The sequence below is a fragment of the Carettochelys insculpta genome, chromosome 23, assembly GCF_033958435.1.
Source record: "Carettochelys insculpta isolate YL-2023 chromosome 23, ASM3395843v1, whole genome shotgun sequence".
In the NCBI taxonomy this organism is placed as follows: Eukaryota; Metazoa; Chordata; order Testudines; family Carettochelyidae; genus Carettochelys; species Carettochelys insculpta.
The window spans coordinates 23,945,984-24,017,380 of NC_134159.1; the positions used below are offsets into that span (position 1 = coordinate 23,945,984).

General features: G+C 43.8%; 2 protein-coding genes across 5 annotated transcripts; one reads left to right on the plus strand and one right to left on the minus strand.

The window, feature by feature from the left end:
• Positions 1 to 12,037: 12,037 nt before the first annotated feature.
• Positions 12,038 to 25,583, minus strand: TNFRSF9 (TNF receptor superfamily member 9). 3 transcript variants are annotated; one of them, XM_075017982.1, is made up of 10 exons: positions 25,539 to 25,583; positions 24,901 to 25,005; positions 20,694 to 20,737; positions 18,618 to 18,777; positions 18,377 to 18,502; positions 17,584 to 17,721; positions 16,982 to 17,048; positions 16,765 to 16,883; positions 16,403 to 16,537; positions 12,038 to 14,241 (listed from the first exon to the last, which is right to left on the minus strand). In XM_075017982.1, the coding sequence occupies exons 4-10, from the start codon at positions 18,715 to 18,717 to the stop codon at positions 14,114 to 14,116; spliced, it is 813 nt and encodes a 270-aa protein (XP_074874083.1). In that variant the 5' UTR covers positions 18,718 to 18,777; positions 20,694 to 20,737; positions 24,901 to 25,005; positions 25,539 to 25,583; the 3' UTR covers positions 12,038 to 14,113. The 3 variants fall into 3 exon arrangements, with proteins under 3 accessions (XP_074874083.1, XP_074874084.1, XP_074874085.1); XM_075017983.1 differs by lacking the exons at positions 20,694 to 20,737; positions 24,901 to 25,005; positions 25,539 to 25,583 and adding an exon at positions 20,590 to 20,689; XM_075017984.1 differs by lacking the exons at positions 18,377 to 18,502; positions 20,694 to 20,737; positions 24,901 to 25,005; positions 25,539 to 25,583 and having other exon boundaries at positions 18,618 to 18,730.
• On the plus strand, positions 18,938 to 48,458 carry PARK7 (Parkinsonism associated deglycase). 2 transcript variants are annotated; one of them, XM_075017986.1, is made up of 7 exons: positions 18,938 to 19,090; positions 37,098 to 37,270; positions 38,546 to 38,647; positions 39,337 to 39,396; positions 40,770 to 40,839; positions 46,252 to 46,338; positions 47,949 to 48,458. In XM_075017986.1, exons 2-7 carry the CDS (start codon positions 37,181 to 37,183, stop codon positions 48,107 to 48,109), a joined length of 570 nt encoding a protein of 189 aa, XP_074874087.1. In that variant the 5' UTR covers positions 18,938 to 19,090; positions 37,098 to 37,180; the 3' UTR covers positions 48,110 to 48,458. The 2 variants fall into 2 exon arrangements, with proteins under 2 accessions (XP_074874087.1, XP_074874086.1); XM_075017985.1 differs by lacking the exon at positions 18,938 to 19,090 and adding an exon at positions 33,766 to 34,091.
• Positions 48,459 to 71,397: the final 22,939 nt, after the last annotated feature.

Sequence of the window (71,397 nt, forward strand, 5' to 3'; positions counted from 1 at the left end):
TAACTTCTGAACCCATCCCATTTCCACTAGCATTCACTAAGTTAGGCATCCAGTCACCACTAACCTTCTTGATGAAAACTGAAACGAAGTCATTAAGCAGCTCTGCAATGTCCACATTTTCTGTTATTGTTTCTCCCCACTCATTGAGCAGTGGTCCTACCCTGTCCTTGATCTTTCTCTTGCTTCTAATATATTTGTAGAATGTTTTCTTAGTGTCTGTAACTAGATTGAGCTATTTTTATGCCTTTGTCTCTCTAATTCAGCCTCTACACGCTTGCGGTAATTGCTTATATTAATCTTTTGTGCACTGACCTAGTTTCAACTTTTTATAAAGCTTTTTTATGTTTTGATCATTTAAAAGTAGGCCCTCTGTTTTAGCATGTTTAGTTTGAGCTGCACATCTACCAGGAGATGTCACAGAGGCTGAGATATTTGTTTGGAGAGGAGGACACAAGTCTGGGCTAAAGATGTAGATCTGTGAGTCATATAGAGGTGGTAGGTGAATATATATTTATGGATGAGATTATCCACCCTTGGGAAGCAGGTTATGTCCTTCCTTTCAGATCTAGATCTCACTATGGTTACTTATGCATTGTCATCTCAAGGTGAGTTGGGTACAGTCCTGTCTGGATGGAGCTTCACACTTAAACTACATGGAAATAGCAGTTAGTGAAGAATCAGCTCCACAGTTATTGAGCAGAGTTTCCTCCTAAGAGCACATCACACGTTAACTCTGCAAGCAGCACTGGCTGCAAGGTGTATTCTGAGTTGATGCTATTGGCTTTGATGTATGAAGTCCTAAATAGTTTGGATGCTGTCTGTCTGAAACCACCTCACCTAATAAATCAATAGCTACAGTTGCCCAAGACATCCAAGCTAACAGACCCATCACTGAAATGGGACTGAACTAGTGGCAGGGTGTTTCTCAGGGAGAGTTCCTCAGTCCTATAACTGACTTTCCATCTTGAGTCACCAAACCCTGGATTCAGTGTTTTTTTGTTTTTGTTTTTTTTTGCCAAAAGTCTTGTTCTTCATGGGGTGAGAAGGTTTTCAATGGATTTGTTTGTTTTATATCTGTCCATGAAATCCTGTGTAATGCACCATGACCTGTGGTAGATGCAGGGCTGTCTTTCTGTTGTAGGCAGTAGTTAAAGACAATCTAAGCAGTAGTTAAAGACAATCCCATAATATGTGCATATCTATATCTCTGTCCATAATGCTTTTAGACCTTTAAAACAATTTTTCTATGCTCACTGAGAACTAACATTCTCTCACACACGTAACAAGCAGTCCCGTAACACCTTAGAGGCTATAAATTTATTAGGTCATGAGCTTTTGTGGGTAAAGCCCACTTCCTCAGTTGAATGGAAGTGGTTTTTACCCACAAAAGCTCGTGACCTAATAAGTTTGTTAGTCTCTAAAGTACTACAGGACTGCTTGTTATTTGTGAAGCTACAGACCATCATAGGTACTTCTCTGAAACTATTCTCTACATACTGTCTGTCTCATGACACTGCAGGAGATTGCTAGATGTATGTGGAACCAGGAACCAAAAGCCCCGTGGAGATCCCATGAAACAAACCTGAGGATAGAGACAAGTGATGAGCAGAGCAACTTATCTGAGCCAAGGTGGAGCAGGAACAAGAAGGTAATATGTTGTATCTACCACTTGGACAAATTACTCCAGGTCACAAGAGGACAGTGTGTATCTAATGTTACTGAAGACAGTACATAAAGTCCTCTGTACTTCTCTAGTTAAGCAAACAGAATAACTTGGAAATCTGTCCCACTGTTTCTATTCTATCTTGCCTAAAAATATTTTTGTAATACTTTATAGGTCATAGGAACAAAATTCCCTATGAATTAATGACCAGAGAATGGAGATGCCTCATGGATCAGGGCATCAAAACAAGCTGTGGAGGTTAGGACAGAAAAAAATAGAAATTGAGACCAAACAAAATGCTTGGAAGTTTCTCTGCTCCTCACCAATTCAAAACTAAAATAACTAATCCTCTTAATTTCCGACAAAGCAGTCTCCATGTTGTGGCAAACCCTGGTTTTGGATTTTGAGACAATCAGCATAACAGTAATCATATAATCTCCTAGTGCTGTCCGTGCCAAATGGTGTCAAGCTTCAGTGCTTTATTAACTGGAAGAATTGCTGATGTACTTTGAAGGACCTCTTGAGAATATATCAGCTGATGGAATCAAAGACTAAGGCAGAAAGGTCCCAGCAGCAGGGTGGGGCAGGGGAAAAAAAAGGCAATTAAGAAAAACTTCAGCCATATGAGACACTGCTAATGGTTGTTGCTGATCTTTTTTTCTCAGCGGGGTAATGAGATATCCAAGCAGCTGGCATCTGTTCAAAGATCTCCAGAAGTAGCAAAGGACAGTGTGTGTTTCTTTGAGCCATGGCATGCATCTAATTGTCTTGATCAAGAAGTAGAGGTCTCCACACTGTTGATTCTCCCCTGCAGATCCATGCAAGGAGTTGAATTGCTTATCATGGTTAACAGCTACAGATTTGGTTTGATAAATCAAATTCTAATTAATTTTGTTTCAAATAAAAATCTTAAATTGGTGCCAGCCATGGAATGATGCCACTCTAATAACCTTCAGAACTGAGGGAGGGCTGTTTAACACCTCCAGCATTTAAGGGTCTGATGTGGATTCAAAGTAGTAGACAGCAAAGCAACTGCAGCTCAGCTCAGAAAACAGAGTGTGCTTGTAATATAGCCTTTTACACACCCTTGCTCTAGAGCTGTGGTGGTTAGCTAACTATCTCACTGGTCTGAGTGATACACCCCCGGAAGGAAAAATTTCATCATACAGAGCTGTTGGGCAGAAACCTACCAGAGGATCAAAGCACCCACATTGAGGGAGCAGAGGTGTAAAGCAACCTGCAGCAATTTCCATTATGCTGTCAGTAGCTGAAATGAATTCTAATATTAGCTGTGGGATGAAGAAGTATTGTCTAAAATACTAGCTCTATTTATTTGAATTAACTTAGAGGCCTTAGTTCAGACCCATCTCCCAATTTTCAAACCCCTGTAGTCTCTCACAAAGTTCCTAACATTATTAGAATTCCACGGTCCCTCTGAGCTACATTAAGGTTAGATCCAGGAAAAGTCCCATGAAGCTCCCCTGGTTTGTTGTCAGGAAAAACTGTTCTTTGTTGTATCATTACTTGGGAAAAGTGGGGGAATTTCTGCATTCCCTGTTCAATTGCTATGATATCAGACAGCATGTGACATTCAGGTACTGAATGACAGCTTCCTTAAATGAATAAAAAACTGAAGTTGGTCCAATAAAATATATTATCTTGTCTTTGAATAAAAATGAAACTAATGCTGACAGCCTAATGTGGCACAGGACAAGGAGTGTCTCCCCTGTACATACAGGGGATTGTTAAGGGTATTGCTGTGGGTAGCCATGTGATCTAAAATGGACAGACAGAACATATGACATGCCAGTACTGCCCATGGTTTGCTCTTGAGCATAGTGCACTTTTGCATTTGAGGTAGCATGTGCTTATGTGCCTTTGAGTAACAGAAGCCATGTCATACAACTGTATGGGAGAAAGAAAGGAGGATTGTTATCACAAAAGAGGAAGAGTCTGTTAAAACTGTGAGTCAGAGTTGACATGCCAGAGGCTTGTAGCTGGTATTAGCAAAACATTATATATGGTAGGTATCTTTCATAAGTCAGTTTGCACACAGTGCCTCCTTTATTGTACTGTGCTGCTCCTTGGTGTAGTCCTTTGTGAAATTTCCTGATTTCCAAAGGACTCAGTTATTCTGACTTTTTTCTAATGCATTAGATTCAACAAATGTGACTGAAATGAAATTCTTTGCAATCTCACAGCCACTGGATCATCCAGGAGGCAACATGGTTTCATAGACTGCAGTCTTACTCTAGTTCAGCTGCTGTGTGCCGTGAGAAGAGTCTTGAACCTCTTAGAATCCATTTCACCATCTATAAAATGAGAATAATAATCTGTCAATCACTGGGATGTGATGAAGATTAATTAGCTAACATTAGGGTCAAAAGCTCACCTTCACATACAATGGCATGTTTCTAATATTGGGGTGGGGTCAAGAATCTACACAGAATCAGATTATTCAAGCTCGTTCTCACTATAGAGTTTAATAATTGTCCTCATTGGTCAGTGTACACCATGGAGCTGTTCATGGATTAAGTCAGAATAAATTCTTGTTATTGTCTGAATATAAAAAGGTATGGCTAGACTTTGAGATACCTGGATTACCAGCCAGAGGTCAGACCCTCAAAAAACAAGCAATCTTGTAGCACCTTAAAGACTAACAATTTTATTTATTAAGTAAGAGGAAGTTACTCGCCTAGTGCAGTAACGATGGTTCTTAGAGATGTGTCCCCAGGGGTGTTCCACTCTGGGTGTCAGTGCTTCCTTGCACCGGCACTCAGAGATTCTTCTGTAGCCATGGTTTCCCATGCCACACATGCACCATAACCCCTCCACGTGCTGTCTGGCACGTGGGCAATGTAGCCTCTTCCTTCTTTCTCTACCCTAGCAAATAGAGCAGCATGCTCCAAAGCTGGGGAAGGAGTTAAGGGAAGTGGAGCACCCGTGGGGATACACATCTTGAAGAAACATCATTACTGCACCAGGTGCATAACTTCCTCTTCTTTTTTTGTGTAGTGTCCTCATGAGTGCACCACTCTGAGTGACTATAAAGTAGTGGTCACATTTGAAGTGGGTCTGGAGCCCCAGTAACAATTACAACTGACAGAACTGCTTGACCCACTTGAATGGAGGATGCAATCGAAGACAAAAGAGCATAGTGCTGTGCAAACATGTTGCTTGAAGACCACATTGCCACCTTGCATGTGCCCATAAGGGGTATGTTCTTGAGAGAAACAGTGGTGGACAACATGGCCCTAGTAAAAGGGGCAGTAACAGCACTTGGAAGGTCTTTCTGGTGAAGAATATAACAGGTGTGTATGCAGGTGGAGATCCACTTGGACAGCCATGGAAATGAAATGGAATGGCCCCTGGATCAATCTGTGAAGGACAGGAAGAGCCTGAGAGACTTGTGCAAAAGGTTTGTGTGATCAATGGAAAAGGCTAACGCCCAGCTAACATCCAGTGTGTGCCATGCAACATCTGCAGGATCAGTGTGTGGCTTCAGGAAGAATGCAAGTAAGGATGCATCTACATTTGTATTCCTCTTTTGAAAGAGGTGTGCAAATGAGGGAAGTGGAAACTGTAAATGAGGTGCTGATTTACATATCGGACACCTCAGTTGCATATTCTTCTTTCGAAAGATGCAAAGCAGCATAGACGCGGCTCTTTCAAAAGTAAACCCCACCTTCAAAAGAACCCTTCTTCCCATAAAAAATGGAAAAAGGGTTCTTTCAAAGATGGGGTTTACTTTTGAAAGAGCTGCATCTATACTGCTTTGCTTCTTTCAAAAGAAGAATATGCAACTGAGGTGTCCGATATGTAAATCAGCACCTCATTTACATTTTCCATTTCCCTCATTTGCATACCTCTTTTGAAAGATGAATCCAAGTGTAGATGCACTCTAAGTGAACAGATTCATTGATATGAAATGGAGAGGGAACCTTAGGGAGGAATTTAGGATGAGGCGAAGAGTGACCCTATGCTTGGTGAACACCATATAAGGACATTCAGCCATCCATGTGACAAGCTTCCCAACCCTCCTGGCCAATGTGATGATGACTAGACAGGTGGAGCCAGGAACACGTTGCCAGAAGTTCAAAGTTTGGCCTCATGAAGCAGATGAGTACATGGTTAAGGTCCCAGATAGGGTCCAGAGGACATACAAAGGACAAATGCAAAGTGCTCCACTTAGGAAGGAACAATCAGTGTCACACATACAGAATGGGAAAGGACTGCCTAGGAAAGAGTACAGCAGAAAGGGATCTAGGGGTTATAGTGGACCATAAGCTAAATATGAGTCAACAGTGTGATGCTGTTGCAAAAAAAAGCAAACATGATTCTAGGATGCATTAACAGGTGTGTTGTGAAAAAGACACGAGAAGTCATTCTCCCGCTCTACTCTGCGCTGGTTAGGCCTCAGCTGGAGTATTGTGTCCAGTTCTGGGCACCGCAGTTCAGGAAGGATGTGGAGAAATTGGAGAGGGTCCAGAGGAGAGCAACGAGAATGATCAAAGGTCTAGAGAACATGACCTATGAAGAAAGGCTGAAAGAAATGGGCTTGTTTAGTTTGGAAAAGAGAAGATTGAGGGGGGACATGATAGCAGTTTTCAGGTATCTAAAAGGGTGTCATAATGCAGAGGGAGGGAACTTGTTCTTCCTTGCCTCTGAGGATAGAGCAAGAGGCAATGGACTGAAATTGCAGCAGGGAAGGTTCAGGTTGGACATTAGGAAAAAGTTCGTAACTGTCAGGGTGATCAAACGCTGGAACGAATTGCCAAGGGAGGTGGTAGAATCTCCATCACTGGAGATATGTAAGAAGAGGTTAGATAGATGGCTTTCAGGGATGGTCTAGAAAGTGCTTGGTCCTGCCATGAGGGCAGGGGGCTGGACTCAATGGCCTCTTGAGGTCCCTTCCAGTCCTACTCTTCTATGATTCTATGATACTGACAGAAAAGTGTTCTGCAGACCCATCAAAAAGCATATGGTGATAGGTTGGTGAGAAAGGAGATCCCCTCCTCCATTCAGTGGAACAAGGCCAATGCTGCAGCATTCTTTCTGATGGTACTGAGGGCTAGGCCTGACTCTCACAGGTGCAGCACGTAGTCAAGGAGGACAGGAAGGGGTGTGGTGTGAGGAGGCATAGGGTGATTCACACCCAACCATTGGGAGTATTACATTCGGTTGTAGAGGTAGGACTTGCAAGTGGACGCCTGTCTGCTGTTAATGAGAACCCTTTACACACCCCAGCGTATCCTGGAATTTCAGCATCCTGGCACCATGAAGGAGCCATGCGTGGAGGCACAGCCTGTGAGGATCAGGGCGAAGGGTGCAGCCAAAGTCCTGGGTCAGAATGTTGCAGCAGGGAGGAAATGGATATGAAGTCACCACTGACAGCCTGTAAAAATAAGGATACCAAGTTTGTGTCAGCCACACTGGGGCTATCAGGATGAATCAAGCCCGATCCAGTCTGACCTTGACCAGAATCTTGTGATTTAAGAGAAGGGAAGGAAATGTATAGATGAGTGGTGTGTCCCACTTGATGGAGAAAGCATTCCTGAGGGAGTGCCTCCCCAGACCCACTTGGAGCAGTGTTGATGACACTTTTTGTTGGCTTGGGTCTCAAACAGGTTTATTCAAGCCTAGCGCCTAAGCTGAAACATATGATTGAGGGCCACCATGCTTAATTCCCACTTGTGGTACCTGCTGAATGAGCAGGTGAGGGCCTCCACGGCATGGTCAGCACTCTGGGGAGGTATGTAGCTACCAGAGTGATGTGATGCTGAAGGCACCAGGTCCACAGTTTTTATGGCTTCTGCACAAAGGGATGGAGACCAAACCCCACCCTGTCAGTAGATATAATACATGCATGTGGTGTTGTCTGGCAGGATACTGACAGTCCTGCACATGAGGTGCTCGTGGAAATGCTAGCAGGTGTAGTAGATTGCCTTGAGCTCCAGTAGATTTATGTGGAGTGCTTGCTCAGTGACGGACCACTTGCCTTGTACTGTGAGGGAACCCAAATAGGCTCCCCATCCCATAAGGGAGGCATCCATAGTAAGGGTAATAGAAGGGGAAAGTTGGTGGAATGGCATCCTGGTAAGAAGATTGTTCAGACATGTCCACCACTGGAGGGAGGCAAGCATGTGGTAGAAGAGCTATTAATTTGGATGGTGAGCCCCTGGCCAGGGTGTAGCACATGGCCTGCCAGGATTGGAGACACCACAGGCATAGACTGGCCAGCTTGACCACATACATTCTACAAGGAATAGAACCTATTTTGAAATAAGCCATGGTGTGTACAATGTCTCTATTTTGACAAAGGCTCTGTGTATAGATGCTGTATTTTGAAATAGGTAAGTGCTATTTCAGAATGCATTTTTGTGTGTAGCAGTTGTGCCAGGGACAAGGTGAAGGGCCGCTCAGAGGGAGCCCAAACAAACAGAAGGACCTGCAGGACAATCACAGGCATCGGGGTGGGAGATGGCTCGGCCTAACTGGGGCCAGCTGGCCCCAATGACTGGGCCAATAAGAGGCCTTTAAAAACCCTTTGCAGTGGGAAGGGCAGGGAGTGAGTGAGAGGTGAGCAGAGAGAAGCAAAGAGACAGAAGTAGTGAGAAAGAACAGGTTTCAGAGGAGCAGAGGAGAGCAGCAGAGGGAGAGTGGAAGCTTCTACAGATCAAGAGTGGGGACCTGTGACTGCTACAGCCTGGAGAAGGTACCAGGGGGAATTGTCTGGGGAATTGGCCCAGGGAGGGGAGCTGCTGTGCCAAGGTCTAAGGGAGTCAGATTCTCCCACTGGCAGCTGCACAGGGTCCCTGGGCCAGAACCTGGCACAAGTGGGTGGGGGTCAGGTTCCCCCCAGACCACCGATTGCCCCAGCAAGTGCAACTGGTTCCTTAAGGGGTCCTAATGGACTGAATAGAGGCCAGAGGCCCAGGAATAGGGCTGACTTTGTCACACAGTGTTATTTCGAAAAAAGCAATTCCAGAAGCTCTCTTCCAGAACACAGTCTTCTTCCGCCTTACAACTGTAACTTGTTCCTGTAAAACTCCTCTTAGGGTGAATTCTTGTGAGTCGAAAATGTAACTACCATTAATTTCAATGGGAAAAAATGTTATGCGTTCTTAAGCCCCAAAATTTACACCCATTTATGCTAAAACAACACCAAATCCCATTAAAAGGAACACAATTACTTCAATAGTTAAATTAGTTATCATAACACAACCTAACAAGGCATTTTCCCTTCATTAATTACTCTATAATATGGCTGTTTACCTGCTCTCGTTAAGCTCTTTCATAGCTGTTATGCACTGTACACTTAAGACTACGCTCGCAAACAAAAAAATACATATGATACTCACTGTTTATGTAATTCAGCCTTTAATGCAAAAAAGAACAGAACAGTAAAGGCAAAAGAAATCAATGCAAATGATATCACACTTAGCGAACAAGTTAATATTGTGGGGACATGATGCATGAGATTATCACTGCTATAGACTATCAAACCAGGAGTACTCTGAGAGGAGAACTAAAGGCAACACGCACCAACTATACAACTGCGAAGCTCAGAAAAGTCCTCCTGGTAGTGCAGCCTGGGGAGCAGAGCCCAGGGTGGGGGAGCTGTCCCAGATGCAGAGACAGGGGAATGGAAATCGAAGAGTGGCTGGGAGGGAGACACAAAGCCTGGTAGCTGCGCACAGCTGAAGAAGTAGGGGAGGGCAGGGCAGAGCAGGGCAGCCCTGCCTGAGCTCAGCTTAGCTTAAGCAGGGGCTGGCTGCGCAGGGAGCTAGGCAGGCACACGGGGAGCCCCCAGTTAGCGAGGGGTGCTGCCTCACTTGCGTGGGGCTGCGCGGCAGAGCGGCCCCGCCGGCAGTGGCCGAGGCACTAAATGTGAAGGAACACCATGGGTGGCGGTGGCCCGCCAGCCACCCAGGGGGCGAGCAGCATGGGCGGGGCTGGGATGGGCTGCATGCCCAGCAGCCATGTTTCACAGGAGCACCTGAGAGCCTGCAGCCGCCGGCTGGGCCAGGGTGCACTGATGCAGCAGCAGTGAGGCGGAGACCCAGACAAGCCACAGGTCAAGGCTGGGCCAGGGGCTCTGGGAAACCGCCACCAAGCGCTGTGGAGAGATGCACCGGGTGGGATGCAGCTGTGGGCAGCCGTTGCCTGGAGCCGTGGCCTTTCTCCCGCTGCAGGGCGTCCACGTCCCGCTGAGGTGCACAAAATTCAACTCGGTCCTTGTAAATTTGAGGAAATGCCTCATAAGAGGAAGTAGAGGTTTTAAATCAAACTCCTCATAAATTTGAATTCTCATAACCTGAATTGGTGTATCTTGGGGTATGACTATCTAATTTTGAAATAAGACTGCTATATAGACCTACCCTAACAAATGTATTGGGTCATAAGCTTTCGTGGGTAAAACCCAGTGCTACTGGAATATATTCTTGGAGGTACATTAACCCCTGGCTAGTCCTTTAACGCTTTATAAAAGAAACATCAAAGATTACTGTTAATTCAAATACTATAAAAGATCTGAGACACATTAGACATAATTTTCTATAGACATTATTCACTTGGGATGGCTTCCTATAGATTTGGTTTTGCTATGGGGATCATTCAAATGCTTTTAAATTTATACTGTTTTTGGATTTGCATGTGTGTTCATTTTCTGCTCCTTGCATCCTTCATAAAATGCATTAGAACAGCCTGCTGTTCAGCAGTTGTGTTAGCAAGAACTGTTTCTTGTAGGAAATACCCTGGTCGTGCTCTGAACTTTCCTTTGCATTTGTATCATGATATATACTTTCCACAAAAGTTACCTTCTAGTGCTAACTTCAGTGTGTATTTCAAACTCAGAGCTGAATTCCTTGGCTACTTGCTTCTTGCAGTGTCCCTGGCTTTCATTTTTTTCCATAACACCAAAATTGACTGACAAATTTCCTCACATATTACCCTTTAATTTACTGGAGAACATTTCTGTCATAAAACACATGCAAGTAATTTGTATAAATGCTTATTCCTATAAATATTTTGAAGTGGAATCTGCCCCCTAAACTAGCCTAGCCCTGTTGAGTCAATTTACTAGCTGAGGATGTGTCCTCAGGACTCTGTATTTCAATTCAATGGAATTTTATATGGGCTATGGTTACACTACAGCGATTTGTCAATAACGTCACTGTCTGAAGAGATTTCCCGACAAAATGCCTGTTGAGAATGTGCAGCCACACACAAAACCCAATCGGAAGAGTGCTCCACTCTGTCGACAGAGGTGCTCTTGCTCATCTTGGAGAGGCAGAAGGTTGTCAGTAGAATTGCTGGCTTTTGTTGATATACTGTCAACAAAATGCATTTTGTATGTGAATGTTCCACCACTTTTGTCAGCAAACCTTGCTAGTGTAGCCATAGCCATGGTGTTTAAATACTCACCATAAGATAGAGGTCACATACTAGGTATGAGAAGTAAATGCCATTAATGCCAAATCAGTCATCTGAAGAAGAGCTATGTGTGAGCACAGAAAGATTGTCTCCCACCACAAGAATTTGATTCAGTAAAGGGTACTACCTCGCCCACCTTGTTTCCAAAAACAATCAATCAAATAGACTAGGGAAAATACGGTACAGGTTAAAACTCCCAAATCCAGCATTCTTTCGTCTAGCAGCATCTTGTCATCCAGCAGGACCATGGCTCTTGCAGGACCAGAGGGTCACAGGCTGGGAGGAGGAGGGGCTAGCCAGACCAGGCGCAGGGGTCTGGGGCAGGGCAGCCACAACTGGTCTGGTTGCAAGAAGTGAGCTAGGAACAGCAGGGAGCAGTGGCCCAGGCTGGTAAGCTGGCAGCTTAAAGCTGGGACTGCATGGGAAGGTGTGGCTGGTGAGGGGTGGCTATGGCGAGGAGCTGGCAGCTAGGGAGCCTGCATGAGGGGAGAGGGGGTTGGGAAGCTGCAGGCAGGGAGCTCAGGAGCAGGGGCCTGAGGCCAGCAGGGGGGCAGACCTCACCATCCCTTATTCAGCAAAATCCAAGGTCTGGCACCTCTCGGGTCCTGAAGGTGCCGAATCAGGGAGATTGAACCTGTAGTGTGTATGCAGGAAGGAAAGGAAAAGGGAAAAGAATTTCAAGTACCGGAAAATTGCACAGAGTGTAATCTGTTTGAGAGAGAAACTCCAATTTATGCCAGTATTTTCAGGAAAAGAATTACTGCTGAAACTGAACATCAGAAACTGATCACAGGGTAACCTGTGATATTCTGAACTGCTTACAAGAGCTGCCTGTTTATTTGTAAATGGGGTGGTAGGGTTTTGCACTCCTTGCCCACTGCATCTTATTACTTAATGTAAGAGTCACTCATTATTACATTTGAAAAAATATAAATGGAGAGGAGAACAAATGTAATGAGTTTTTATTTTAAAAAAATCTTAAATATAAATATGTAACTTTACAGGCACAACTTCAGTTCCAAAACCAGTAACCATAGGTTTGGTGAAAATTATTGCTACATAAGGCTTCTGTTGCATGTTTTTACATAGCATAATTGATCTGTTGACTTTCTTTACATTTCTAAATAATACTTAATGAAGAAAGATAATATATTTGTGGTGCTGTAAAAGAGTGCATCTATTATGGCCAATGCCATGACTCAAATATATGCATTTCATTTCAAATTCAAATCAATGGTAACTGATCAAGGCAGATACACTACCTGACATGAAAATACTTTCAAACTCATAGTTCTAGTTATGAAATTAGCAACATATTAAGTTATATTTTACATGTATATTGTAAGATCAATACGTGTACCTGTATTTAACACATCAAAAAATCAAACAGTAATATTCTATGATTAAAAGAACAGTGCAACTGTACTGCATTAATCATATTTTAGATCAAATTAACAACTTGTCTCTGTAGGTGGAATAGATACACAGACAATCAATGGAACAGCTATTTGGAAAACAGAGAAAAGGGGTTCTGAGGCATTAGACAACCCTGATTTACCATATTCCTTTTAACTTATAACTAAACTAGAATAGGAAAGATTTGTGTAGGTCAGGATAGAAGTTCATTTCCAGGGCTTGGGTGTTTCTCGGAGTTGAAATAGTATCAACCTAGATTTTTAAACCACAACCATCAGTGTGATATCGGAGTGCCAATTAGGAACATGTACAGTTCCAGATGTGAAGTGTATTGGAAAGAGAAAGGTGGTGGAAGTTTGTATGCTGGCTGCATACACTGTACCTAGTTCTAGTGCTGTGGTATCCAACCAGTTCTGAAGCACTAGCCACTAGTGGCTACTGCTATAGCAAATTAGCCACATCATTCTGAAAATGTAAATAATTTTGTGAGACGCTCCAAACATACCAATTCTTGTCTTTTAATGCCAATAGAACACATCAACCGTTGTCTTCATCAACAGAAATAATCACATTTTGCAGACATGACAATTATTTTCACGGCTAAACCTCTGAAATCAGGCAAAACTTTTTGATTCAGTAGTGGTACTCTCACCTGCTTCAGAATTATGCTAATAAACCAATCAATGGACACAACTGTAGAAAAAAAATTAATACTGCTCAATTTCAGCATAAAAGCAGTAATGTCAGGGAGGCTGAAAAAAGTACCCTAAGTTTTAAAATTCAATATCTTTGAAAATGTTAAACTTGCTAAAGATTTTTTTAAATTTTCAAAAACAGGAATAATATTCAAACTGCAAGCTGCAGCTTATAACAATGCATGATGACTTCCAGCCTAAGCAGCACATTTAAGCTAGTCTGCAAAGTGGCAGAAGTCTTCATCCAGCAGATGGGTCTCATTAACTGAAAGTGGCTTTAAAACACAGAAAGATCTTCTGAACTTTTTTATTCTCTGAAAATTTTAGTTTTTGATTTAACAAAAGAAAAACTAAGGCAACCATTTTTGAGTTTTCATTGTTCAAGCCACACTCAACCAGCCAAATAGTCACATGTGGCTAGTGATTGGCATGTTGGACACCATGGTTGTATTCACTGTTTAATAGCTTGTAACTTCAGGAATGTTATTTCACTCACAAACTTTAATAAATAAGCTATAGAAGAGCCATCTCCTACTCGCGGTAACAGAAGAGCAGCCTGGCTTGTGATTCCTGCTTTTATGGTCTCTAGAACAATATTAGAAATATTATTCCTAACCGATGAAAAGGTTAGTATTTTAAAGATGCCCACACCTCTAATTCTAATGAAACTCTCTGGGGAGTAAGGGCTAATTTTTAAAAAGATGTTTAACAAAAAAATGACCAAATTTTCCGTCTGATGTACTGAGAAAAACTGACTTCAACCACTGACTGCATTGTTCAGTCAATAAACTTTAAAATTCACTTCCCTGGCTTCTGCTTCACCCACACCCATCCCCATTATGTAACAGCCTCCTATCCTGTGCTCTGGAAGCATAACATTTGGCTTCCTTAGAAAGTCCAGTTTCTAATTCACCGAGGAATCTTTGAATAGTTTGGATTTGCTACAGTCATCACAGTCTCCTTGCTCTTCCTCTGGAAAGCGGCAGCTGCAGGCATCCTCCTCCTGAGTCGATTGCTCAGGTATTACCTTCACTAAACAGAAAGAAATTATTAATCCGCATTGTGTTCTCTTATCACTCTTATTTCATCTTCTCTCAGCAGAGACTGCCTGGTATTAAAGGATGTTCTTCAGAATTATTTGGTTCTTTGACCTCAAATTGTGTCTCTGTCCAAAAACATTTCCTGGTAACTTAGTCTGTTGTGTGTTGCTTTCCACTATGTTTAACAGTCTTTCATGGAACTGAAGAAAGCAAGCAGCACGGAACCTTCAGATTCCAGAAAACAATACTGCTTTCCCCTTTTGACTGAAATACCACCCTTGGCACCAAATGTGTGAATTTACTTTAATCCATATATGAAACCTACCAGTTGCAGGGGTGATTCTACCAGTATACGAGTTTCTTTGCTGGTTATTTCCATTAGAGATTTAAATGAACACAGTCAGCTATTGGTTGATTACAGTATGATGTATACGAGCTCAATCCTACTTCTTACTCATCCAATGGTTGAAATAACTGATTTTTTTCAGCTGATAGACACACACTTTGAACTATATGTATGTGTGTATATATATAATATACACACACACACACACACACTATGCTGTGCCAATGTAGGTTCTGCATTCCAAAATGCTTACAATCTGAGTAAATGTACAAAAAATGTAAACATGTCTCCGTCCAGAAAACAGGGCAATTATTTCAGATTTTCCACTAGTATGTTAACTCCTCTCTCTCAGTGAGGGTATACGTTTTTTTGAAGGAAACCCATTTTCAGGAAGGACTTGAAAGAAAGGACTAATGCTTGCCAGACCAAGTCAAGAAGGTAGTTCCAGGTGCAGGAAGCAACACAGGAAAGAGTGTGGAGGAAAAAAGAGAGTAGGTTTCCATTGCTTGTCCTTCTTTCATGTAATTTGAGAGACATAGTAAAAGATTAGCGAAGACACACTCCCAAATTACACAATACTGCCAAGGGGCATAATTTCATGATACTAATTAAACCCATGGAGGCACCAGTCTTAGCGTGCTGTGACTGGCATTCTGTTTGGCATTCAAAACCAAGATTGAAGTGAAATGCAATACACTGTGTCCTTCCCGATACAGAAGCAGAGGTACTGAGGAAGATAGGAGGTTTTTCTACCACTGTGTTGGTGATGTCTTACAGGTACACATGTGTCATTTCCTGGGAACTTTTTTGGTTTCATTTGTTGTCTGTCATTGGCAGGTAGGAACCTGTCAGATAGTTTATGCACCTTTACGTATCTCTAGCACTAGGTGACATTTTTCGCCAAATAGTTCATCTGCCAAAAATGCTTTTTTGATAAGCCTGTTGCCATTCATGGACTTGACAAAATTACTTTTTGGCTGGGATAAACTTTTAGGGTCATCTTCACAAAGCCACGTTAATATGTCCTCCTCCTAACCTTTGGCCCAGCAGTCAGGGCACTTCAGACCACTCTGAATCATACAGAAAGAAGATTCAAGTTTTCGTAGCCAACCTCCCAAATGCATGCCTTAATCATCAGGCTATGCTGTGTACTCATTTTCACTTTCTCTTTGGACCATTTACTATTTAAGTAATTCATATGAAGTAAAACAACACCAACCAGAGAGACTGAAAGCAACTCACCCCAGATTAGCCCACAGCATGGTACTTCAGATGATCATCTGGGAGGGAGGAGATGTGAGTTTGAATCCCTGCTCCAGAGTATGGATTCAAACGTAGTAGTACTCCTCCATCCCAGGCAAGTGGACTAATTGCTGGGATAAAGGTTAGAAGAGGGACAGACATGGATGGACACGCACACTTTCTAACAGGTGACCCAAAATAGACTCTTCCACTTCACTGACAAATTCTGGATAGTTACTGAACTCTTTTTTTTTTTTTCCAAATTTTAGCATGCTCTCTGATATCAAAAAATATATTATTCACCCAACTTCAGTCACCACCAAATTTCAAAGGGTCAAGTGAGATCTCCTTTGTAACGTTTCTAAAGCTAGTTTCCTTCCACTAGCCTGATTTAAAAAAAAAAATCTAAAACCTGATCGTTATTTTACAGTGCGGTGTCTGTTTGTCTCTTTTAAAACACATTTTAAGTTCAAATGTGCTTCTACCTTTAAAAGAAATTCTGAAATCTGGTTTCTCACCTGCCTGCCCACCACTAGGAAAAGGAAGTTTGTAGGTAATGTCTTACTTTTCTTGAAAAGAACAGGTAGTTTCTTTTTGCTGTAGATGCTGAGGCACACACACAAAGGCAGCAGAAACGTTATGCATACCACCACGGCTACAGTAACTGTGATGCCAACAGTGACCATCTGAAGATCCTTCCCTAAAAAGCAAAAACATACCCTAAGACTGATTGCAAAGCAAAGTTCACCTAATATCTAAAATTCCTTTTTTTCTTTTTGCTTCTTCTGATCTTCCAATCTGGGGAGATTAGACACAAATAAAGGACTTGTGAGTTCAGTTATAAACATAAGAACATTAGATACAGCTGGTCTTAGAATTAAATAAACTATTTCTAAACTAATGAGGAATTATGATCCAATAACTCACCTTGTACATGGATAGGGATTATGATAGAAGCAATGGCTGGAGTTGTTGTTTCTGAAGGTTGTCTGCAAACCACATCACTCCTATTAGTCCCATTCACCAGGATCTTATCTGGAAGGCATCTTAAATATGTTTGAACAAAAGTGTATGAAAATGATTTAAATTCAGACCTAAAAGCTGTATCACTTTTTAAAAAAACAAAAACAAAAACAGTACTTACTTTTTCCATTGTCTGCAAAGACCATTGATCTGATTGTTGAATGTCCCATTTGGGCAAGCGTGGCAACCTTTGAAAAATACAAAGAGAGTTGCCATTTATATAAAGTGAAATTTAAAATGATTCAAGAGATATTCAGTGTACAGCTAAACAATAATTTAGCATTTATATGTAAATTTTCATTTTCACTGGCTTGTAATAAACAACTGTGTGGATTAGGAAAGTTCTTACATTAACTAAGTGAATATTTTAATAAGTGGCTTTCATTGTAAGCAAATTTCTTGAGGCGCCTGAACTTGAAGAGTTGACAGGACTAATTCTGTTAATGTATTTCCAGATAATGAAGAGTCAGCTAGCCTCCTGCGAACTGTGTCCCAAGGTTAGAACATTTCTATTCTAATTATTATTCCAGAATTCTGCAAGCATCTTTTCTTTGTTACGGATATCCCAAAGGACCAAGGCTTACATTAATGGAGTTTCATGGAGCTAATGAATCTGCAAATCACACAATAAGGTTCCAATTCTAGAAACAGGTAGTTGGACTTTCCTACTTTTATTGGCACCTAAGAATTTTACAGAGAGTAATGGGACAAAGACAGCCTTACCTTCTTCAGTAGGCTCCTGACCTACTGCACAGTTTTCTCCACATTTTGAACAGTCTTTTCCAATACAGTGAAACCCATCCTTACATGCACATTCTGCATCCACTGTTGAAGAACAATTCCTTTTATATGTGAATTTTCCTGTAGAGAAAAAACAAATGTCCAATATTGTCACTCATTCCTCACACCATCTGGGACAGGGACAGAAACAAACCCATTCTAATAAAACAGTGTAATAGAGTATGATGGGATAGCCATGTTAGTCTGTAGTTTCCACAAACAAGCAGTCCTGTAGCACTTTAGAGACTAACCCATTTATTAGACCATGAGTGCTCATGACCTGATAAATGTGTTCATCTCTAAGGTACTACAGGACTGCTTGTTGCTTGTGAAGCTGTGATGGACCAACAAGATTCAATCTGAGTGTGCAGGCCAGAAAACCACAATGGTCACATGAAACTGATCTTCACTTTAGCAATTTTTAAAGTTATTTTTCCCCTGTGTGGCCCTTTGGAGAGCCCATTTTTACTTACATACTTAATAAATTCACAAAACTTCAGGCCCTGTACTTCTGACTCACACACAAAGAAGTGGGGATAGGCTATAGTATGTGAAACTTTGCGGGGTGGGGAGTGTCAGAGGAGGACAGCCTACAGAAACGTTGGCTCTCGATATTATTAATCATGTACCACCAGTGCCCTTAGCTTCCGGCTGAACAACTCCACGAGTGTCTGCAGTCCCCCTGCTGTGCACACGCCCGGGAGGCAGGGAGGGGTTTGGCGACGCGGCTGTGTACCTTCACACGTGCGGCAGGGGGTGCAGGTCGCGTGTGCCGCCCGCGTGCTGGAGAAGGTGCCTGCGGGGCACGGGCTGCAATCTGCCGCTGGGCCCCTGGCGCAGCCCGCGCAGGCGAAGTACGTGCCTGCAAAGGAGCAGGAGGTGGCCGTGAGAACTGGGCCAGGAAGCCCGTGCCCGCCCCCCCTTCTCCTTCCCCTTCCCCCCGCCCCCGGGCCCGGGCCCGGGCCCAAGGCACGTACCGGGCGGGCAGGGCGGTACAAGCGCGGGGCTCGGCGCGCCTAGGGCCAGGCACAGCACCAGCGCCGCCGCCGGCAGAAGAGGAGCGAGGTCGCGTCCCATGGGCGCCGCGGCGAGTGGCTGCTCCGGGTCCGGCCTCTTCGGCTGCGTGTCGCGCGGCGTCTGAAAGGCAAAGACCGGCCTGAGTCACGGCCCTCGCCACGCGGCCGGGGCGAGCCCACAGCCGAGCCCCTGGGGAGTTCCCTGCTCTCCCGCCCGCCCGGGGCAGCCGGCAGCGCGGAGACCATCTCGCGGAGCGCCAGAGGCTCACCTGCGGAGCTCGTGAGCGTCCCTCCCGGCCGAGCGCCTCGCTGATTCTGCCGGCTCCGGGCTCCGGGCGGCCCTTGTCTGGCCGCCCCCGGGAGCACTGAGTCAGCGGCGGGGGCGGCTCACGGGAAACCCCCACGCATCCTGATCTGGACCATTTGGCATAATTGTGAGTGTGAGCCGAGGTAATCTGGGAGAGGTGTCCTTGAGCCCTTTCCTTACCCATGCCTGTGTGATCCAGGAAAAGTGCGTGTGCACCTTCATGGGCAGTATGCCTTATTTCAGCTGTGTTGGTGACCAGTAGCAGGGCACAGGTGTCTTAGTGAGGGGAACTGTTACCTGTTGGGTGGGAAATGGGTGTGGTCCGCAACATTAAGGAAAAAGTAAATGTATAGTGTCCAATGCCATTGTAAGCATAAAGTCGTGAATGTTGTCAAAGGCACCAGATATGATGCTCTTTCAGTGGAGTAAGTTGTTTGAGAGTTGGTGTAGATAGCTCCTGGACAATGTACAGACAAGTCTGTGAGTATGTGTATTATAGATGTATTAGCAACGAAGGGTCCTGTGGCACCTTATAGACTAACAAAAGTTTTGAGCATGAACTTTCCTGAGCAAAGACTCACTTCATCAGATGTATTGTAGCCTCACTCAGAGATGGCAGAGTTGATGAAGCAAAGGTATTAAACTTTGTATTTTATGGCTTTCAAAACTTTAAGGTAGAGTTTTCAACATTAGTTATATTTTTGTCACTGGGTTTCCTGGGTGTTTTGCTTTGTTTTTTGAGAGAGCTTGAAATGTTGGTAGGAGTTAGTGGTCATTTAGGCAGTTATCATTTTGTAAGTGTGCAGTTCAGACACTACTGTGGCCAGATCTCTGTAACAGTAATACCTATTTTTTTCATAGTGCTTTTCATCATTTGGTCTCAGAGAGTTCTACCAAGGAGGGAAACATCATTATCACCTTTGTGCAGATGGAAAAACTGAGAGACAGAGAGAAAGCAGGGCTCTACATAGCCATCTGCTGAACAGGAGGTTCTGGGAGATGTACAGTTTCTCATTCATGTTCATGTGATATTTTCAGCTGAATGAGAATGTTCCAGGTAGATAAATGCAGACTGAAACAATAGCTGTTCCACTTATCTTGGTGGGTGCTCTCATCTCTACTCCCCATTGCCAGTGCTGGACACTCTGTGCTTTGCTTCAAGCATGCAAATGCTCAGCCCCTCACACCAGTCTCAGCAGATACCATCTCACATAAAGGGGCAGAGAAAGAGAGGCTCAGAACCCTTTCAAGCAAAGAGGGGCTCCCAGATCCTGGTTATCACAGGGAAAGACCAAGGAAAGGAGCTCCAAACCCTTTGTGAGAGCCAGAGCCTGCCCCCTCAATATCCTACTCACATGAGAGAATAGGGAGAGGAGTACAGAACCTCCAGAGAGGCAAGGACCCTAAGATTCCAGCACATACAGAGGAGGGGAGAATGTGGAGCTGACAGGAGCTCTTTACCCCAAATCCTCCCACTCTCCCTGCCACTCATCTTCATGTCACTCCTCCCAATGTTCCACTTCTGGCCAGCTCCTTCTGACAAGAGCCCACAAACCCAAATTTGGATAACTATGTTGCTGAAGAGGCAAAATGTTTTTTTTTTTTAAATTAAGGGATGTGCCTCACCAATCTGTTAGAATTCTAGGAAGGACTCATCACATGTGGACAAGGGTAATCCAGTGGACATAGTGTACTTGGACTTTCTGAAACTCTTTAACAAGGTTCCTTACCAATCTCTTCAGTACAATCCTGGGATAAGGAAGAGGATCCTCTCCTGGTCGAAAGACAGAACACAAAAGGATAGGAATAAATGGTCAGTTTTCAGAATGGAGAGAGGTAAATAGTGGGGGTCTCCACTAGCTGTATGGGGTCCAGTGCTGTTCAACATACTCAAATATGATCTTGAAAAAGGGGTAAACAGTGAGGTGACAGTACAGGTTTGCAGGCAGTGCAGTATTACTCAAGAGAATTGAGAGACAATGTGTGTGTGGAAGGTAATATATTTTCTTGGACCAACTTGTGTTTGTGAGAGAGACAAGCTTTTGAGCCACTCAGCACTTTTCCTGATGTCAGGGAAGGGTCTCCAAATGTCACAGCTGAATACAAGATTGAACAAATACCGTAGACCCCCAACTTTTGCAGAGGCTGCATTCTTGGCAACCTCATCATAAGCTGAATTTTCACATAACTCAGGAGCCAGGAAATTGACCAGCACAATAATGCTGGTCATTTTCCAGTCTTCTGTGAGCAGGGGGAGCTGGGAGCCAGGCTCCAGGCTCCCAGCTCCCCACCACTCACAGGAATCTGCCTAGCACTAGTGCTGGTCAATTTCCCAGCTCTGCAAGCAGAGGGGAGCCAACAACATTAGGAACCATTACGAAAGGGAGAGATCAGTGGTTTGCAACTTGAAGTCTGAGGGTATTGCAGGGGGTCCATGAAAAAAAAAAGATACATTGAAATGATCATAGAAAATAGAATTGGCTTTGATGGGGCATGATTGGGGGTCTGCACTAGTGAAAAGGTTGAGAACCACTGGAATAGATAAGACTGAAAATGTGTCGCTATATCAAACTGTGATATGCCCATGATTTAATTGCATGCCTTTCTGGTCTGGGATGGCCTTAAAGGCGGCCACTGTGGTCTGGGGGACGTTGTCCAAGTGCTGTAATTTCTTGGATGTGGGCTGGCACAGCAGGGGTGAGTGGTGGCAAGCTCAGGGTTGGAGTCCATGTCCAGCTGGGCAAGGAGGTGGGCAACAAGTCTCAGATCTCCTAGCCTGTCAGGGAAGTGGAACTTGCAGGGCTCACCCCTTCCTCTGGACACAGGTGGTGGCCACACTTGCACTGTCCTGCTTAGTGTTCAGGATTGTACAGCCAGGGAAGCTCCTGTACTGAGAAACTCATCCCACAGGCAGCTTGTCCTCATGCCCTGCACCCCATGCTGCTGTTTGCACAATCAAAGAATGGGTTCCAAAATATAAGTTTATCCAGGGAGCCATTTTTCCTAAGCCCAGCTCTGGTTTTGGTCACCCTTTAAAAAAAAACCCTCCCACCTCCCCCAAAAATAGAATTGATAGATGTATAAAGGAGAATTATTAGGGGTATGAAACAGCCTCCATATGAGGAGAAATTAATAAATCTGGGATTTTTATGAGATGATGGGGAGAGATATGATGGAGGTCTATCAAATTGTAAATGGCATGGGGAAAAAAATGAATAAGGAAGTCTTACCCTTTGCATAACAAACAAGGCAGAAGTCATCCAACAAAATGAACATGCAGCAGTTTTAAAACAAAGAATTATTTCTTCACACAACACAGTCAGCCTGTGAAACTCCTAGCCAAAGGATGTTGTGATGGCCAAGAATATAAAAAGTTTTCAAAAATAAGTTAGATGAAAGTTCATGGAGGATATGTCCATTAATAGCTGTTAACTAAAATTATCAGGAACAAACCCCCAAACTCTCAATGTCTCTAAATCTTTGCTCGAAATTTTGAGTGGATAACAGAGTTTGGTTCTCTCAACTAAAGCATGGCCGTTCTCAGACGATCTGATGCTGTGCTATGTGGATCTGGTCTGACAGTATGGCCAATCTTACGGTTTTGTACTAAGTCTGCCTCATAACCCACAGGACAGCAACTTTCAAAGATATCTGAGTAAAATGTGGATGTTTAGGGCACTTAGGAGTCAACATTTACCAGAAAGGAGTTTTTAACCTTAACTGTGGGATTTAGACATGGGTAAGTGCTTTGCTGAATCCAGGTTTATGTGATTGGCCCAAAATTAAATCACCACTTGTAGTTGTAGAGCAGTCAAAAATAGAATCTATTTCTCAAGTACCAATTATTTCAATCAGATGAATACTCCTCCTCTTAAAATATTTGCAGAGAATAAGTAGTAGTAATGAATGATAATAGATTACATAGCACTTGAGTATGATGCCACCTTCCATCCCTTGATTTTGCGATAAACTCATTTGGATTTAAATAGGGTTTTTTTAATTTTCACAGTGGATTTCTGTTACTTCATTTTCTCTGTACTTTACATGAACTTCAATATCAATGTACCTATAACAGGGTTTACTTTTTTATTATAATTCATTTTCAAGAATTACCCAATGTGACCCACAAAGAATTAATCTTTCTTAATTAAATTGCCCAAATTAATTATATTTTTGACCATGAAATGTCCATCATTTCTGTGTTCAGTGAACCATGGTATTATGCTATGGATGCGAAGGACCTTTATCCATGGTTCTTTTTATTTTTTTTCAAACAGTAAATGCCTTTCTTACGCCCTTTACAATGACAAGTCAGTTGCAAAGGTATAACATTAGTAAACTTTATGCTTGAGAGTTTTCAATGACATTGGGTATTTGGACAGTCAGTTCCAATTAACAGTAAGTGGGCATTCAGAATCATTGGGTGACTTTGAAATACCTATTTCTAGTATTGGGGTCACATATAATTGACTTAGTATCATGTACATAGGGTGCTGCCAAAATAAAGTAGCTTCCAGGCAAGAAGAAGGTATGAGAGAGTACATGTTGCTTAGAGCTCTTGCATGGCTGTGTTTTGCTATGAGTGTTTGACAAATTGTGCAGGCTGGGAAACCCCACAAACTGTATTACAGAAATTCAGCTGTGGGAGTGTTAATAGGTTGTTAACAACCCCCATAACATTAAATTATCACCATGAATTCTAATCTGTCCTCAAATGAAAAAAAGTTAAATACGTCAGAACTATGATAAATTTAACTACGACTGATCTCAATTTCTGAATGACATTTTGTGGGCTGCAGTGTGATGCTTTGTGCAGAAGTGAAGCAGCTGATTTCCCATCACTTGGTTTAGCACATTCTTCTGTGTAAGGCAACATTAGTGTGCCCTTTGAAGCAAAAGAAAATCTAATAAGATTAACTTTATTAATTATATTTACATATTAACTGACAATAATTGCAGCACCATTACTGTTCATCTTGTTAGATTTACAGATTTTGGTGTAGCTTAAAGTGAATACTAATAGAAATTTACACCCACTAGTGCTGTGTCAGAATTAGTTCTGAGCAACAATACTTTGCAATTACTTAGTGCTCCCTAAAAAACAAACAAGCAGTCCTGTAGCACCTTAAATACTAACAATATATCCTAGGTAATGAGCTTTCATGGCAAACAGTTTTCAAGATAATGAGTATACTATTCTGCCACTCCTGTATATCTCATCACAAGTACAGCGGTGTCTTGAAATAAGGCTTTATTTGTTTAAGCAGTGCCACATGCTGAAATAGCCTAGTTCAAAATTCATTCCAAAAAAGGCTGTGTAGAAATAGCCTTAAGGAATGAACAAGAGGATGCTCTTCAGAATTCCTGAGCTATAGTAAAAAAAATTCCTGTAACTCGTTAACTTTTCTCTCATAAAACAAGCACTTGATTGTACACACACAAATTTGAATACAGTTTGTTTTCATCTGCTGTTCTTCTGAGTTAAATTAATGGTTTTTAGACACTTGATCAATTGAAATGAATGCTGCAGGTACTAAAGGAAGGTGTACAGAAATAATTTGATTGAGGAGAGGAAAATGTCTGCTTCAGAAGACAATAAATATTTTCATCAGGTTCCAGGAGTGGATGGATAAATGCTACACTGAAACCCTCTCTGGAAGGGAGGATTGATGCTCCCCTATATCAATTGCTGTGGGAAAGGTTAGTTCTGTGCCCTATTAATAGTGTGCTGAAGCCTAAGGCAGGGATGGGGTAATAGTTGTAAGCCTTCTGATGCCAACTTGTGGGGTAGGGGGTTAGAGCCATATAATGATCCCAACCTGAAGGCAGTGTGGATCATTCCTCTGAATACTGAGATGATTAACGCTGATAGGTGCTATTAATGCCAAGGTGGGGGCACTGCAGAGTGATCCTCTATGGGACAGAGGAAGTACTGACCCTTATTGCATGCCAGCTCAGGGGTGTTGCAGATGGGTCCCCTACGTGTTCAAGGTAGTGCTGACTCTTGTCTGTGCCAGCTCAGGAGTGTTGCAGACTAGTCCCCTATGGATTGAGAGGTAGTGCTGACACATATCGATCCCAGCTTGGGGGTGTTGCAGACTGGTCCCCTGTGGGTTGAGCCATAGGGCTGAAACGTATCGATGCCAGCTCGGAGGTGCTGCGGACTGGTCCCCTGTGGGTTGGGCCATAGGACTGACACACATGGATGCCAGCTCAGGGGATGTTCCGGATGGGTCCCTGTGGGCCAGGCTGTAGGGCTGACCCTGCTGAATCCAGCTCCGGGGTTTCGCGGATGGGTCCCTGTGGGCCGGGCTGTAGGGCTGACCCTGCTGAATCCAGCTCCGGGGTTTCGCGGATGGGTCCCTGTAGGGCGGGCTGTAGGGCTGACCCTGCTGAATCCAGCCCGGGGGTGTTGCAGGCGGGTCCCTGTGGGCCGGGCCGTAGGGCTGACCCTGCTGAATCCAGCCCGGGGGCAGTGCGTCCCGATCCTCCATGGGTCGGGGCGGTGCTAACCCCTTTGGCGCGCCAGCTCAGGGGGGGGGTCTGGTAAGGCGCTCCTGCCGCTGCGTGCTCACCGCTCGGGCGGGACGGGGCGCTCCCGGCCGCCACCTCCCATTGTGGGGTGTCCTCTGGGCCGTGGGCGGAGCCTAGCAGCCCCCGCCCTGCTTGCTCGCCGACCCTCGGCCTGGGGACTGGAGTGCGGCTGCGGAGGTGGCGTGACTCGCGTCCTCTGTGACGTCAGCGTGGCCCCCCTCCGCGCGGCGCGGCCTGCGGGAGAGGCCTGAGAGCGGAGTGTCCGCGCCCCCTCCCTGCGGAAAGGTCACGCGCTGCCGCGGCAGCAGCCAGCCGTTGTGCTCGTCGTCCGTAAAGGTCACGCGCCAGCAGCCCCGTCTCAAGTGCTGAGCCCCCCCGGCTGCCTCCACTTGGTGTGCGCCGCCTTCGCTAGCCCCCGCGGGGGCTGCAGCGCGGGGAGCGAGTCTCCCTGGGAAAGCCCGCATGTGTGGCCGCGCAGCGCGCTCAGCTCACTTGTGGCCGGACCCCAGCACCACGGCCCAGCAGGGCCTCCGGGCAGCGTAGTGGCTAGCCGAGCCCGGCCTAGATCAGGCGGTACCGACTCCAGTGCCGAGGTTCTCGCCAAGTACCGTGTCCCCCACGCACACCTACACTTGTGTGTGAGTGCACAGCCTGGGACATTGCCTTCATACACACGTGTGTGCATTATCAAAACAAAAAGCAGTCAAGTAGCACTTTAAAGACTAGCAAAATGGTTTATTAGGTGAGCTTTCGTGGGACAGACCCACTGTGTAAGCCCAGGGTGAGAAGTTAGGACATCGCTCAGTGTGTTTGCTCATGCTTCAGTTCCTGACGTAACCTGTAAGAACAAAACTTAATACTTGTCAAAAACATTTGGATTTGGTTACTTTATAAAACAATGAGGAATCTTGTGAAATCGTAAAGATTAACAGATTTGTTTGGGCATAACCTTTAGGGGATAAAACCAGCTTTTGCCAGATGTAATTTTATAAGCTCAGATGGAACAAGAATAGTGACAACATGCTTCTGCAAGTTTAACAATCACAAGACTATTAATGTTGCTTGGTCAGAAACCCCTTTTTTCAAACTTTCCTAGGATGTTTTAGAGTGTGGGTCACATGGCTGATTTTTTTAACATTTTGTATCATATGATCCAATTCGTATTATAGCACTAGATAGCATTGAAACTATGGATGTGTAGGAATACCCCACTTACATAATTGCTACTTCTCCAATTCTTTAAATACCCTTAATTCATGACTGTTATACATCTCCTAGGGTTGTTCCCCAGTCAGAACTGAAGAACTATAAGCAGAACAAAACCCAATGGTGGTGAAAGTAATATCTCTTCATATATCTTGTGTATGTAAGGTAGTTTAACCATTTAGTCCATGACTCTGCCAAAAATAAATAAATAATGCATCTACAAAGCAAGGTATTTTGCCAAGAGTGGGTTTTGTTTTGGGAATGTTGGTGGGTTTTTTTTAAATGATGCAAATAGGACAAAGCACATCAAAATAAAAGGATTTTTTAAAAAAATATATATATTATTTTACTTATTAAATATTTCCATTAAAACTATTTGGCCTAGAAATGCTAAATTTGTTTTAATCTGTCTGTCTTGGCAAGAACTAGTGCCTTTGATTTGTTTGGGGCAGTTTTGGAGGAATTAAAATAGTATTTTTCACATATTTTATAAGCACAGCAATAAAATGATTCACTGTGTATGATTCAGATATTAACTTTATGAAGTCCACCTGATATGAATGTAGTTATCCCAGATACAGAAAGCAGAAGAGAAAAATTGATGAATAAGCCAAACTATGAAAAGTGGGAGAGAGTGCATGGGGAGGAGATACTCTGGAACTTCAAAGTTAATGCATAATTAAAATCACTTGTATCCACCACCCAAATTAATAAGGATTATAAACAAATTATTAACTCTGACTCTGTATCACCATCCTTAGAAAACAGGAAACCAGGAATCAATCCAGTCCTTACTCAATGGAAATTTTAATTGGTGATTGAGAAGTCTGGGATGTGAGCTAAATAAACTACCTTCCTCTTGTATCGATTTAGAACTGCTGAAATATAGCACCACGAGCATTGTGGTAACAACATTCACAAGTCTACATCATTACAGCAAAGAAGCCCAATTGGCTTTAAAATTGTGTGCAATCTCTGATGTCCCAACTTGTGTATCTTTTTGCCATAAAATTGCCATAATCAAGACAATAGTCTTGGCAGTACATGGATTTTTCAAATGGAAAAACATTTTCATTCTGTAAGACTATCCATGGAATGTAGCCAACATATCTAGAGACATTAGTCTCTCAAAGGTAAGGCTAAAAAAGTCTCCTCCGAGTTCCAAAGTCTGTGAGCCTGATTACCCTATTCACTTTTCATTTATGTTGTTCCAGCTGCATTCAGCTCAGTTGATTTCTGATTTACACAGGTGTAAATCAGCTCTGAATTACCCAGTGCAGCTTGTCAAGCACAGTAAAATAGTTTTCTTTCCTTTGATGGGAATATAAAAACTTTATCCAGCTCAGTGCACAATAATGGGATAATATCATTAATCTGATTAGTCATAATTTTCATTATCAGATCCTGGAAAGGTCTTTGGGCACGTTCGGTTTGGGAGGAGGCAGCAGCTCCTTAATGGACATAGTTGTCCACTGAAATCTGGTTTCACTTTTGGCTTTAACTGTAGATATTGTCCTTACCCTCCAGATTCTGGCTCAGCTGCACTAAGCTTTCAACCCCACCCACTTTATGTGGCATATACTGATATAAAGGCAGTTTTTGATTCAGGTAACAGAATCAATACTTTGGCTGTCACTAAGAGAAGGTGATACCCCAGCTGTTCTGCTAAATTTGATGCATGATTTTCACTCATGCTGCTGTGAAGGCACATGTTGGTTCACAGTTTTCTCTGTGTTTCTGTGCAACCTTAGGTGTGCAGGTTGGTTGCATTCACACTCTGGCACTATTTGAGTTATCAACTGGATATTAGGACTTGACACTCCATATATCGGACTCAGTGTTGGTCAAGAAATGTTTACCAGTCAACTTTACACTAACCCTGTGGTTGTGGAAAAGTCAGAGAATTTCAGCCCTGCTCTTCAAGACACCACTTGCCCTATGTCTCATGGCAGAGGATCAAAGTTCAGAACCTTGGAGCTGAACCACCAAATCCCTTATGCAAGTGGGGTTTATGCAGCATGAAGAATGCTGTTGAGTACTCACTCCTGCCTTCATGAAGACCATGTTTTGTTTATGGATGCAAAAATAGCTTTCCACTGAGACAAAGTTGAGGATCAGTCAAACCTTTGAGCTAGCTGTATTGCAATACTGGTCAGAAACCCTGGACCCTCTTATGGAAGACTGGGAGTGGCTAGAGGCATCCCATAGTGCTGTTGGTGCCAAATCCTGAAGATAAAATTGTTTGACTTTGTGTGAAATGTCACAATCTCACTAAAATTTGGCCTTTTTCCCAACTGCTCATTATATTCAAAACAGGAGTTTGACCCTTTGTCCATGCCTCCAGGACGGACGAAAATACCCCAGCACATTGTGCTCTCAAACTCTTCAACATGTGAAAAGATGCATGCCCTGACTCTACCTGGTGCAGCTTCTAGATCAGGAATGGGCAACATACAGTTCATGGGTTGGATCCAGCCTGCCAAGCCACTGGATACAGCCCACAGACTGCCCTACTGGATCCCTCAGGCAGAGAGCAACCCCATGCTTCTTTAAGCAGCTTTCTGCTTCTTGTAGCTCACTGCTTCAGATGCAGGGGGAGAGGGAGGTTTCACATGCTGCTCCCTTTCCCTAGCAAAATCTCTCAGCTCTCACTGGCTAGTTTCTGGCCAGTAAGAGCTGAGAGATTTTACTGGGAAGCAGGGAGAGCCCACTTCCACCCCGGCATCTGGAGCAGAGAGCCATGGGTGGAGCATGCACCATTTTTGAGCTATCTGGGGCTGCCTCAGGGTCTTGCAGGACTGCTGTCCAGGAGCTGCCTAGGTAAGTGCTTCCAGGTCAGAGCCCACCTCTGACACCCCAGCCCTCTCGCTTCCCCCAACTCCCTACCCCAGGTTACCACCCGAACTCTCTGCACACCCCCACCCCCGTTTTTCAGGTCACAACTCCCCCGACAGTCCAGAATCCTCTCTTGCACCTATACCTCTTCCCAGACCCTGCTTCCCATCCCTCTGCTCCAGATCACAACCCCCTCCTTCACCCAAATTCCCTCTCAGACCTCACACCCTATCTTGCACCCCAGTCCTCTACTCTGAGCTCCCTTCTGCACCCAATCTTTGTCCTAGATGCCACATCTGCTCTATAGAAAAGTTCAGCCCTTGACTACTTACCAAAATCTTGGAGTGGCACCCCATCAAAAATTATTGCTCACCTCTACTCTAGCGCTACTTCTGAGATTTGAGGATTCACTGGCTTGAGCCAGATCTGGGAACCGCATTACATAGTCACACTCATTGGCACAACAGCTGAAGTGATTGTATTTAATGATGTTGTTATTGCTCAGTGGCAATAAACAGTTTTTGCAATTTTTATTGAAGCTACTGTTAAAATGTATACAGTTCAAAGGTTGAGAAATAGGGTTTCTGTACATTTGGTGTCATGCTTGGATTATTTACAAATAAAAGTTTTGCTTAAGAGTATGTCTATTTCACTAAAAATGCCTCCTAAAAGGTCAGAGCTAGGACCACCAAATGCAGTATACAGCTTTCTCTTACCGTAATTTAAAATACGGTAATGTAAGGGTTTGGTTGTGACAGGAAAATGGGATGTGCCTGGAATGGGATTTCTTCTTGTAAAACCAAAAAGAAAAGAGACCGCATCACCAGATCAATTACCGTCCTCAGCACTCACATAACAGCAAATGTTGAAAGAGACAGAATCCAGGTTAGCCTTCAGTAGAATAGGATGAACCTGGAATAGGATTGCTCCACAATAAACCTTCCAGAAAAGGGATGAAGTGGAGAAATTTGGAATACTGCACAGCTAAATCAGTGCTTAAGGTTGAAACTAGAAGAAAATGTTTTTGGAAACAAAGTTGATTATACCCCTCTTTTGTTAAAACATAACAAGAGCTTATAAGGAAGTATGCTTGATAGAGTACCCATTTAAAAATTTACTAAAAAGAGAACAAATTTTAACAATCCCTTTTTTATAGAAAACTGAAATAAAAGTTACATATTTTTGAAAAATACAATAATTTAAATAAACATGTAGATTTTCCTTTTATTTTCCCCAAAACCTAATTGAGTTAAAAACATAAGCAACACTAGGTAAATCCCAGTCCCCTGGCTCCCTCAACACCTTTCGAGGCCAGTGGGCACTGTCTGGGATACTGCACAGTGTCCCTGGGAGTGGCTTGCAGGTTACAAAGGCAGTTTCTCTGCTTTGGGTGCTAATAGCTCCCCATAAGAGTCTGACAAAGGCTCACATCCCTCTGTCTGATCTGACTTGTTTTTTCCTCTTTTGATACTAGGCCATTTCCACCTTGCTGAATAGACCTTGTCAGCTCTGGACCTCCCTCTTCCTGGGACCCCACTCTTTAAACACCCCTCTGAAACCACCACTCCCACTCATGCATCTGATGAAGCAGGTCTTTGCCCATGAAAGCTTATGCTCCAAAATATCTGTTAGTGTATAAGGTGCCACAAGACTTCTTGTTCTCGAATCTACAGACTAACACAGCTACCTCTCTGATAAGCGTCCCTCTCTTTCTCTCGTTTTACCCCTTCATCCTCCATACCTGTTCCTGTTTTCTTTCAGCTGCCCCCTCTAATTATTGGGAATCTAGAGCCCAGTGAATCTCTCTCCTACCCCTTCCATCCCCCACTGAAGGGACTTCTTTTAACTATGGGTGCACTTACTCAGATCCCAATAGGATCAGGCTCCTACAGCCTACTGCTTTTGGTCTGCTACACTTCCATATAATCCAATGACATGCCAGACAATTTGTGTTTCCTCAATAAGTGTTGGTACCATAACAAATTGATTTATTCCTGACAAATATATTTTGTGTATGTCAAATTGATTTATTTCTCAGGTAATGGATAATGACGTGCATCAGGATGTCCACATCTACTAATATTTTGCACTAAATGTTTGTCACACTTACACAGAACAGTGGAATTCATCCCTGTGTAAAGGGACAGAACAAGACTGGTACACATTTTAGCCATTTTTAAAGACTTACATGGGACTCACACAGGGTATTGCTCTTGGCCTGACTAGCAACATAGGACTGAATTTACAGTATATGCATTTCTTGGAGAATACTAGAGATATTTAATATTATTTTCTTCTTGTCTGCTCCTGGCTCTACATACCCATAAAACCCTCACCCATTTTAAACAAACAAACAAAAAAATCCCACAACCAAAAGTAGTGCTTGAGCTGTTCTGATCATTCAAATTGACCTTTCAAATTCTTCTTACCTCAACTTTTGTCACTGTTTACTGGAAACATTCCAGTGGTGCTAAAAACTACCACTGGATAAATCTGCTCATATGATACAAAGACAAAAAAAATTGTTATTTCATGTTTCCCCTAATTTGTCTACATATACATAGCGTCATAGTTAATACTTTGTTCTTTATTCTTTGCAGTTATTTTATTGTGCTGTGCTGAGAGATGTCTGTTTGTAGGCACCTCTACATTTTATTAAATTAAATTATCTAAGTAGGGAAAGGGTATTTCTGAATTCTGACATTATTTGGACTGATGTCAGCATCAGTAAAATCCCTTCTGCCTTGAAACATTTTCATTCTTTAGTAACAGAGAGGAAGCTGTGCTAGTCTATATACTATCAAAACAAAAAAGCAGTCAAGTGGCACTTTAAAGACTAACAAAATAATTTATTAGGTGAGCTTTCGTGGGACAGACCCACTTCTTCAGACCATAGCAATACCAGAACAAACTCAATATTTAAAGCACAGAGAACCAAAAACAGTAATCAAGGTGGACAAATCAGAAAAAAAATGATCAAGGTGAGCAAATCAGAGAGTGGAGGGGGGAAGTCAATTAGATTAAGCGAAATATGCAGATGAGCACCTACAGTGACTCAGAAAATTCCCATCCCGGTTCAAACCACATGTTAATGTGCTGAATTTGAATGTAAAAGACAGAGCCAGACGAATACCCAGAGACCAGCTACTCCAAGATAGGCCCAAAAAAGCTAAGAATGGAACACCCCTGGTCATCACCTACAGCCCCCAACTCAGACCACTGCAACAAATTATTAAAGACCTACAACCTATTCTTAATCAGGATGCCACACTCCAGAAGGCCCTGGGTGACATGCCTGTTCTCTCCCACAGACAACCTCCCAACCTTATGAGGATTCTCACCAACAGCCACAGTCTATACCGCAGGCACACCAGTCCTGGAACTTTTCCTTGCAACAAAGCCCAATGCCAGCTTTGGCTACATATCTTTTCTGATATGTAGACAAAAAAAAAATTATCAAGGTGAGCAAATCATATCTTTTCTGGCGATACCATCACTGGACCTAACCAGGTTACTCACAGAATCACAGGCACATGCTCATGTTCCTCAACTAACATCATATATGCCATCATGTGCGAACAATGATGCCTGATCTGAATATTTATTTGAATGCCTAGATGCTTTGTATATTGGACAGACTTCAAACTCCCTTAGACAAAGAGTTAATGGGCACAAAACAGACAAAAACACTCCTGATCTACAAACCTGTTAATGACTTTAAGAGTTTGGGTGTTACTGAAGAAGAATTTTCACAACACTCTTGAAAGAGAGGATGCTGAACTCTCTTTTATATGCAAATTTGACATTAACATGTGCTTTGAACTGGGCTGGGAATTTTCTGAGTCACCATAGAGGCTCGTTTGCGTACTTGGCTTAATCTAATTCTTGACTCCCCCACCCCTTCTGCCCATCTACGCTCTGATTTGCTCACCTTGATATTTTTTTTTTTCTGATTTGTCCACCTTGATTACTGTTTTGGTGCTCTGCACCTTAAGTACGGAGTCTGCTCTGGTATGGCTGTGGTCTGAAGAAGTGCGTCTGCCCCATGAAAGCTCATCACCTAATAAATTATTTTGTCAGTCTTTAAAGTGCTTCCGGACTGCTTCTTCGTTTGCATTCTTTGTGTGCGTAATTTGCCTTAATTTGTTCCCTCTCCCCTTCGCAGCCAATTTCAGCTGTGGACGTAATCGCCTCATTTTCTTCAGTCACTCCTGTCGATGCCGCGTCGCGGAAGTCGCGGTGCTTCGGCAGTGTTTAGCGCTTAACAGTCGGGTTTCCTAGCCGCTGACTCTCCTCAGGGCGGTGTTTGGCAAGAAATGGGTTAACAGAGCGCCTGCGCGTCAGGGCTCCCCATTCACCCTGGAGGGAGCAGGAGTTACGTATGCCTCTTGTGCTGCTTGAGGGCAAAGCGCCGACCGCCTGAGGCCCAGGCCAGAGCGGGACAGACAGGAAGCAGGGCGCTCGGGAGCCACGGGCGGCAAGCAGCTTCCTGCGGCCCCTGAGAAGCCCCTCCAGGAGCCAGCGGCAGGTCCTGGTGTCCGTCCGCTCCAGAGGTAAGAGACGCCTCGGGGACTGGAGCTTGGCCTGGGGTTTTTCTCCTCGGGCCCGTGACGCTGTCGCCGCGCTGACTGGGCTGAGCCGCTGCTCCTAGAGCGCGTCTGGCGGCCGTCCCGGGGACGCGCTCGTGGGAGCCCTGCACCCGCAAATCCCGCTGCGCAGCGCAGCCCAGCCGCGACTGAGCTGGGCCTCGAGCTCCGATTGCGGGCGTGGGCTGCGTGTAGACAGCAGTCCGCGCCTCCTGTGCCCTGCTCGGGGCGGGAAGGGGCCCTCCGGCCTTTGCTCCGCGCGCCTTGGTTGGCTGCAGAAGGCTTTCGCGTCTGGCCTTCCAGGCCCGGTGGGCTCCATCGCTCTGCGGTGTACTTCTCTGCTAGTCGCCTGCCTGTGTTTCGGGTTTGTGTGGATAAACTCTGGAAAACAGTCTAGGGCATTCAAATACCTTAGCCCCTACGTTTAAAAATAACTATGGGGTTACGGGTATTCAGTCTGGCTTGGCTGAGTTGATAAGCCCCTAAAACGTATTTATTTTCTGGTTTATGTATAATATTTTTTTCTTATTTGTATTTAGGTCTATGCCTTAAAAGGATACCATCTTTTCTCCAGCTTTCCAGAGCCTGCCTCTTTGTATTTGCATTTGTCAACAGTCATTGGTCTCAGAAATGTGCATTTATCCATGTAGGGAAGATAATCTTAATTCACTGGTTACCCCGGAATAATAGGAGAAGGCTGCACAAAACTGGCGCTATGAGAGAGCTGTCTAATAAGGAGACTTATTTGCCACCTTTCATAGCCAGCAATGAAGGGTCCTGTGGCACCTTATAGACTAACAGAAAAGTTTTGAGCATGAGCTTTTGTGAGCAAAGACTCACTTCATCAGATGCTTCATCAGTGAGTCTGTGCTCACAAAAGCTCATGCTCAAAACTTTTCTGTTAGTCTATAAGGTGCCACAGGACCCTTTTTTGCTGTTACAGATCCAGACTAACATGGCTACCCCTCTGATACTTTCATAGCCATTCTGCTAACTCAAGGACTTGTTCAGAGTAACTTGGCTCTGTAAGCTCTAGGAACCATAATATTTTTAATCTGTGTAGCGCTCGCAGTGTTTTAGCCACAGTACCTTAAGGCCCACGGAGGAGGATACAGAGCCTTTGCCAAAGATTTTATAATCGCTGAAGATAACAATTTAGAAAGAGCAGAGAAGAGGGATATAAAATGTGTACAACTTTTATATTTGTTGTCAGTATGTGTATATGTATAAAATATCATGCCTGATGACTCTTCAACCGGTATATTAGCCAATTTCTTGTGAAAGTGAGCTTTTCAGATTCAAGTTTCAGCTCTTATTTTAGTACTCCTGTAGTCACAAAGAGCCTGGAAGTTCTTACAGTGGCTATATGAGTTAGTTTAATTGGCTGGTGGATTTGGTATTTAACTGATGGAAAATAAAACTCCACAACAAATTAGGAGTTACTGTACTAAATTAGATGAGAGGTCCATTTACTGGAGTACAGTGGCTGGTTACCGCATACTTCAGAGGAAGGTGCAGTGGACAGCTGTTTCCTAAATCTGGTTATAGGGAAAGTTTTTTTTCTTAGTGTGGTTGGGTGGTTTGTGCACTGTAACAGGGAGGCTTATAGCCCTTTTATTATGTATAACGTAACTGATAATTCTTTATGCATATAAACTAATCCAAAAAAAATTAAACTGAACTGTTGGGCTCAATGGTTTCTTGCAATAGTGAATTCCATAGGAGAAATGTGCCATATGCATTTTTAAAAATTGAGGGGTTTTTATAGGCTCCTGTGCAAACAGATAATGGTAGTTAAGTTCATGGCAAAGTAGAGGAAGAGGCTGTTCTTTGTCCATATCTCTGGTAAATGTATTCAGAAAATGGCATGTTAGTCACTAATTGCAGCTCTTTCAGAAGAAAGGATTAACAGATCCCACTCCTGAACATACAAACTTGTCTTGGTGACTGTAACACTTTTTCTTATAAAGAATGTTCAGACTATGTGTATTTTTTGGGGGGTGGAAACCCCCTCTTACTTGGAAAACAGTCCCTACTAAACAGAGTGGGTGAGTTGTAAAATGCCTCTGTTCCCAATGGTCATAAATGTTACCATCTTAGAAGTAGCTTTTGGGACATGAGAAAGTTGTTAACAAAAGATTTCACATAAACAGTAATTTAATATATATAACTTATGTTATATACACAGTAGTTATAGGCCATAGTAATAAGATGAGTTACATTAATATTCTTCATTTAGATTCTCTTGAAAATCTTTCCATTTATTCTTAAATATTGATTTATGAGTTTAATTTTAAAAAGGAAAAAAAAAACCGTTCTGGTCAGTTGCTTCAGGGTAGTTTCTCTACTTCCCTCCCTACAGAGACTGGGAAATACCAGAAAATACAGTAATCAAACATATGAAGACATGAGTAGAATCATTACAAATCACAGGAAACTCCTGTAGCATGCTATCCAGAAACTAAATGCCAACTATGGTTTTACAGCTGAGTTAAACCTATCTAACCAGGAGTTATGATTTTAAACAGGTGTGACTCAGCAGTCTATCTCCCCATCTGTGTGGGTGTGCACTCTGAAAATCTAAAATAAATCTAATGTTCACTTTACAAGATGTATATTTTCATGTTCAGCATTCTTAATTAAGACTACTTTGCCTAGCTCTGGACTAATGCATTATATCTCTCTGGGCACAGTGTTTAACCCTTCTGAGCATTCATTTCTCTGAGTGAAGTTGTATAATTCACAGATTTGTTGTGAAACTTTATTAACTGTATGAACTGTTTTGATTAAATATGGTACAGAAATGCAAAACAGTATTATTCTGTGGTACACATTGCTATTATGCAAGATTATTTGAATAAGGCACCAGGCATATGGCTTCTTACAAAACTCAATCACCACCATGTAACGTGTAAGAGATTCACCCTCTTAACAATCTCTCTCTTTTTTTTTTTTTTTTTTTGTCTGCATCAGATTGTTTGTATCAGACTCTGGAAGCTTCATTGTAGCAGTGGGGCCCACTAAAAATCAGAAGTACACCCTAAAACTGTTAAAGTATGGTCTCAAAAAGAGCCTTAGTTATTCTGGCTAAAGGAGCAGAGGAGATGGAAACAGTTATTCCCACTGATGTAATGAGAAGGGCTGGAGTGAGTATTCAAACCATTAGAAATGTTTGTGACCAGTCGTTAAACCAAAAATAGCTCGTTCTGCTTATCACTGTAAGGCAGGATTTCTAATCCTTTAAAGATTATTGTGGGTCTACTCAGAACCCTCTCCAGTGTACCAAGATCATTCTTGAATTGTGGGCACCAGAACTGGATACGGTATTCTAACAAGGGTCACACCGGTTCCAAATGTGATGGTAAAATAATCTCTCTACTCAGTCTCGAGTCCCATTTATGCACATGAAGATTGCATTAGCCCTTTGACCACAGCATTGCATTGGGTGGGATTATTAGCACAGCCCCCAAATCTTTTTCAGTCACTGTTTCCCAGGCTGGAGTCCCCCATTGTGTACATATGCCCTGTGTTCTTTGTTCCTAGATGTATACATTTAGCCATATTGAAATGTATATTCCAAACAATGTAAATTCATCTTAGTTGTGAACCCCATCATGACTAAGGCAGGTATTTCAATGTTTATTACCCACTCAAAATATGTGTAACTTCTGTGTTAATGGAGAGAGTTTTCTCCCCCCACCCCACCCCCCTTTGGACAAAGTGGACTCCTTTGTACACAGCTGGCTGACAATCTCAACCATCTCAAGCAGATCGGCTCTCGAAGAAGCTATGTGGTTGGCTAGCAGTCTGTCACTTACCACCTCTAGAGTGCTCCCTATTTAGCCCTTGTGCACCTGCAGGTCTCGCAATAAAGGTGCAAGAGTCATAAGACTAAAATATAAAAACAGCCAAGTGAGAATTTAAATGAGAAGAACTCCAAATTTCTGGACATCAGTCAAAATAAAATGCTCCTTCCCCTTTCATCCCATTAATTTGTTCACTTCTTTGTGCTGTTGCTCTTGGGACACAGACCTTTCCTTATTTTCATACCTCTAGAGTGCTGTGCATATCTGTGGTATGAGAGTAAGGAGTCTGGTGCCAAAAGGATACTGGGTCATTTTAGCAGGCCCACTTAATCTGAAACTGCTTTAGTCTACACATTTGTGCAATGCTAGATTACATGATACATCTGCTTTACCTTCCAGATTCAAATACCTAATCTTACTGCTCGTACCTCTCATTTCATTTTTGAGATGGGAAACATTTGTTTCAGTCTGATTCTTTAAAGTTTCTACTATTACTTGGTTTAAATAATCTTTTGAATAAATTATATCTCGGCATACTACTTTGAAATATTCATCTGCGCTCCCTGAAAGCAGTGCATTTTTTTTCCTATTGTAATGGTTCTGTTTTTCTGCCAGATAAAGGTGACTGTTGCAGGTTTAACAGGAAAAGAACCAGTGCAGTGTAGCCGAGATGTCTTCATTTGTCCTGATGCCAGTCTAGAAGATGCCAGAAGAGAGGTTTGTCATACTGACTTAGCATAATGCTCTATGGAACCTTCTTTATAGGTTCACAGTGGACTTGTAAGGTTATTAGTAATGTGTAATTTGACTGATTACAGTATTGTTGTACAAACACAGATGTACCATTTTAATTTTCTTTTTAGTGTTGTCCTGCAACAGTATCTTAGTTTTGCACAATGTTTACATGGAGGTATTTGACATTGTAACATGTTTAACATGTCTTTTTGAAGCTCGGATTTACCCAGACTCTGACAAAATAGCATAACTTGACATAACAGAACATTTCTGTTCAGGAAGGAAGTGCAGTACTAGGGCTGCTTAGGGAGCTTTGTAGGATAGCACCTGTCAGCCCGTTACAGAGCTGACAGTCACACTTCAGAGCACTAGATTCCCCCATCCACAGAAACTTACTGTGTAAGCAAAGTTTGTCCCAAAGTGAGTTTCTCCAGCAGTTCTTGGCCTGGTACGTGGAAAAGGAAACAGTGTTTTTCTAGTAACTCCAGTAAGTGAGATATTGTGAGCATTTGTCAGACTTCCTCTTGAGTAAAGAGCCTTTTCAGAAGCAGAAATGTGGGAATTCCTCTGTTTGAACAGTCCTAGAGAGAGAGACTCCTCAATGAACTTGCATGTTCCTGTTCTGTAGAATTCTGCTAAGTAAGCATTTGTTTGTTTGCTTGTTTGTTTAGGGGCCTTATGATGTTGTGGTCCTGCCAGGTGGTAACCTAGGAGCTCAAAATTTGTCAGAGGTAAAATCATAAAATCTATAGATAATTCAAGATCTGCCCATGTGTCTTTACAAATGGTGCTTGTATTTGTCTGCTACTGCAGAAAATTCAATCCAACATTTAAAAAACAAAACAGCCCAGCAAAACACTATCAGCTGTGCAACTGCAGCTGTAACCATAGTTATCCAGTACAAAAAATGGGAAAGTACTTTGTAGTATGGAGATGTAACATGCATTTGCCAATTACTATAGAACAGGATATAAAATATTTTGATGCCACAAGAACTTAAGAATTGTGGTGATTGGATCCAACATAAGGTTCATCTAGTCTGGGATCCTGTCTAGCAGTGTACATAAGCAGTTGTTTTAGTGGAAGTTATAAAAACCCTTCCTTAGGCAGATATGCAGTATTTACCCCAGCAAATAGCTTAACTGGTTTAAGACCTGAAGCATGAAGTTTAATATAACTTCCAAAATGTTCCTTGCGTTCTGGATATTCTTACTATCCAGTTTCTTCTTGAAATCTTATTTGGCTCTTGGCTTCAGCTACTTGCTGTGACAAAAGTTCAGTTGTGTGTGAAAATGTATTTCCTTTATTCGCTGCTTTTTTCTTCTACACTGAAAGGTAACAGAACTCAAGCACCAAACTGCCCTGCCCTACTGCCTCACCCCCACTCAACCTGCCATCCCAGCTCAACCTCCTGCATGGCCACATAGTCCCGGCTCAAGCCCCCTGATGGCTACACAGCCCTGGCTCAGTCCTCTCCCCCACCCTCCGGCCCTCTTCCCTCAGCTTAACCCCCTGTGCAGCCTCAGGGCCCCAGCTCAACTCAAACTCCCACCCTCCTCCCATGGCCCCAACCCACCACCAGGCTTAACCCTCCCCAACTGTGCCACCCCTCCACCCCCAAACCCAAGACTCACACTTCAAAAGGAGCTCTATCTACATGCTCCCTCTGCTTTGCCAGCTGGGCAGCTCCCTGTACGTATAGCTGCAGGAGCAGCTCCCTGACCTGCGCGCTAAAGAGCACAAGTCAGTTTAATTGGTTTAATGGTCTGGTTGGCTGTTAAATCAATTAAATTGAATCCTGCTCTTTCCTCTGCAGGCAGGGAGCCAGAAGTGATGACAGCAGCCACACCTTTTAAAATGTTGCTGGGGAAAAGGGTGGTGGGATGCTGTTCTGCTGTGTTCCATCAGGAAAAAAGCCTTGCCTTTACTGGTTTTGAATTTTCCACCTTTTAACTATTTCCTGGTCTTATTACGCTAAAACAAAAATGTCTGATTTACTTTCTCTGCATAATTCTTTATTTTGTATTTATTATCGACAGTGCAGCGTGATTTGGGGGAGGGAGTGCTAAAAAATTGCTAAATGTAAAACTATTTATTTGTGCAGTCTCCTGCCGTGAAAGATGTTTTGTTGGATCAGGAGAGCAGAAAAGGCCTGATTGCTGCTATTTGTGCAGGTGAAATAATGAAATGTCGTCTTTTATAATCTACTAGGCTGCTTTAAAGAAATGTCTAAGTAGCTGCCTCCTTTAGCAAACCCTATAGCTCAGTAGCAAGAGTAAAATGTAACGTGTAAAGCTCAAATGAATGAGAGAAGAGTGGTAATCTGAGAGGTTCTATAAAACAGTGTGAAACTTTTGCCATCACTCCTGATGCCTCCTTCTTTCAAAGTTACAGGTGAGGGGGTTAGCTGCTGTAAATTAAAAAGTGAAGTGCAGAATGCTAGAGCGTTCATAAAATACGTGCTTATGCTAGCAGTTTCTCTGCCAGGAGCTATGTGCTGGCAGTACGTAGTCAGTATAAATGTCTCGGACGTAAAAGACACGTTTCGTCCTCTGCTGCCCTTTTCATTTTGGAGGAAAAATTGTAAATGTAAGATTACAGGTTCCCCATTCCTCATCCAGATGACAGTGATGATAAAAATTATTCTGACCTAGGGTGGCTGCTTAGACATACTGTGTGGAGAGATGTCTTTATTCATTGCTTTATAAAGTGTTAAGTGTATGAAATATGCATTACAGTATAAGCAAGTGTCCGCTCTCCTAGCTGGGCTCTAGCTGAAATGGTCTTTGTAAGCAGCCTTTCATAATTGGCGTCCTTTGCCCATTGACATGTTTGTTTGCTTTTGGAATGCCTCTTTCACTTTGGGGTGGTGGGCTAAAAAGGCACGTAGCACTTTAAAGACTGACAAAATAGTTTCTTGGGTGATGAGCTTTTGTGGGGCAGATCCACTTCTTCAGATCTGGAGATAGTGCTTTACTGAAAATGTTGCTGAAAGTGAATTGGTCTCACTGTTTTATAATGTAGAAATAAAAACTGCCATCAGGTACATAGGACAGAAGGGGGCTCTTTCAAAAGATCCCACGGAGCATCTATACACAAAAAGCATTCTTTTGAAAGTAAATCAAAAGAGCGCTTTTGAAAGGAGCGCCGCATTCGCTCCCATTTCAGGAAGAGCACCTTCTTTCAAAAGAAAACGTGTAGACAATCTACAGGGCCCTTCTTTTGAAAAAGCAGTCCTGGTGGCACCTGATTTTAGAAATAAATCACTGGCCTGTTCCTTAGAAAGAGGAGAGACTGTGTGGAAACACTCTTTCAAAAGAGCAGACAACCATTTTGATCCACTTTTTTGTGTATGTGCGTACTCTTTCAAAAGAAGTTCTTTTGGAAGATATCTTCTGGAAGGGCTTCTTTCGAAAGATATCTTTAGTGTAGACCTATCTTAAGTTTCCTGCCTGAGACCACTACTAATATCAAAGATGGGGAAGCTGTCTTTGTAATGCTTCAAGTTAATTGCTATCTCTATTAAGGCCAAGTGTCAAGGTATCAAATTTGCGCATAAATTGCAGCTCAGATGTTTCCCTGGGAAATCTGCTGTAAAAGTCTCTGTTATAAAATACATATTCTCAGGCCTTTAACAGTAGGGCCCACTCCATTGAAATGCTCACTAATCAGTTTGTGGAGTCAGTTTCCTAATGTCTGCTTTGTGTCTGTTCACTCTTTCTTGAAGTCATTTTTTTCCAGTCTGGCTATTATACATAGCTGAGGGGTATTGCTGGCATGTGATGGCATATATAACATTGTTTGAGGTATGAGAATATGAGCCCCTGATCTTGTAACTGATGTGGTTAGGTCCAGTGTCTTCAGAATAAATATGAGAACAAAGTTGGCAGTGGGATTTGTTGCAAGAAAAAGTTCCGGGAGTAGTATCACTGTGGTATGGCCTGTGGTGCCAGTGAGAATTTTCCTGAGGTTAGGAAGTTGTCTGTAGGAGAGAACAGGCCTCTCCTACAGAGCCTGTTGGAGCGTAGCATCATGTTCCAATAGTGGTTGTAGGTTGTTGATGTGCTGCAGGGGTTTGTTCTGTTTGACCTTTTTGGGCCTATCTTGAAGTTGTTGGTTTCTGGGTATGTGTCGGGCCCTGTCAATCTTTTTTTTTTTTTCCACTTCTCCTGGTTGCTAATTAAGTTTTACGAATGCCTGGTAGAGATCTTGAAGTTTTTGGTCTCTGTCAGTAGGATTGGAGCAATCTCATCAGCTAGTAAATTATTTTATTAGTCTTTAAAGAGCTATATAACTGCCTGTTTGTTCTGTTAGGATACAAACTAACGTGGCTACCTCTCTGTTACTCTTTCACTTTGGTTTCTGATTAAAGCTCATAAGGACATAAGAATGGCCATACTGGGTCAGACCAAAGGTCCATGTAGCCCAGTATCCTGTCTGCCGACAGTAGCCAATGCCTGGTGCCCCACAGGAGGTGAACCGAAGACAATGGTTCAAGCGATTTGTCTCCTGCCATCCATCTCCCGCCTTCGACAAAAGGCTGGGCACCATACCTTACCCCTTGCTAGTAGCCATCTATGGACCTAACCTCCAAATATTTATCAAGCTCTTTTTTAAACTCTGTTAGAGTCCTGGCCTTCACAGTGTCCTCTGGTAAGGAGTTTCACAGGTTGACTGTGTGCTGTGTGAAGAAAAACTTTTTTATTAGTTTTGAACCTGCTATCCATTATTTCATTTGGTGTCCTCTAGTTCTTATATTATAGGAACAAGTAAATAACTTTTCTGTATTCACTTTCTCCACACCATTCATGATTTTATATACCTCTATCCTATCATATCGCCCCTCAGTCTCTTGTTTTCTAGACTGAAAAGTCCTAGTCTCTCTAGCCTCTCCTCATATGGGACCCGTTCCAAACCCTTAATCATTTTAGTTGCCCTTTTCTGAACCTTTTCTAATGCCAATATATCTTTTTTGAGGTGAGGAGACCACATCTGCACATAGTACTCAAGATGTGGACGTACCATAGTTTTATATAGGGGAAATAAGATATTCTTTGTCTTATTTTCTATCCCTTTTTTAATTATTCCTGACATCCTGTTTGCTTTACTGACTGATGATACACACTGTGTGGATGTTTTCAGAGAACTAACCGCTATAATTCCAAGATCCCTTTCCTGGTCTATTGTAGCTAAATTTGCCCCCATCATATTATATGTATAATTAGGGTTATTTTTCCCAATGTGCATTACCTTACACTTACCCACATTAAATTTAATTTGCCATTTTGCTGCCCAATCACTCAGTTTTCTCTGTTCTTTAGAGTGCTGTGGAAGTACCAAATTGTACTTTGCTTTCACTAATTTCTCTGTTGGCTTAGCCAAGGCACCTACCTGCAGAATTCTGAAATTCTTCCTATTTGAGGGACAGAAGTTTTGCTACAGACAAGCCATATGAGCTTTCAACAGTTCAGTAAAAGACCCTGTTCATAATCATGGAAGTTCTCTTGAAAAGAGTCATTGATTTTAATAATAGCTATTTGCAAGGCATACAGCTTGTTGACTAACACAAGTTGTTTCATGGGCCAGTTACAGGAAAGAATGAGTCAAACTTAAACAATAAACAGAAACTGGTAAATTAGGCAAATCTTATTTTCTGGAATTCCCTTAATGGTTTTTTCCAGATCACTTGTTATCTAACTTTCTGCCTCACTCCTTCCTCAATTCAGCTCAAATGAGAAGTGTTAACTCCTATAAAAGCTGTTTTTACAAATAAAAAAGCTGCAGCTGGTAGCCCGTGATCTGGCTAAGATACTCTTCCTTGGATGCTTGGCACACAGATGACACTCAACTGTGTGAGGTTCCTCCTCCCAAAATCTTCATAATTCTTTTTGCAACTGTCTTTGAAAGCCATATTTTTGCCTTGATAACACTGTACCTAACTAGTGTGCATGACTTGTTTTGGAAGATGGGAGTGAAATGCAAAGATTACTTATCTTTTTTTTTAACGGGCAGGGAGAGAGAGATACAGACTAATGTGGCTACCTCTCTGACATTAATCTTCATGTGAGTAAGTCTTTGATGGTATAGCTCATGTGGTTAGGCTCTGTGGTGCTGTCACTAGGGTAGATGTACATACCATCAAAAGCTTATTCATCTACTAATATGATATATGCCATCATGTGCTAACAATGCCCCTATGCCATGTACTTTGAACAACCCAGACAGCCTCTGTGCAGAAGAATAAAGTGGATGCGAATCGGACATTAAGAATGGTCACATACAAAAACCAATGGAAGAGTACTTAATCTTTTTGGACATAGTTTCTGATTTGCAAGTTGCCATTCTCAGACACAAATTTTTCAAAAACAGACTACAACAAACTTCTGAGCTGGAATTTAGGTGCAAATTTGACACAGGAACCAGGGACTAAACAAACATCTGTTGTGTTGCTCACATAACAATAGGTCAAACACTGGAACGAATTGCCAAGGGAGGTGGTAGAATCTCTATCACTGGAGATATTTAAGAAGAGGTTAGATAGATGGCTTTCAGGGATGGTCTAGAAAGTGCTTGGTCCTGCCATGAGGGCAGGGGACTGGACTCGATGGCCTCTCGAGGTCCCTTCCAGTCCTACTCTTCTATGATTCTATGATTTCCCATTCAGGTTCTCCGTCTTGTTATATCTGTTGGAGATGAGCCACATCCAGTGTGATATTTTTATTAACACTCATGTCACACTCCTATCTCTGTATCCCTAAGTTTTCTATTTTTCTTCTTCAGCATCTGAGGAGGTTGGTTATATCACGTGAAAGCTTGTGCCCTAGCACCCTAATATATTCATTAGTTTTTACAGTGCCACCAGACTCCTTCTGGCTTTTGATGCGTGTTCTAATTGATTTTTGTTTAAAGGAAATGTGAGACACCGTGTACTTCTATCTCTCGGGAACATTTTATTTACTTCTCATGAGCCTAGAACAGTGTTTCTCAACTGGGGTACACCGAAGTCTTCCAGGGGGTACATCAGCTCATCTAGATACGTGCCTCGTTTTACAACAGGCCACATAAAAAACACTAGTAAAGTCAGTACAGTCTAGAAGTTCATTCAGACAATGACTTGTTTCTGTTGCTTCAAATGCCTTACACTGAAATGTAAGTACAATATTTCTATTCCAATTCATTTGTTTGATAAGATGGTGGAGAGTCAGCAAATTTTCAGTATTAGTTTTCTGTGATGTTTTTGTAAGTGAGGTGTAACTTGGTGATATGGAAAACAAATCTTACTCCTTAAAAGGGTACAGTAATCTGGAATGGTTGAATGAGCACTTTTTTCAAGACCTCCAGATTACCTTAAGACCTCTATTTCTCAACCAGTGGTATGCATACTCCTATGGGAGAAGTCTGAGGATACTTTTTATTTTTAAAGGGGTGCTTTATTTAAAAAAGGCTTGAGAAACACTGGCATAGACTATGTGTACATCCGTGCTAGGCCTCTCGTGGATATTATGAGTTCGTCTTTGAAAGCTTGTTGAAAAGTACTTGTCTCCAGTGCAGTGTACACTGACAGGGTTGTTTTGTGTTACTTGCAGGTCCTACTGCCCTGCTGGCACATGGGATTGGTTTTGGGAGGAAAGTTACAACACACCCTTTGGCCAAAGATAAAATGATGACTGGAGGTAGGTATTAAAAACTAAAGGGCAAATGGATGTGTTTAAATGTAGCATGTATCTGCCCTGAATACAGTAGAGGAAATGGAAGAACAGACCCATGATCTTCACATTGTCCAGAAAGAAAGTGTGGGTGGAACCTCAGAAAAACAGTGCTAGGAGCCTTTTCCTCTCCTGCTTGAGGTCTGCCAGTTCTTAGGTTTGATTCCTGTTTTTTTTTTTTTTTTAAACTAAGTGGCACCCTTCTTGCCTTCCAGAACCATTATCTGTCAAAGGATGATCTTCTGATGTCATAAAGTGCTGTTATTTGGGGAGTCATTTATGCCTATTTCTCACCACTAAATGGAATGAATTGGGAGATATTAGCTGAAAAGGGGAAATGATACAATTCCCACTTGCACTAGCATCCAGAGGGAGCTTGAAAAAAATCTCATAACAGCAAGTTTGGAGGCATTCTATGATGTCTAAAAATACCCTGAGGATTAAGAGGCTCCTAAATCTTTCTCTGAGCTGATGGGTTTGTTACTGGTATATATGTTGGGATAGGGTGAGAAGAAACTTGACTTCCCTAGGGAGACAAAGTCCTTTTTGTTTTGGTTTTTCTTTTGTTTTCTTCATTGACTAGTGTTGCAAATTGCAAATCTGTACATCACTATACACCACTGATAAAATACTTCTGATTGCCCTGTATGAGAACAATATATTACAGTCTGTGCAAGTTTGAGCCACATCCCTTCCACCTCCTAAAATGGGATCCCTATAAGTTCATAGTCTTCTATTTGGGACTAACTGTTGTCTTCTCCCAACAAGGGGATTCACTTCCAAAGTGAGACTTAGTGGCACATTTTCACCTGGAGTTACGGCCAATAACCTCATACACTCTTAAGAATAATGGCCTCTGCTGAAAAAATGCCCTGCCTTATGCCAGCATTCAATATGGACTTTGCATAGATGGTAGCACTACTCTGGCTAATGACCACATACAAAATACACAGCTCTTTCCTCTCCTCGTTTTGTAGTATCAAAGCCATTCCCTTCACAGATGGTGTTAATTGGAAAAATGAATCTTTGAGGGCTTGCAGATTTCAGAAACATTGATTATTAACGAGAAATGGAAATCACTGTATAATATGATGAATTTCCAAAACCTCTTCTAAAAGTGTATTGTAATGCATCCAAGTTTTCATGAGAATTTGATAGATTTGCAAGCAAAAGGCATTACTTAATGATGCATGCACTGTCCTAACCAGCAGTGCAAGTGTTGACAGCTCTTAGGGAACAGGAGGAGTTTACTGTGAGACTTTTTTTATTGTGAGCTTTTCTTAAAGCACCTAGCTACAGGCATGTGGTTAGAGGAGACTCCACTTTTATTTAAAAAAAAAAAAATCCTAGGGCTTGTGATGATAAAGCAAAGATTTGAAAGCCAGAAGTTAGTATACAAAACATTTTTTTTAAAAAAGAACCTCATGATTTTGGGGGACCGACTCTCAATATTGGCATGCTTGGGCTAGCACTACTGAGCTGCATAGCAGGCAGGGAAGAATTTGCCAAATTGCTATTGGATTTGTGCATGATCTACATCTACTCAACACTTTCTGTGGTCTGCTTTCCTCTTTAAGAACACTACAAGTACTCTGAAAGCTGTGTGGAAATGGATGGGAACCTTCTCACCAGCCGTGGTCCTGGCACCAGCTTTGAGTTTGGCCTGGCAATTGTTGAAATACTGATGGGAAAGGAGGTGGCTGATCAAGTGAAGGCTCCTCTTATATTGAAAGATTAGTACAGACGTGGTGATGAAGGGAAGGTGAGGGAGAAGAACACAAATGAAGATGAAAAGATTCTTGTTTTCCTTTTACAGAGTAACCAAAAAGCTTTGTTCTGAATAAAATCTAATTGGGAGGTGAACTCTGTAGACCCATGCTGATGTGACTAGCAGTCCACACTTATATTAGGAACTGGCTTTTGTTCTTAAAAGAAACTTAGCTAATACATCTGGTTAGCTAATGAAATTTCTGCACTAGAAAAACCTGTGAATGTAAACAGTGTTTATCCTTCTAATAGGTCTTGTTCATGTGATTCTGAAAGTTATTTGCTTGCTAAAATAAAATGATCTCTGTTTTAAAAGTGGATTGCTGCTTGTTTTGCTTCTTGCAGTTTCATTTGTCAGACTGCCAGAAAATCTTTTTACCAGTTTTAGTAATGTTGAGATCTTAATTTCCATAACAGTTTAAATGCCAGATTGAATTAGCCACATTTGCAGCAGGTGCACAAAAAAAACCTTATTTTAACAATATATTGAGTAAATAAGAAAGTCCTAGTTAATGCAAACTCTGCCAACTACAATTTTCTTTTTTAAAAAAATGTGTAAAAGACAGCAGGTGCTCACCAAAAATCAGAAGTATTTAACTTTCATGGTAGCCTAGAGTCCTTTCACAAGTAATACTGTTATTTGGGATGCTGTTTGCATTGGCCTGAGACTTCATTTTCAATATTGAATTGGTCTACAATAACTTTTTTCCCCATAATGCTGCATTTATAGTAACAGTTACTAATAAAGAACTAAAAAGAAGGGGATTTGAGGGCCCAGTGTCAGACCTTTAAACACTGTTGGAGGGCTTGTCCAGTTTGTCAGAAGTCTGCTACCATTTTAGTCCCAGTTCAATGCTTGCTGGTATCTTAGTTTGGCAGTACCCAGACTGGTGCGAACCTGTAGGGGGAGAGGAGTTTTGTAGATCAGTGAATGGGTGCGGCTAACAGGAGTTTTGCAAGTGTGTTCTCTGGGTGAGTGAAGTGTGATTATGTGACCCAGGGGATAAGTTTGTAGTGTTTGGTGTGCTGGCTGCTTAACTGACATGTACCATGTGAGCTGTTGGGGATTGGGGGAGCGGTGGGAGAGTTGAGCTAGCATCCTGCTAGGGAATGCTGAGAGCTTAATGGTGCTTTGATCTTGCTTACAGCATGTAGTCTGCCTGCAAATCACACCTCACTCCCACACACTAACCTAACCAACTTGAGACCACAGCTTACAGCCCACAGGAGCCTGGACTATGTGCCACAGGAAGAGGTGGAACTGAGGTGTACTAATGTCAGGGAAATAAATTGAGGGATGTGAACACAAACACCTGCAAAGTGACCCACATGTACATGCTGCGGAGGAAAGTGAAAAGCCTCATAGTCACTGTCAAACTGACTTGGGGAGGAACCCTTACAGGTGCCAGATAAGTTGAACCCTGAGCATATGAGCAAGAAGCAGCCAGTTAAAACGTGAGAAGGGAAATGCTTGGTGCCACCCGTGTACCCTGCCCAAACTCCATCTCCCCACACCCCACCCTCATTGCCAGTTGTGACTGGCCCTGCTCTTACAAGTTTTTCAAAAAAAACCACTTCTCAGAATACCATGGGGGTATTCCCTCCCTGAACTCCAGGAGGGGCCAGCTGAAGGCCTGATGTGTGAGTTTGGCAATGTAAGATGTAAACTCCAGAGCTGTCCCAAACAAGCCCAGCATACACTTACACTCAGTCTTTGTTCAGCCCACATAAAAGTGTTTGACTCATGCATCTGGCGAAGCGGGTCTTTGCCCACAAAAGCTTATGCTCCAAAATATCTGCTAGTCTATAAGGTGCCAGATGGCTTCTTGTTTTAAAAGTGATCGAATGAGTCTTCTTCCCCCACAAGGTATGCTCCTTGGATGGGTAGACACCAGCTGGTAGTTTTCAGGCTGATGTTTTTTTGTCCTCAAGTCAATGTTATCCTTTAGCTAAACACCTGAAGAAGTGGGTCTGTCCCATGAAAGCTCATCACCAAATAACTCATTTTGTTAGTCTTTAAAATGCGACATTTCTGCTACTTTGTTTTGTTGGAGTACAGACTAACACAGCTACCTCTCTGTGGCCGTGTCTACACTCGTCAAAAACTTCAAAATGGCAATGCAAATGAAGTGCTGAAATGCATATTCATCGCTTCATTAGCATGCGGGTGGCCGTGGCACTTCGAAATTGGCGCAGCTTGTCCAGACGGGGCTCCTTTTTGAAAGGACCCCCCCTACTTCGAAGTGCCCTTATTCCTATGAGCAGATGAGAATAAGGGGACTTCGAAATAGGGGGGGTCCTTTCAAAAAGGAACCCAGTCTGGAGGAGCTGCGTGGCAGCAAGCCGTGTCAATTTCGAAGTGCCGCAGCTGCCCATATGCTAATGAGGTGCTGAATATGTATGGCATGTCTATTTCGAAGTTTTTGTCTAGTGTAGACATAGCCTGTTACTTAAGCTAAACAGGTCTTCATCCTCCCTGGGCTTTACCTACAGTGTATTCATAGAGCACAGTTGTGCTCCCTTGGCCTCAGCCTGCTTGTTCTTTGGTTTGGCATCGTACAATTGTTCCTACTTGTAACCACAAATAATGTCCCTCTCCCATGGTGGCTTATGCCACTCAGTTTCTTGTAATTGCCTTTAATATTTATCTTTTGCTCCTGCTATCTGACAGAGAAAGCCAGGCCACACCTGCCATCCTTAGGGGTTAGGTTTGGTTCTGTGTTCAGATTTTCAGGCAGCAAACAGCTTTCAGGGCTGACAATCCTATACCATAATTCCTGCTAGCAGCCAATCCAGTTTTTTTTTAATGGAAAAATACCTGTGTGAGAGCCAACCCCCAAGGGTATCCAACCTTTTTTCATCAGGGGTCATATAGCAAATTTTTACATGTTCTGGGGACCGAACGCAAAATAGCCCCAAAATGCCGCCACCACCTGTCCCCAGGCTTAAACACGTCAGCCCCAACTTCTCCCCCACCACAGCCTTAAACCCAATCTTCCCACATACCCCTCTAGCCTACCTTTTCCATATGACTGTCTGGACCCCCCACTGTCTCTCCAGCTCAGTCTGGCCATCTGTCCCAACAACTCCCTATGCCCCCTCCAGCCCATCTAGTCCATTTGTCTGTCGCAACACCCTCCAACTTCCCCTCCTGCTCAGCTAGTCCATCTATCATCTGTCTGTCCAGGCTCTGCTACCTTGACGGCGATTCTCATCTTGGTGAGCCAGCCACAGAAGTCCTCAGTGAGGTTGGCCTGGCTGTAGTAGGCAGCCTGCGTGCACAATGATGTTCAGCAGCACACTCAGCAACTTGATGTCCTCAACAGGGCTGCTCTGCCACCATGGTGGCTGGGGACTGGGTGAACAAGTGTGTGCTGGGACTACTCATTACAGGGGCTGTACAGGGAGAAACCCCTGTGAAGGATGGAACCTGCATTCTCCACACCAACCTGTGTTGATTCCCCCATGTATGTCACAGCAGGGCTCTGGGAGCTGCCCCTGCCGTGCAGTACAGGAGCCGGAGGCGGAGGGGCAGCAGCAGCAGGAGCTACAAGTGGCGGCTTAAAAAGCCACATTAAGCTTGGTGCCATCTGGCTGCCTTTTAAAAATGGCGCCTCTGCCAACTCAGTGGGATGGATTCTAACCTGCAGGCCACATGTTGGATGCCTTGGCCAACCTGGAATACTAAATAAGGCAGAAAAGTCAGACTGACATTTAAAATGGGACATTTTTTTCCCCCCCTACCAGGAGAGGGACTAGAACTGCACATAGTGTGCTTAGGTTCCCTGACCGCAGCATTCTAGACAAAAAAAAGTTTGCAGATGATACCAAGCTGCGGGGGTTGCAACTGCTTTGGAGGATAGGGTCATAATTCAAAATGATCTGGATAAATTGGAGAAATGGTCTGAGGTAAACAGGATGAAGTTTAATAAGGACAAATGCAAAGTGCTCCACTTGGGAAGGAACAATCAGTTTCACACATACAGAATGGGGAGAGACTGTCTAGGAATGACTACAGCAGAAAGGGATCTAGGGGTTATAGTGGACCATAAGCTAAATATGAGTCAACAGTGTGATGCTGTTGCAAAAGAAGCAAACATGATTCTGGGATACATTAGCAGTTGTGTTGTGAACAAGACACAAGAAATCATTCTTCCACTCTACTTTGCACTGGTTAGGCCTCAGCTGGAGTATTGTGTCCAGTTCTGGGCACTGCAGTTCAAGAAAGATGTGGAGAAATTAGAGAGGGTTCAGAAAAGAGCAACAAGAATGATTAAAGGTCTAGAGAATGTGACCTATGAAGAAAGGCTGAAAGAATTGGGCTTGTTTAGTTTGGAAAAGAGAAGACTGAGGGGAGAGATGGATAGCAGTTTTCAGTTATCTAAGAGGGTGTCATAAGGAGGAGGGAGAAAACTTGTTCGTCTTGGCCTCTGAGGATAGAACAAGAGCCAATGGACTTAAACTGCAGCAAGAGAGGTTTAGGTTGGACATTAGGAAAAAGTTCCTAACTGTCAGGGTGGTCAAACAGTGGAATAAATTGCCAAGAGAGGGTGTGGAATCTCCATTGCTGGAGATGTTTAAGAACATGTTAGATAGATGTCTATCAGGGATGGTTTAGACAGTACTTGGTCCTGCCATTGGGGGAGGGGGATGGACTCGATGGCCTCTTGAGGTCCCTTCCAGTCCTAGAGTTCTATGAGTCTACGATTCTATTTCCAATATATGACACATGAATGCTCAGATTGCTGGGTAGCGAGCCCTTGACTGCTCTCTGCTGACCCCTATGTATCAGGCATGTTTAACAACCATATCATTGTATGCCAGTCAATAGTGTTGATCTAATTTGCTGGTCCACTGAAAAATGGGCACAAGCAGAAACATTTTTGAGTAGCTGGAGAATGAACTGGAAGCACAACAAATAAGTCATACTTCATAGAATCATAGAATAATAGACCTGGAAGAGACCTAAAAAAGCCATCAAGTCCAGCCCCCTGCCCTAGGCAGGACCAAACCCATCAGATCAGCCCAGCCAGGGCTTTGTCGAGGTGAGGCTTTACCACCTCCAGGGATGGAGACTCCACTACTTCTCTGGGTAGACCATTCCAATGCTTCAGCACCCTCCTAGTGAAAAAGTTATTCCTAATGTTCAACCTGGACCTTCCCAGCCACAACTTGAGACCGTTGTTCCGTGTTCTGCCATCCGTGACCACTGTGAACAGCCCTCTCCAGCCTCTTTGCAACCTCGCTTCAGTAAGTTGAAGGCTGTTATCAAGTCCCCCCTCAGTCTTCTGCAGACTAAACAGTCCCAATTCCCTCAACCTCATATGCTCCAGCCCCTGAATTATTTTGGTCACCCTCTGCTGGACCCTCTCCAGTGTATCCACATCCTTCCTGTAATTGGGGGCCCAGAACTGGACACAGTATTCCAGATGTGGCCTCACCAAAGCTGAATAAAGAGGAATAATCACTTCTTAGGATCTACTCGCAATGTTCTTCTTGATGCACCCTAATATGCCATTAGCTTTCTTGGCTACAGCGGCACACTGTTAACTCATGTCCAGCTTTTCATCCACTACAACTCCCAGGTCCTTTTCTGCAGAACTACTACCGAGCCAGTCGGACCGCAGCCTGTAACAATGCTTGGGATTCTTCCGGCCCAGGTGCAGGTCTCCGCACTTGTCCTTATTGAGCCTCATCAGCTTTCTTGCAGCCCAGTGTTCCAATTTGTCTAAGTGACTCTGGATCCTATCCCTACCCTCCAGCGTATCTACCTCTCCCCCTAGCTTAGTGTCATCTGCAAACTGGCTGAGTGTGCAATCCAACCCCTCATCCAGGTCATTGATAAATATGTTGAACAGAACAGGACCCAGAACCGAACCTCGGGGCACTCTACTAGAAACCGACCGCCATCCCGACATGAAGCCGTTGATCACTACCTGCTGGGCTCGACCTTCTAGCCAGCTTTCTATCCATCTTGCCATCCATTTATCCAATCCACATTCCTTTAACTTGCTGACAAGAATATTGTGGGAGACCATATCAAAAGCTTTGCTAAAGTCAAGATGAATCACATCCATTGATTTTCCCCTATCCACAGAGCCAGTTATCTCATCGTAGAAACTAATGAGATTTAATACTTTTAATATAATGTTTCCTAAAAGGTGTTTTGCAGTTTTCATGTGTTCATGTATGGGTTTTTTTTGTTTTTTGTTTTTTTTGCTTAAGAACCCTGTTGCCAAAGCATCACTATCACTTGAAAGAGACAATGTAAATAGCTTAGGAACAAAAGTTAAATTCATGTCATACATATCTGCATTGCTCTAGTGTGGGAATAGACTTCTAGGGCTGGCCTATTGTAAAGTAGAAATTAAAAACAATATAGTACAAGAATCATGCGGTCACATCTAAGTCACGGCTAAGTCACTGACCCATACATAAGTTAATTTAAAATGTGACAGTCAGACATGTCCTTATGTTGCAAAAGGGTATTACTCCATGTCAATGGCACAGTTAAAACAAATGCTGACTTCCTGGCATTGCTATGCGACACAGGCCTGTTGCTCTGAAATTAACAAATTCACTTTGATCTGTCACAGACAGTCTGAAAAAATATTGTGTGTGACCTGATCTTGCCCACTGAATATGGGTATCATCATCTTTTAGTTTTCCTACACTGGTAGTTGCCTTAGGCTTGATTTCAGTACAAATTGAACCTCACTTTTCTGCCACCCTTGGGTCCTGACTAGTGTCAGCTGAGAGAATTTGCTGGACAATGTGAGGTCAACATTTTCTAGCACATTACCAAAAATTCCACTGCTTACTGGGTTCGTAGAAGACATAACAGCACACAACACTGTAAGCCAGGACTGGTGGTTTTAAACAAGCTTTATGGGACCACAGGAAACTTGGTCACACCCATGCTATGTGGTTGTCTGGCTAACTAAAATCATGCTGGATTATGGATGTTGTCAGTTGCAAGTGTTCCAGATTAGAGAGGTTCCACCTGTAGTCTAATTCCTTATGACACTGTCATAGCCATGGCAACAGCATGCATAAAAGTAAAGTGTGTTTTACGCCAGCAAAACAGGCACCTCCTCCATTTTTGCAAGCAGATAGGCAATACAAAGTACATGTAGCACTATGTGTTTCAGGAGGCAAAGTAATCTGAAGTAAGCAATGAAGAAATGGATGCAGTGGTCCCATTTCATAAAAATGGGACAGGTGGCTGGTGGAAACCACCCAAAGCCAAGTTGTTCACTGTGCGTGTTGCCAATTTGTAGGGCTAGGTGCCTCTTCATGCACAAGAATGCTATATGTAAGACCCACCCCCATGCTGCACATTCAGATGGCTTATCCAGGCTGAGCAGTTGTTCTGGCAACCAAACTACTCACGTGCCCAATACCTGCTAAACCCTGGTGGGAGGGACAGTCAGGGCCATGGCCAAACTATTACTTGCAGTTCCACAGCAGGGACCAGTTCCTAAGAATACCATACTGTAACCATGACAGCTACAAAGCCACTGTGACCTTCCCTTTACATTCCAGTACTAAATGCTGCTTGTGTAATTAGCGCAGCACTTGAGGTTGGTTTCAGGGCATACCTGAGGCCTGTGCCTGTAAATGTCAAGTTGGAGTGCTTCTGTGCAGGTGATCACACCCACTGAGAGCCATTCTTGTGGCAGAGGCATGCAGAGGCCTTTGGGTGGGTGGTGGATTAATTACCTAGGTTACATCTACACTGTAGCATGATTTTGAAAGGTGAACTTTTGAAAGCCACCTTTCGCATTTTGACAGTCCATCTACACACAAAAAAGCAGCTTGTGTTTGCAAGGCACTCATCTTCAAGTCATTGCTCATATGCACGCCAAGTTGGGTGTGTGCTGGTGCATGCCCAGTTGGCGGAAGCTTTTGCCCCCCTGGAGTGGTGCCTCTATGGCAGTCCGTAGATGCCCCACACACCCTGCTGCCACTCCCCCCCCACCGCCCCCCCGTTCCTTCTCGCTGCACTGTCAGTTGTTGGAGCTCTCTCACTTCTTGTGTAGTTGGCTGGAAACGTTTACTTGTAAATTAATTTGTAATTAGTGGAAATAATTTAGATAGTTGCCATTTAGTTGTAAACTGTTTTACTTAACTTTGGCACCAGGGGATGCCCAGCTCTCCAGGTTTTAAAACCTGTTCAAAATGTGACAAATGAATGCCCAAAAGCAAGCCACATAAGACTTGTCTGAGTTGCCTCGGTGAGGCACATCTCCAAGAACGGTGTACCATATGCAAGGCCCTTAAGCTTTGGACTCTGAAGGACAGAGCGCAACGCTTGAAGGTTTTACTGATGGAGGCAACTTTGTGGCTGGATATTTCCCCTGCGGGAGCTCAGAGCAGTACATCATCGGTGCAAAACACTCCAGCACTGTTGGTGCTGTCAGAAAGCTCCTGACTCCGAGACCAAGGCGCGTGCACACACACACACACACACACACGTGCACACACACGCGCAAGCCACAACTTCAGTGATCCCCTTCGGTGCTCCATATCACATGGTACAAGGCTCACAGGAGTTGGCATGCATCATGGGCCCCATCGTGCCACTCTGGTTTTGGCATCGGCGTCAGCATCAGAGTCAGAAAACGCTTATTACTCTAGCTCAGTTCGAAGCAGGAGTACAAGGTCATCTCAGCGCAGTGGACGTCAGCTCCAGTCGCATCACCCTGAGGTTGGAGACTGGCAGGTGCACTCTCAGGGTGCGCCCCAGTGGCCTTTTTGGACCCCGTGAGCAGCCCATGATACAACTAGGGCACCTGGCACTCCGCAGGTGTCGAGGATGGCGCTGTCAGCTTCATTGGGGACACCTCTGAGAGAACAGTCTCAGGCACTGACAGTGCTGGAGATGCCCCTGGTGACTTCATCACCAATGCCATTGGCACCGTCCCAGGTGCCAAACTATTTGAGTATGGCGGTAACACAGCCCACACTGTTGTGGGTCGCCCCATCCCAGGCACCAAGCACGACATCTCATACCATGGTGCCAGGGACTCAGACAGGGGAACTTGAACCCCCACATTGCTGACAGCCTTGGAAGGTGTGGGTCTGTCATCCTTGTCCTCCTCAGATAAGGCCTTGGCTGGGTGCTTAGCACCCCCAGTACTGGAAGATGGAAGGGCGTACCTGCAGTTACTGAGAAGGGTAGCTCAGGGCCTGGGTGTGCAGGCAGAGGAGGTCAGGGATGACGGACCCAGTTACAGACACACTATCAGCATCTGTGCTCACCAAGGTTGCACTGCTCATAATTAAAACAATTGCCAATATGGCAAAGACAGTGTGGCAGACCCTGGCCTCGGCTCGACCTACAGCCAAAAGGAATGAGCGCCAGAACTTTGTTCCTGCCCAGGGCAACAAACACCTTTTTACCCACGCTCCCCACTGGCTCTCTTGTGGATGTAGTGAATCACAGGGAGAGACAGGGGTTTCAGGGCCTGTCCCCTAAGAACAGCGTGGCCAAACGCCTAGACTTATGTGGCAGGAAGGGTTATTCAACAGGTGGCCTTCAATTAAGGCTCACTAACCAGCAGGCTCTGGTTAGCAGCTATGCATATAACATGGCCAGCTCCTTATCGCATTTCTTGGCAGTGGTCCCACCAGAGAGCAAAACTGAGTTTAATGCCGTGGTGGGTGAGCAGAAGTTCATATCTAGGGCAGCACTGCAGGCCGCGCTGGATGCAGCAGATGTTGCCACAAGGGTCATAGTCTCTATGTAAAAGGGATCATGGTTACAAGTCTCGGTGCCCACCTATGAGGTCCAGAAAACTATACAGGACCTTCCCTTTGAGGGGCCATCTCTGTTCTTCAAGAAAACAGGTAAAAGGTTTCACAGCTGGAAGGATTCGAGGGCTACCCTACATTCACTGGGCCTGCACATGCCTGCAACTGAGAGACAGCACTTTTATCCCAGGTCCCATTTTAGACAATTCCAGCAACAGCACCAGGATACCAGCGGGAGACAGAACTGCTCCAATAGGAGATGTCAGGACCAGCAGACCCAGGGCCAGAGTCACCAAAAATCTCCACCAGGGTCTAAACAACAATTTTGGTGGTGCAGTTGGGAGTGACACACCAGCCACCATCTTTTGTTTTCATTCCATTGCTCCCCCTTCTACCATGCGTGATGCAGCTTAATGTCAGACCAGTGGGTCCTCTGCATGGTAGAAAGGGGATATGCTGTCTAATTTTCTTCATACCCACCTTCCCTCCCCCATATCGCTTCAGGGACCCCCTCTCACAAGAATCTGCCTGGGGGGGGGGGGGGACGGGACACAGTCCCTTGTACAATTGGGGGGGGGGCTATAGAAAGAGTTCCCCAATAATTGTGGGGTCAGGGATTTTTTATTACAAGTATTTCCTAAGCCCAAAGGCAAAAGGTTGGGCGGGGGTGCTAAGGCCCATTTTGGACCTGTGAAACCTAAACAAATTCATGACAAAGATAAGCGTTCACATGATATCACTGGGCCTAATTATCCCGATGCTGGAACAAGGGGCCTGGTTTGCCACTCTCAACTTACAGGATGCATATTTCCACTTAGCGATTTATCCACCCCCACAGGCGGTTCCTCCAGTTTGTGGTGGTGAAGGACGATCCTCAGGTCACTGTCTTTCCGTTCAGTCACTGCTCAGCCCCGAGGGTTTTCACCAAATGCAGAGCAGTGGTAGCAGCCTTTGTGCACAGGCAGAGGGTGCACCTTGTCCCCTACCTGGCGGCCTGGTTAATCAGGGGGTGCTCGCAGCGACAGGTGGCGCAGCACATGCAGCTAATATGACAGCCATTCGATGCTCTTGGTTGACTAGTCACCGAGACAAAGTCAACACTGACCCCCGCTAGCCAAACCATGGAATTTGTAGGCGTACTACTGGCGGCAGAGCAAGCCAGGGCCCTCCTGCCTCAGAGCAGGTTTCAGCTACGGCCTCTTGCATCCACGGATTGATCAAGTGCCCCACAATGGCCTCAGGTTGTTGGGCCACATGGCAGCGCACATATTCGTGGGCCAGCGTGCCAGGTTATGAATTCGTCCCTTCCAATTGTGTGTCCCCTCACTGTATCGGCCTGTCTGGGACAACATAGACACATTAGTGACAGTCCCTCCACAAGTGCTATTGCCACTATACTGGTGGCTGGCTGCTGGGTTGGGCTGCATGGGCGTGCCCTTCACCCGCCCCCCGCCCCCCCCCCACACACACACACACACACTACAAACCTCTTGCTGTCCCCAGTCATGATGTCTCAGACTTGGGCTGGGGAAGCACAGTTCAGGGAGCACCAAACTCAGGCCCTGCGGAGCAAGGAGGACGCTTGGCATCGTGTCAATGGTCAAGAACTCAGCGCTGTATGGCTAGTATGCGAAGTATTTCAGAGCGCCTGGGCGGGGGGGGGGGGGGGGGGGGGCAGTGTTGCCATGAGTACAGCTGGGGTGAGCAAACATTTTTTTTGGCCCTGCAAGTAGCAGGACCGCCTCCCCAATCTGTTTTATCTAATCCAAACCAACACAAATTTTGGCTGTGGTCATATGAAAAAAAAAACCAAAAAAAAAACCAAAAAAACCTCTTTTGCATGTGTAAGAAAAATATGTAGCATGTGAAACCTTTATTCATTGGTACATGAATGTGATTACACGTACATAAAAAAATTAGCATCTTTCAACATCTTCAATGAGATGCTTTAAGCCGCGACCCCCCCCCCGCCACAAAGCCACTCACATTGTGGCCCAAGCCTCACTTTATGCACCCTTCAGGCTTATTACATTAAAAGCACTGGCAAGGCTAGCACAATGTAATTTGTCATACAATGACTTTTTCTTTTTTAGGTACGGTGAAACTTTGACAGGAGCAGGGAAAGTGTTAAGCAACCCACATCAGATGCATGAGAGGGCCACAGTAGTCTGGAAAGGCTGAGAGAAAATCCAGGGCACAAATCAGCTGCTACCAGGGCGTTCAGGGCAACCCCCTCCCCCCCCCCCCCCCCCCCCCCCCCCCCACACACACACACACACACATGCCATGAGAAGAGTCAGTAATTGTCCACGCTATGGTTTCTTGCCCTGCCACCTGACCTATCAGCCACATGGCAAGGGGTATGCAAGCGCCACACTAGCAAGTATTGCCGGCTTTTTCCTGCCACTTCATTCATGGCTACTGACCATTTGTCCCTATCACACATGAATTTTCAAAAACACGTTTCAAAAGACCAAGGGCTCTTGCAAACAGGCCGACTGCTAACAGGCGGGAGTTTTGAGAGGGGCTCTCCTGGTGAAGAAGGGGGCAATCTACAGCACCTTGAGGTAAGTGGCTGTCTAGAGTGTGTGGGTGTTTGGGGGTTCTGGGCTTGTGTTTGTCTGTTAGTTTGGCGTGCTGAGCTGTCTGTTTGAAAGGCCGTGTGCTCAGGCTGGCAGTTGGAAGCTGTGAGCCTTGATTAGGTTTGAAATCTAAACCTCTGTGCTGATTGGCTGAGCTGTAGCCAGAGCGAGGGGCTATCAGGCAGGCCGGAGCCTTTTAAACCCTGCTGGCAAGCGACCAGGGCACTTGCGACCGGGGCGCTTGCAAACAGGCCGACTGCTACCAGGCGAGAGTTTTGAGAGGGGAGCTTAGAGGGAGCTGGGTACTTCTAACGTCCTTAACTCTTTTATAACATCCCCATCTGATACTTTTACTTAAGAACCCCATATAGACTTAAATTAAATCAGAGGAGGAAATGGAGGCACAAGACCAGCAGCAGAACGGGAGCTATCCTGTGTATTGCGTCAATTGTAATAGGTATGATTACCTACTCTGTGGGTGGGTGGCTTATGTGTGCACTCAATGCAAGGAGCTCCTGGCCCTCAGAGGACCGAGTGCGGGCTTTGGAGACCCATGTGGCTGAACTGGAGGAGCTAAGGGAGGCAGAGAGCTATGTTGATGAGGCTTTCTGGGATGTAGTAGGGCTGTCCCACCTCCAATCTGACAGCCCCGATGCTGTTAAGGAGGATGAAAGGCTCAGGGAAGGAGAGCAGTCAATGGGAGCAGAGGGGAAACCATCCCATAGTTGGAACCCTCCTTCCAGAGGGTGCTATGGTATCCTCTCACACCGAGGATACCTCTCGGGGGGTGGGGGGGGGGAACGCCAGTTGTTAGGAAGAGGCAGGTGTTAGTAGTGGGTGATTCGATCATTTGAAATATAGATAGTTGGGTTTGTGATGACCAGGGAACTGTATGGTGACTCGCCTACCTGGCGCGAAGGTTGCGGATCTTTCGAGGCATCTAGACAGACTTATATGCAGTAGTGGGGAGGAGACGGTGGTCATGGTACATATAGGTGCCAATGACATAGGGAAGGGTAGGAGAGATGTCCTGGAGGCCAAATTTAGGTTGCTAGGAAAGAGACTGAAATCCAGGACCTCTGTGGTGGCATTCTCAGAAATGCTTCCAGTTCCACGCGCAGGGCCAGGTAGGCAGGCAGAACTTCAGAGTCTCAATGCGTGGATGAGACGATGGTGTAGGGAAGACGGGTTTAGATTTACTAGGAACTGGGGGCACTTTTGGGGGAGGGGGGCGCCCTATACAGAAAGGATGTGCTCCACCTAAACCAAGGTGGATCCAGGCTGCTGGCATTAAACATTAAAAAGGTCGTAGAGCAGCGTTTAAACTGAGAGATGGGGGGCGGGGGGGGGGAAGCCAATCGATTGGTGCGGAGAAGCATGTGGATCGGACTGAGACTTCTCTTAGGTGAGACTCTATTGACAGAGATTCTCTAAAATTCAGTCAGAAAGAGAAGAAGGGAGATGATAGAGTATGGGCCAGATTGGATAAGAAAAAAATCACATATAAAAGAATCCAATACGTCAGAGAAGGGCAGGCATATGACTAGTGGTAGTTTTTTAAAGTGCTTTTACACAAATGCTAGAAGTCTGCCGAATAAGATGAGTGAATTAGAGTACCTCATATCAAAGGAGGAGAGTGACATAATAGGCATCACGGAACCCTGGTGGAATAAGGACAATCAGTGGGACATGATCATACCGGGATATAAAATATATCGGAAGGACAGAATGGGTCGAGTGGGTGGCGGAATGGTACGCTATGTGAAAGATAATATAGAATCAAATGAAATAAAAATCCTAAATGAATCAAAATGTTCCATAGCATTACTATGGATAGCAATTCCTTCCTCTGATGGGAATATAGCACGAGGGATCTATGATCGACCACCTGACCAGGACAGTGATAGTAATACTGAAAGGGTAAGGTCGATTAGAGAGGCTATCAAAATAAAAAACTCACTAATAATGGGGGATTTCAATTATCCCCATATTGACTGGGTACATGTCACCTCAGGAAGGGATTCAGAGAGAAAATTTCTTGATGCCTTAAATGATTGCTTCTTGGAGCAGCTGGTACAGGAACCCACAAGGGGAGAGGCAATTCTTGATTTAGTACTGAGTGGAACACAGGATCTGGTCCAAGAGGTAACTATTACAGGACCGCTTGGAAATAGTGACCATAACATAATAACATTTAATATTCCTGTGTTGGGAAGAACACCGCAACAGTCCAACAGTCTGGTATTTAATTTCAAAAAGGGGAATTACACAAAAATTAGGTGGTTAGTTAAGCAGAAATTAAAAGGTAGAGTAACTAGAGTAAAATCCCTGCAAGTTGCTTGGAAAATTTTCAACGATACCATATTAGAGGCCCCCAACTTAAATGTATACCACAAATTAAAAAACACAGTAAGAGACCTAAAAAAGAGCCACCATGGCTTAACAACCATGTAAAAGAGGCAGTGAGAGATAAAAAGGCATCTTTTAAAAAGTGGAAGTCAAATCCTAGTGATCAAAATAGAAAGGAACATAAACAACGCCAAATTAAATGTAAAAATGTAATAAGAAAAGCCAAAAAAAATTTTTGAGGAACAGTTAGCCATACATTCAAAAAACAATAGTAAACTGTTTTTTAAGTACATTAGAAGCAGGAAGCCTGCTAAAAAAGCAGTGGGGCCCCTGGACAATAGAGACATAAAAGGAGCAATCAAGGAAGATAATGCCATTGTGGAAAAACTAAATGATTTCTTTGCTTCAGTCTTCACGGCTGAGGATGTTAGAGAGATTCCCAAATCTGAGTCGTCCTTTATGGGTGACAAATCTGAGGAACTGTCCCAGACTGAAGTATCATTAGAGGAGGTTTTGGAACTAATTGATAGGCTAAACAGTCACAAGTCTCCGGGACCGGATGGTATTCACCCAACGGTTCTGAAAGAACTCAAATGTGAAATTGCGGAACTATTAACGGTGGTTTGTAATGTGTCCTTTAAATCAGCTTCGGTACCCAATGATTGGAAGACAGCTAATATAACACCAATATTTAAAAAAGGTTCTGAAGGAGACCCTAGCAATTATAGACCAGTAAGTCTAACGTCAGTACCGGGCAAATTAGTAGAAACAATAGTAAAGAATAAAATTGTCAGACGTGTAGAGGAACATGATCTGTTGAGCAAAAGCCAACATGGTTTCTGTAAAGGAAAGTCGTGTCTTACTAATCTATTAGAGTTCTTTGAAGGGGTTAACAAGCATGCAGATGGGGGGGAGGGGCGTGGATCCAGTAGACATAGTATACTTAGATTTCCAGAAAGCCTTTGACATGGTCCATCACCAAAGGCTCTTATGTAAATTAGGTGGTCATGGGATAGGAGGAAAGATCCTTTCATGGATTGGGAACTGGTTAAAAGACAGGAAACAAAGGGTAGGAATAAATGGTAAATTTTCACAATGGAAGCGGGTAACTAGTGGCTTTCCCCAAGGGTCAGTCCTGGGACCAATCTTGTTCAACTTATTCATCAATGATCTAGAGAAAGGGGTAAGCAGTGAGGTGGCAAAGTTTGCAGATGACACCAAACTGTTCAGGATAGTCAAAACCAAAGCAGACTGTGAAGAACTTCAAAAAGATCTCAGCAAACTGAGTGATTGGGCAGCAAAATGGCAAATGAATTTTAATGTGGGTAACTGTAAGGTAATGCACATTGGGAAAAATAACCCTAATTATACATACAATATGGTGGGGGCAAATTTAGCTACAACAGATCAGGAAAGATCTCTTGTGTCCTTCAAGGGGGCATAAAAACAAATAAGGGATCTCTGAAAAGGGAGAAAATGGAGAGTGATATGGCTGGTGAGAGGTCTGTTGTTGTGACCTGCATGTCATGTGCCATGTTTGTCTTTCTCCCGAATGATAGAAAGGATTTTTTCTGTACCAAGTGTAAGATGGTAGCCATTTTAGAAGAGCAGGGTAAAGGACTTGAGGCACAAATATCAACCCTCAGGTCCATCAGAGAGGGTGAAGACTTTCTGGATAGAAGGCAACAGATAATGCTGCAGGAACAGCAGGCTTCCCAAAACAAGGAGGAGAACTGAAGCATGTTACCTCCAGGAGGAGAAAACCAGTTCCAGTCTCTCCAATTCCAGTGGAGTTAAGTAACCGCTTTGAGCCTCTCTCCACAGATGATATGACAGAGATAATTGGGGCTGATACAGTCCCTGGGAGGTATCTGAAAGAGTCCCCACAGTTTAGAAGGCATGGGATGCGCAGTCCTAGGGATGGGAGTTCTAGGACCACCACCCCTAAGAGAAAAAGATGAGTGGTGGTGGTGGGGACTCCCTCCTAAGAGGGACGGAGGCATCCATCTGCCGCCTGGACCTAGAATCCCAGCAAGTTTGCTGCTTGCCTGGAGCTAGAATTCGGGATATTACAGAGTTGCTGCCAAAAATTCTAAAACCTGTAGACTATTACCCCTTCCTCCTACTTCATGTAGGAACCAATAATACAGTCAAGAACAACTTTGATGAGTTCACGGTAGACTATGTAACCCTTAGGAGAAAGAACAAGGAATACGGAGCACAGGTGGTCTTCTCGTCTATCCTCCCTGTGGAAGGAAGGGGTCCGCGGAGGGATCGTCAAATCACAGAGGTAAATGCGTGGTTGCATAGGTGGTGTAGCAGGGGAAGGATTTGGTTTCTTTGACCATGGGATTCTGTTTTGTGAACAGGGATTGCTGAGAAGAGATGGGAGCCACCTCACTAAAAGAGGAAAGAGCATCTTTGCGGGCAGGCTTGCAAACCTAGTGAGGAGGGATTTAAACTAGGTTTGTCGGGGGGGAAGGTGACACAAGCCCGGAGGTAAGTGGGGAAGGAGGAGGGAACAATCAAGTGGGTTTCCTGGGTGAAGAGGAGAAAGTGGGCAAATCGGCCCCTTCTTTAAAATGCTTGTACACTAATGCCAGAAGCCTGGGGAACAAACAGGAAGAATTACAGGCCCTGACACAGTCACACAAGTATGAGGTGGTTGGCATAATGGAGACTTGGTGGGACGATTTGCATAACTGGAGCACGGTCATGGAAGGTTATACATTGTTTAGGAAGGACAGACGGGAGAAGAGGAGGAGGAGTTGAGCTCTATGTGAGGGAGCAGTACGATTGCTCAGAGCTCCAGTATGAGGAAGGAGAAAATCCAGCTGTGTGTCTTTGGGTTAAGCTTAGAGGTGGAAGTGACAGAGGTGATGTTGTAGTTGGTGTCTGTTATAGACTGCCAGATCAGGAAGAGGAGATAGATGAGGCTTTCTTCAGGCAGCTTAGTGAAGCTTCCAAATCACAGGCCCTGGTTCTCATGGGAGACTTTAATCATCCGGAAAGTTGTTGGGAGACCAATACAGCAGCACACAGACAATCCAGGAAGTTTTTGGAGAATGTTGGGGCTAACTTCTTGGTACAAGTGCTGAAGGAACCGACCACGGCCTGTGCACAACTTGACCTGCTGCTCACAAACAGGGAAGAACTAGTAGAAGAAATAGAAGTGGGAGGGAACCTGGGCTGCAGCGACCATGAGATTGTAGATTTCAGGATCCAGATGAAAGGAAGAAGGGTGAGCAGTAACATACAGACCCTTGATTTCAGAAGAGCAGACTTTGACTCCGTAAGAGACCGGATGACCAGGATCCCTTGGGAAACGAAGATGAAGGGGAAAAGAGTTCAAGAGAACTGGAAGTATTTTAAAGAAGTCTTACTGAAGGCACAGGAACAAACAATCCCGCTGCGTAGTAAGAAATGCAAACATGGTAGGCAACTAGCTTGGCTTAACAGGGAAATCCTTAGTCAGCTTAAATTTAAAAAGGATGCATACAAGAAATGGAAACATGGACAGTTGACTAAGGAGGAGTATAAACATATGGCTGGAGAATGCCGGGCAGTAATCAGGAAAGCGAAAGCACAATTGGAACTGCAGCTGGCAAGGGATGTGAAGAGTAACAAGAAGGGTTTCTACAGGCATGTGAACAAGAAACGGGTTATCAGAGAAGGTGTGGGGCCATTACTGGATGAGGGAGGTAACTTAGTGACAGATGATGCAGGAAAAGCTGAAGTACTCAATGCTTTTTTTGCCTCGGTCTTCATGGACAAAGTCAACTTCCCCATGATGGTCCTAGACAATGCAGTATGGGAAGGTGGAGGGCAGCCATCTGTGGGGAAGGAACAAGTTCTGAGCTATCTAGAAAAGCTAGATGTCAACAAGTCCATGGGTCTGGATTTAATGCACCCCAGGGTACTGAGGGAATTGGCAGAGGTCATTGCTGAACCTTTGGCCATTATTCTTGAAGACTTGGAAATCGGGGGAGATACCGGATGACTGGAAGAAGGCAAACGTAGTGCCCGTCTTTAAAAAAGGAAAGAAGGACAATCCAGGGAACTACAGACCCGTCAGCCTTACCCCAATCCCTGGGAAAATAATGGAGGAATCCTCAAGGAATCCATTTTGAAGCACTTGGAAGAGGGGAAACTGATCAAAAGTAGCCAACATGGATTCACCAGGGGCAAGTCCTGCCTGACCAATCTGGTTAGCTTCTATGACGAGGTCACAAGCTCTGTGAACATGGGGAAGTCAGTGGATGTGATATACCTTGACTTCAGCAAGGCTTTTGATATGGTCTCCCACAACATTCTTGTCCATAAGTTAAGGAAATATGGATTGGATCCTTGGACTATAAGATGGATAGAAAGCTGGCTTGATGGTTGGGCCCAGCGGGTAGTGGTCAATGGCTCAATATCTGGATGGTGGTCTGTTTCAAGCGGAGTGCTGCAAGGCTCGGTTCTGGGGCTGGTGTTATTCAACTTCGTTATTTATGACCTGGATGAGGGACTGGGTTGCACCCTCAGCAAGTTTGAGGATGACACAAAACTAGGGGAGAGGTAGATACGTTGGAGGGTAGAGAGAGAATCCAGAGTGACCTGGATAAATTGGAGGACTAGGCCAAAAGAAATCTGATGCAGTTCAATAAGGAGAAGTGTAGAGTCCTGCACCTGGGGCAGAAGAATCTCAAACATTGTTACAGGCTGGGGACCGACTGTCTCAGCAGCAGTACAATGGAAAGGGACCTTGGGGTTATGGTGGATGAAAGGCTGGACATGAGTAAACAGTGTGCCCTTGTAGCCAAGAAAGCTAACATCATACTGGGGTGCATTAGGAGGAGCATTTAGAGCAGATCTAGAGAAGTAAATTCTATAAATTATATCGGAAAGACAGAACAGGTCGTGCGGGTGGCGGAGTGGTACTATATGTGAAGGATAATATAGAATCAAATGAAGTAAAAATCCTAAAGGAATCAAAATGTTCCATAGAATCATTATGGATAACAATTCATTTCTCTAATATGAATATGGCATTAGGAATATATTACCGACCACCTAACCAGGACAGTGATAGTGATGCTGAAATGTTAAGGGAGATTAGAGAGGCTATCAAAATAAAAAACACAGTAATAATAGGAGATTTCAATTATCCCCATATTGATTGGGTGCATGTCACCTCAGGACGGGATTCAGAGATTAAATTTCTTGATGCCTTAAATGACTGCTTCTTGGAGCAGCTAGTACAGGAACCCACAAGGGGAGAGTCGGTTCTCGATCTAGTCTTAACTGGAACGCAGGATCTGGTCCAAGAGGTAACTGTTACTGGACCGCTTGGAAATAGTGACCACAATATAATAACTTTTAATATTCCTGTGTTGGGAAGAACACCGCAGCGGTCAAACACTCTGGCATTTAATTTCAAAAAGGGGAATTACACTAAAATGAGGAAGCTAGTTAAACAGAAACTAAAAGGTAGAGTAATTAAACTAAAATCCCTGGAAGCTGCATGGAAACTGTTTAAAGACACCATACTAGAGGCCCAACTTAAATGTATACCCCAAATAAAAAAACACAGTAAGAGACCTAACAAAGAACCACCATGGCTAAACAGCCATGTTAAAAAGGCAGTGAGAGAGAAAAGGGCAGCTTTTAAAAAGTGGAAGTCAAATCCTAGTGAGGAAAATAGAAAGGAACATAAACACTCCCAAATTAACTGTCATAATGTAGTAAGAAAAGCCAAAAAAGAGTTTGAGGAACAGCTAGCCAAAAATTCAAAAAACAATAGTAAAATGTTTTTTAAATACATTAGAAGCAGGAAGCCTGCTAAAAAAGCAGTGGGGCCCTTGGATGATAAAGATATAAAAGGAGCGATCAAGGAAGACAGTGCCATTGCGGAGCGATTAAATGATTTCTTTGCTTCAGTCTTCACGGCTGAAGATGTTACAGAGGTTCCTAAATCTGAGCCAGCCTTTTTAGGCGACAAATCTGAGGAACTCACTCAGATTGAAGTGACATTAGAGGAGGTTTTGGAATTAATTGATAAGCTGAATAGTAACAAGTCTCCAGGACCAGATGGCATTCACCCAAGGGTTCTGAAAGAACTCAAATGTGAAATTGCGGAGTTATTAACAGTGGTTTGTAACCTATCCTTTAAATCCACTTTGGTACCAAATGACTGGAAGACGGCCAATATAACACCAATATTTAAAAAAGGCTCTAGAGGAGATCCTGGCAATTATAGACCGATAAGTTTAACATCAGTACCAGGTAAATTAGTAGAAACACTAGTAAAGAGTAAAATTGCAAGGCACATAGAAGAGCACGAATTGTTGGGCAAAAGTCAGCATGGTTTCTGCAGAGGGAAGTCGTGTCTGTCTAATCTATTAGAATTCTTTGAAGGGGTTAATAAACATGCGGACAAGGGGCACCCAGTGGACATAATATACCTAGATTTCCAGAAAGCCTTTGACACGGTCCCACACCAAAGGCTTTTATGTAAATTAGGTGGTCATGGGATAGGAGGAAAGGTCCTTTCATGGATCGGAAATTGGTTAAAAGACAGAAAACAAAGGGTTGGAATAAATGGTAAATTTTCACAATGGAGGGGGGTAACTAGTGGTGTTCCCCAGGGCTCAGTCCTGGGACCGATCCTGTTCAACTTGTTCATCAATGATCTAGAAAATGAGGTAAGCAGTGAGGTGGCAAAGTTTGCAGATGACACCAAGTTGTTCAGGACAGTCAAAAGCAAAAGGGATTGTGAAGAACTACAAGGAGATCTCAGCAAACTGAGTGATTGGGCAGCAAAATGGCAAATGAAATTTAATGTGGGTAAGTGTAAGGTAATGCATGTTGGAAAAAATAACCCAAATTACACGTACTACATGATGGGGTCAAATTTAGCTACGACAGATCAGGAAAGGGATCTTGGAGTTATAGTGGATAGTTCTCTGAAGACATCCACGCAGTGTGCAGCGGCAGTTAGTAAGGCAAATAGGATGTTAGGAATTATTAAAAAAGGGATCGATAATAAGACAAAAGATATCATACTTCCCCTATATAAAACTATGGTACGCCCACATCTCGAGTACTGCGTGCAGATGTGGTCTCCTCACCTCAAAAAAGATATATTGGCATTAGAAAAGGTTCAGAAAAGGGCGACTAAGATGATTAGGGGCTTGGAAAGGGTCCCATATGGGGAGAGGCTAGAGAGACTGGGACTTTTCAGTTTGGAAAAGAGGCGATTGAGGGGCGATATGATAGAGGTATATAAAATCATGAATGGTGTGGAGAAAGTGAATATAGAAAAATTATTTACCTTTTCCCATAATACAAGAACTAGGGGACACCAAATGAAATTGATGGGTAGTAGGTTCAAAACTAATAAAAGGAAATTTTTCTTCACACAGCGCACAGTCAACCTGTGGAACTCCTTGCCCGAGGAGGCTGTGAAGGCCAGGACTCTATTAGGGTTTAAAAAAGAGCTTGATAAATTTTTGCAGGTCAGGTCCATAAATGGCTATTAGCCAGGGATAAAGTATGGTGCCCTAGCCTTCATAACAAGGGCAGGAGATGGATGGCAGGAGATAAATCACTTGTCTTCTGTTCTCCTTCTCTGGGGCACCTGGCATTGGCCACCGTCGGCAGATGGGATGCTGGGCTTGATGGACCTTTGGTCTGACCCAGTATGGCCATTCTTATGTTCTTATGTTCTTATGTTCTTATGTTCTTAAGTAGTTATTCCTCTTTATTCGGCACTGGTGAGGCCACACCTAGAATATTGTGTCCAGTTTTAGGCCCCCCCAGTATAAAAAGGATGTTGATTTGCTGGAGCAGGTTCAGCGAAAGGCAATAAAAATGATTAAGTGGCTGGAGCACAAGACCTATGAGGATAGGCTGAGGGATTTGAGCTTGTTTAGTTTACAGAAGAGAAGACTTAGAGGTGATTTAATAGCAGCCTTCAACTTCCTGAAGGGGAGCTCCAAAAAGGAGGGTGAGAAACTGTTCTCAGTGGTGTCAGATGGCAGAACAAGGATTAATGGTCAGAAGGTGAAGAGGGAGAGGTGTAGGTTAGATATTAGGAAAAACTACTTCACCAGGCAGGTGGTGAAGCACTGGAATGTGTTGCCTAGAGAGGTGGTGGATTCTCCATCCCTTGAGGTTTTTAAGTCCCAGCTGGACAAGGTCCTGGCTGGGATGACTTAGTGGGGGGGTTGATCCTGCTTGAAGCAGGGGATGGACTAGATGACCTCCTGAGGTCCCTTCCAGCCCTGTGATTCTGTGAAAGGGATCTTGGAATTATAGTGGCTAGTTCTCTGAAAACATCCACGCAGTGTGCAGCGGCAGCCAGTAAAGCAAATAGGATGGTAGGAATAATTAAAAAAGGGATAGAAAATAAGACAAAGAATATCTTACTTCCCCTATATAAAACTATGGTACGTCCACATCTTGAGTACTATGTGCAGATGTGGTCTCCTCACCTCAAAAAAGATATATTGGCATTAGAAAAGGTTCAGAAAAGGGCAACTAAAATGATTAAGGGTTTGGAACGGGTCCCATATGAGAGGAGGCTAGA

Coding starts and splice junctions, on each gene's coding strand:
- TNFRSF9 (XM_075017982.1), bottom strand. CDS start 18,717: ATGGGACGCGACCTCGCTCCTCTTCTGCCGGCGGCGGCGCTGGTGCTG. Junction 17,049..17,583: donor TCAGGAGCCTACTGAAGAAG/GTAAGGCTGTCT, acceptor TATTTTTCAAAG/GTTGCCACGCTTGCCCAAAT. Junction 16,884..16,981: donor CTTTGCAGACAATGGAAAAA/GTAAGTACTGTT, acceptor AACATATTTAAG/ATGCCTTCCAGATAAGATCC.
- PARK7 (XM_075017986.1), top strand. CDS start 37,181: ATGGTCTCAAAAAGAGCCTTAGTTATTCTGGCTAAAGGAGCAGAGGAG. Junction 37,271..38,545: donor ATGTAATGAGAAGGGCTGGA/GTGAGTATTCAA, acceptor TTTTTCTGCCAG/ATAAAGGTGACTGTTGCAGG. Junction 38,648..39,336: donor TAGAAGATGCCAGAAGAGAG/GTTTGTCATACT, acceptor TTGTTTGTTTAG/GGGCCTTATGATGTTGTGGT.